The sequence below is a fragment of the Rutidosis leptorrhynchoides genome, chromosome 3 (genome assembly GCF_046630445.1).
Source record: "Rutidosis leptorrhynchoides isolate AG116_Rl617_1_P2 chromosome 3, CSIRO_AGI_Rlap_v1, whole genome shotgun sequence".
NCBI lineage: Eukaryota > Viridiplantae > Streptophyta > Magnoliopsida > Asterales > Asteraceae > Rutidosis > Rutidosis leptorrhynchoides.
The window spans coordinates 120,700,283-120,772,371 of NC_092335.1; the positions used below are offsets into that span (position 1 = coordinate 120,700,283).

The 72,089-nt window shown below is 35.2% G+C and overlaps 3 protein-coding genes across 5 annotated transcripts; 2 read left to right on the forward strand and 1 right to left on the reverse strand.

Moving 5' to 3' along the window:
• Positions 1-21,446: 21,446 nt before the first annotated feature.
• Positions 21,447-28,763, reverse strand: LOC139896739 (phytyl ester synthase 1, chloroplastic-like). 2 transcript variants are annotated; one of them, XM_071879379.1, is made up of 13 exons: positions 27,998-28,763; positions 27,352-27,403; positions 27,195-27,265; positions 26,776-26,934; positions 26,594-26,698; positions 26,255-26,355; positions 25,906-26,027; positions 23,361-23,469; positions 23,041-23,171; positions 22,579-22,948; positions 22,212-22,325; positions 21,986-22,071; positions 21,447-21,890 (listed from the first exon to the last, which is right to left on the reverse strand). In XM_071879379.1, the coding sequence occupies exons 1-13, from the start codon at positions 28,407-28,409 to the stop codon at positions 21,590-21,592; spliced, it is 2,133 nt and encodes a 710-aa protein (XP_071735480.1). In that variant the 5' UTR covers positions 28,410-28,763; the 3' UTR covers positions 21,447-21,589. The 2 variants fall into 2 exon arrangements, with proteins under 2 accessions (XP_071735480.1, XP_071735481.1); XM_071879380.1 differs by having other exon boundaries at positions 27,195-27,250; positions 27,998-28,760.
• A 28,287-nt stretch (positions 28,764-57,050) lies between these two features.
• Positions 57,051-59,306, forward strand: LOC139896740 (guanosine deaminase). Its single transcript, XM_071879381.1, has 5 exons — positions 57,051-57,157; positions 57,761-57,820; positions 58,084-58,274; positions 58,449-58,553; positions 58,995-59,306. Exons 1-5 carry the CDS (start codon positions 57,142-57,144, stop codon positions 59,181-59,183), a joined length of 561 nt encoding a protein of 186 aa, XP_071735482.1. The 5' UTR covers positions 57,051-57,141; the 3' UTR covers positions 59,184-59,306.
• Positions 59,307-61,148: 1,842 nt separating this feature from the next.
• On the forward strand, positions 61,149-71,089 carry LOC139896741 (protein HASTY 1). 2 transcript variants are annotated; one of them, XM_071879382.1, is made up of 22 exons: positions 61,149-61,308; positions 63,240-63,341; positions 63,602-63,745; positions 63,847-63,927; positions 64,022-64,091; positions 64,720-64,790; positions 64,867-65,030; positions 65,191-65,262; positions 65,425-65,659; positions 65,890-65,952; positions 66,042-66,320; positions 66,439-66,552; positions 67,040-67,166; positions 67,256-67,425; positions 67,522-67,623; positions 67,897-68,000; positions 68,081-68,369; positions 68,465-68,700; positions 68,880-69,347; positions 69,857-70,151; positions 70,286-70,469; positions 70,762-71,089. In XM_071879382.1, exons 1-22 carry the CDS (start codon positions 61,195-61,197, stop codon positions 70,839-70,841), a joined length of 3,564 nt encoding a protein of 1,187 aa, XP_071735483.1. In that variant the 5' UTR covers positions 61,149-61,194; the 3' UTR covers positions 70,842-71,089. The 2 variants fall into 2 exon arrangements, with proteins under 2 accessions (XP_071735483.1, XP_071735484.1); XM_071879383.1 differs by lacking the exons at positions 61,149-61,308; positions 63,240-63,341 and having other exon boundaries at positions 63,687-63,745; positions 64,016-64,091; positions 70,762-71,088.
• Positions 71,090-72,089: the final 1,000 nt, after the last annotated feature.

The following is a 72,089-nucleotide window of genomic DNA, read 5'->3' on the forward strand; positions in this document are numbered from 1 at the left end:
ACGCTTGGCCAACGTGATTATATTACAGTAAGTCATGCTGAATTTCTAATGGAACGTGATGATTCACAGACCTTATCCTCGTCATGTGCCATGTTACATAACTCTTTCATTCTATTTAACCTCTAAACATATCAAGAACATATTTTCTTGATATTTCTATCTTTCCGTGAATTCTGATAATTTAACAAATCAAATCATGCTATTATAATCTTTTCTACTTAGAACATTAGATAGGTTCATTCAGAACTTCATATCTATGAATCCGAGATGTCTTGATCGCTTTACTTAAGATAGAGAAGAGAAAACAAAATCCTAGAACTTCGAAATATAAATAGGAGTATAAATCACAGCAAATATGAAAGATCATTAAACGAGGATGTAAATAATTATGGAAAGACAGATGCAAGGTAGGATTATGAAAACCACCAACCCAAGAGCGTTGTAGAAGTAAAAATTTTCTTCTGGTGGAAGATAGAAAAGAAGAATGACGGTAAATATGGATAATATAATAGCAAGGATCAATACAGGATTGAGCAAATTAACGGATCTTTTGGAAATGGATTAAGGAAGAAAGTAGAGAAGTGGTGAAAATAATGGAACGAAATAGGTTAATTTATAGTGGAAATATCAGGCATAGCAATTGAGGCAGATGGCTGCATTTAATTAAAAAGGATCGTAATTTACTTATTCACCGAAGAATCAAATCTTATATAAATTTTGAAGATTTTCTTTAATTCCTTGAAATCCGGATTTCAACCGTGACTACGTCAAAAGTTAAGACGAATCTCTATTTCTTCATTTCACTCTTTTGCGATAACTTCACTCATACTCTTCACATAATTGAATTGTTTTATCTGGATTACTCAATCACGATAAAACTCTATTTATCAACTCATATTCGTCATGAAAACATTCTTATTGTTAGTCATGATGACCTCGATCAAATTTCGAGACGAAATTTCTTTAACGGGTAGGTACTGTGACGACCCGGAAATTTTCGACCAAATTTAAACTTAATCTTTATATGATTTTGACATGATAAGCAAAGTCTGCAAAGTTGAGTCTCAAAAATTTTTGAACTGTTTTCATTACATTCACTTACTCTTCAACCATTCCCGACGATTCACGAACATCTATTTATATATATATATATATATATATATATATATATATATAAAATAAATAGATGATTTATAATAAAACCTATTATTTAAACGTAATTTATATATACAACTCATTTTTAGGAGCGTATCTAGTAATAACCAGAAAAAAATTTAATACTTATAAAATTATTGATATATTCCAACACTATCATTAACTGATAAATTAATATGAGATTATTATTATTTGACTAGTCTTTTCTTAAATTAGATATAACTATTATATAGTTAGTAATTACTATAACTCTTCACTATTAGAAATGTACGTTTATAATAATAACTCTATTTAAGCTAAGAAGAAGTTTAAGTACATAAACTAATACCCCTATGCAATATGATTATGATTATACATGTAACGAACGTGTGAAAATAATGTTATATAACATAAATAATTTAATAGATCTCTTGTGGATTTTTTTTTGAGTTAAATAACTAAAGTTGGTAGTAGTAATCACATGCATAGCAAATGAGAATATATAAGTAGTTTGGAATTTTGTTGAGGTCTATAAAAAGTCATAGATGATGAAAATAGGTTATTTTTGTCTCACATATGTCGACATATAATTGCACTGAAGATAATTGTACTATAATGTGACATAAGGGGTAAACGAATTTACTTGTTTGATTCTGAAATATTTATTTCACATGTGTGGAATCTTTTTATTACTATTATTCAAGTCACTGATTGAAATTGCTTTTATTTATTTACTATAAAGTGTTTTGTCTTCTTAAATTACACTTGCATAAGACTACTGCTTTTACTCGATTACCAAACCCACAATAATAATTCATGAATTAATTGCTTTAGCTTATTTCAAAATGGGACCGATTGAAATTAGTAGATACATTTTCCTGATTTCTTTTCTACTATAGAATGCACCTATGCATTAGAATACATTAACATGCCTCATTACATGTCCCTCATCAAATAAATGGTGCTACTTCCTTTCTTGTTTCTGGATTTAGGCTGAATACAAACCACCGCCTTCAGCTTTCACCTACTACTCGAAACCCACCCAAGACCACTTTGGGTTGTTTAGTGTATATTTCTGTTTTCCTGATCAGACCGAAACCCAAACCACTCCACAGTTTTTCTATTTCTGTCACGAACGACAATAACCCAAAAACCATTGACCACCGTTAACCATTTATCGTTAGTTTATGTTTCTGTTTTTCTAGCCGACAAGAAACTCCACAACCACCGGTGATCATCACCCAACAGCCACCATCCCCCATCTCTACTTCTATCTCTATATTTCTCCCTCTCTTCTTTGATCAACAAACGCCATCGTGAGCCACCACTAATCACGACCATCTTTAATCTTGTTTAACCTCCCATCTTCAAGAACACCATCTTTCACCACCATTGAAGCCAAATACTAGACTACTACATGCTGAGATTTTCTTTTTCTATTTCGGTTTTCGATCAAGCATCCTAAACCAAACCCAATACTAATTGATTTATGTCAAACCAAATTCCAGGAACACCCGTTTCGGTTTCGACTCACAACTGACACTACTACCTTCCACCTACAACCCATGCCACCACCACTTCTTCTTCTAGCCAACCAAACCACCATCGCAATTCACCCCAATTTGTTACCATGTACAACCACCTAGCCGCTATTGTTTCCTGTTCTGCAGCCCAATTGATCCGTTTGTAGTCCAACCACGATCAAGCCAATAACTCCACCATCGCCACCTTTATGCTCGTTTTTGTTTTCTATTTCAAACTCCGAACCGAAACCTATGATGTTGTTGCTGCGTCTGTTACGAAACAATGATGATATAGAGATGATAATGATGTTGATTATGATAGGCGATGATCGAAATGAATGATGATGACAACTGTGATGTACAATGATGATACATTAAGAAAGACAATGAATATTGTCGAGATGATGATGATAATTAATGATGGTGAGTCGTGATGTTTATGTATGATAAATGATGATGAATCATATGATGATGATGGTGTCGTGAGCATGATAATGATGGTGATCATAATTTGTTGATCATAAAATTAAAATAGCGATGATAATAATGATCGATGATGATCATGTAGGATGATTATGATCATGATTATGATTTTGATGATGATGATGATAATAACATCGATGATGATTGATGATGATTCAAAACTGGAAAACCAAGTTAAAAGATATTAAAATCTTAGTAATAATAGAAAAACTGATACGGAGTAATGGTTAAGGATGTTATCGGGTTAGCGGGACGTCGCGGGTTTAAACCCGGACTTGGGCATTTTTTTAAGGACTACTTCATTGAGGTAGTTTACTTATTACTCATTTTTATCATTATCATTATTATTATTATTATTATTATTATTATTATTATTATTATTATTATTATTATTATTATTATTATTATTATTATTATTATTATTATTATTACCATTTCTATTGAAAATTATTATCCTTAGTATTAAAATAATTAATAAAATTATTGTTATTATTATTATTAACATTGATATTAGAATTAACATTATTATTATCATTTAGGTTATTATTATTAGTATCATTATTGAAATTATTATTAATACCATTTATATTAAAAATTATCATTATCAAAAGTATCATTTTTATTATCACTATTATTGTTATTATTACAAATAAATATTATTTTTTTCAAAAAAAAAAATACATTGCAAATATGTTAATAATATATATTACTAAATTTTTTATGACATTAAGTAAGCTATATATAAAATATATGAATTAATATAAATATATATTCTTATCATATATAAACCTTGAAATAAATTTCTATTTGTAATATATTATGATAAATGATAAATATTATATTATTAAACTACTTTAATAAGTATTTACTATATTAATATTAATAAATGTAATATAGAAATAAATATTAACTATCTAAAATACATAAGATAAATATAACTTAATTAGTAATATGATATGTAAATTATTAATATATTAACTTGTTAGTTGTTATTATTTGTTTTAATATATATAACTGATATAGGTTCGTTAATCCGAGGCCAACCTTGCATTATTCAGTTCCGTCGTATACATATTTTTACTACAAAATATCGTATTGTGAGTTTCATTTGCTCCCTTTTTAAATGCTTTTGCAATATATATTTTTGGGGCTGAGAATACATGCGTCGCTTTTATAAATGTTTTACAAAATAGACACAAGTAATCGAAACTACATTCTATGGTTGGATTATCGAATCGAATATCACCCTTTTTAGTCTGGTAATCTAAGAATTAGGGAACAGAAACCCTAATTGACGTGAATCCTAAAGATAGATCTATTGGGCCTAACAAACCCCATCCGGGTTACGGATGCATTAGTACTTCGATTTTATCATGTCCGATGAGAGTCCCGGAATGATGAGGATATTCTAGATGCGTTTTGTTAATGTCGATTACCAGGTGTCCACCATATGAATGATTTTTATCTCTATGCAGTTTGTGCGAAATGCCTGATATGAGATGATGTTTATGAAAAATGAAAATAGAAATCTTGTGGTGTATTAAAATTATGAAAATGATTGATTACGATAAACTAATGAACTCACCAACCTTTTGGTTGACACTTTAAAGCATGTTTATTCTCAGGTATGAAAGAAATTTTCCGCTGTGCATTTGCTCATTTTAGAGATATTACTTGGAGTCATTCATGACATATTTCAAAAGACGTTGCATTCGAGTCGTTGAGTTCATCAAGATTATTATTAAGTCGGTGATAGTTTGATATATTATGAAATGGTATGCATGCCTGTCAACTTTCGATGAAATGAAAGTTTGTCTTTTAAAAACGAATGCAATGTTTGTAAAATGTATCATTTAGAGGTCAAATACCTCGCAATGTAATCATATGCTATTATATTCGTCCTTATGGATTAGGACGGGTCATGACAGGAGTGTCTCATAATCATCCCGACACTACGTTATCTTAAATCATGGTGAACCACGTCTTCTCTATCCTTAGCTGTTGCATTCTAGCTAATTTATTTTAATTATATTGCTTTAATATTTTAATTACAATTATAAATCAAATCAACCCAACTATTGCCTTTACACAATTTGATATTCCGGATAAAAGTGGTGTCTAGAATAAACCGGTTGGACTTGGTTGTTGGATTTTCCGAACAATCGCCAATTTATTGGGACCAAAAGGACCCTGCCTCTCCACACAAGGTGTACCTGTCCACTAATCTTGGATACTAAATTGTGTACAAACCCATCTTAATTACTAAATTATCTATATAAGTTCCGTTTCAAATTCGACCGCTCAAGGAACGACCCTAGGTCATATTTGCCCTTGCTAACCCATAGGAAGGAATAATAGATTTAGGCCCAGCATATATAAATTAAACAATCAACTTCTTCTGTTGATATCCTGAATTGACGTTTTGGGACCTAACGACACCACATAAATAAACCGTCCGATTCGGGCATATCACATGTAGTAACAATTAAGCATGTTGCAAGATTAATCAAGTTTAAACTTATTCATAAACTTAATCTTAGACTTAAGCAAATCTATGTGTGTTAATTTTTCATTGTTCATTAAGTTCAATAGATTATGGCATTTTACAATTTATCCAAGTAACACATGCATATAATGAAGTAGTCCAAATACTAGTTCCATCTAGTAACAAATAGCAAGACAAGTTTGATACATATTAACTTACTACTTATCATTTAGCACTTAGCACTTAGTCAAATAATATACATGTACCAATAACAAGTAGTCAAGTAGTATTCATGTAAGGACTAGCAAGAGATCATTAAAATAATCTTAGAATTAAGCATAACATAGAATTAAACTAAGACAAGTAAGTTTTACTTGCAAAGTGGCATTTGCAAGATTAATGTATAAGCATACATTAATATCCAACACATGTACAAGGAAAGAGCAATTCTTGGTTGGGACTTGGTGACCATCCTAAGAATGTCTAGATACATTTTAGATGTACATGTTTTCTTATAACACGCATGTGTTATCCTTAATCTAGGCTTAATCGTCATTAAGGTGTCATTAGGCGTGATTAACCAAGATTAGTGTTCTAGTGACCAAAACACCTTTGGGAATGAAGAAGGCAACTATCCTAAGCATGTTTAAACAAGTTTCATAAATTATAGATGCCCGGAAGTGGTCAAACATTTTTCGATCAAAAACCGGACATAAGGTTTCTGCAGTCGACCCACGGTCAGCCGTGGAGTCGACCGTGCATCTCCGATTTCACAAATCTGGGTGCAGGTTTTCACGGTCTGACCTGCGGTCGATCGTGGTTCAGCCGTGTTCCATGTTTCTCATTTTAGGCTCTCTTTGGTTTTTGGTCTTTTGCTAGATCAAGTGTGGATTAGTGAATTTGATGATTTATGTCAAGATGTCTACCATCATCTTTAGTTATGTGTGTATGTCATCATCCAAACACTTCTTGTTATGGGTTAAGATTAGTATAGTTATTAAGCATAATCCCATGTTAACCCACATTCTCCCCCAACACTATTGTTTTTTTTTTATCAAAGAAGAACGCGTCGATTAATGCTAATCATTTCGGCGACGTGATGTTTTCTTGGGAAGTGTTCAATATCTGTTGTAAATGCAGGCTCACTATTTGTGTCTATCGAATCCCGATCAGCGAAGTACATATAAGAGCTTTTTGAGGTTGCTTTGGTTGATTCGAACGGCGGCTTTAGATCTAACATTTGGGTTAATGAGTTAAATGGAGTCGTTCTTCCTAACTATTTATCGGATTATGTATCATCCATGAATCGTAATGTTATTTTTGCATAAGGAAGACACTTTGGTTAGGAAACCATATCCCAAATCCGGATTCATACCCGTCGGGTCTCCATTTACTTACTAACAATCGAGATATCGAGTTTCCTTACGGGTAAACGGGGATTCCCATTTACTTACTAACACTCAGGTTACAAGTTTGTTTGCGTGTCTCGAATATCCTCGTTGTTAACCATTATCATTCATCATTCTCCTATTTCAATTTATATTTCAATAATTGTATTAAATTGAGTACTAAATCTAAATAAATATTTATAAATAACGAAAAAAAAAAAAAAAAAAAAAAAAAACTACATTGCAGCTTATATTATTATTATTAGATTTTATTTTTGTTATTAATGAAATTGAAATTACCTTCGGGTTGGGTATACAAGTATATGGGTCGGGTATACGAGTCGGGTATGCGGGTTTGTATTTAAACCCATACCCGAGAAAAAACTTAAAACCAATCTCATACCAGGCATAAGACCAGAATACCTGAACCCGAACCAACACAAAAATGTCGGTTTCAAATTTATCTATCTTGTACGGGCTTTTTGTCATCCCTAACAATGAATTAGAGTCAAAAATGTCCCTCTTGAAGCTCACGTGGTTTACGCATATTCATTAAAAGAACCAAAATTTTAATGACATACCATACAATGTCCCTACGTCTTTTAATTATATATATTTTACTTTAAATATGTTTTGTTACGCAAGTTTGATCGAATCAATTAATTAAAATGTAAATAAGAATGAGTAATAAACAGTGATAAAATGTAAAATTTAAAGATATTAGCAGTTATTTTACGACATAAGCAATGAGTTGGATACTATTAATATTACTTAGAGCACCAGGAGTCGTGCAAGTTTTTCGCCGTCGCCCAAATTTAGCCGGGGACGTCGACGCCGGCCACTCCGTCCCAGCGTTAAACCATTGTCGCGAACAGCCGTCGCCATCCACCGTTACATGGCTAACGTTGTGTTCTTTTTTTTTCTTTTTTTTCTTCTTCTTTTTCTTAAATAATAATATTTAAAGTATTAAAATACAAATAAATAATAAATTGGACACTGAAATTTAACACCGAATGATTTCCATTATTTAACCTCTATGTTATACTGACTCCAGTGTCACTAGCTCCTAGTGCTCTTACTTACTTCCAAAAGAAAAGTTAACATTGTGTTCCTAAAAAGACCAACTCGGTTGAAGTGATAAATGGCCTAGCTATGTATACATTTCTTAAAAGAAAACAATCGTCCTGCAAAAGTGTTAAAACGAGACAAAAAAACAACAATCCCAATGTATTCATTCATGTTAGATTCAGATCAACTACGTCTACATTGAAACGCAGTAGGTTGTTTTATATCCCATTATATTTGCCAAAATTACTTTATGTTTTGCCATTTTGCTTAGTATTTTGATACTACTACACATATACATGGTTTCACAAGTTAATGATATTTTTAAACTTGAAAGACGTCATCCTCATACAGTCATACTACCTTATTTTACAACACTACAAATTAAAATATATTCCGTATTTGATAGTGTGAGGATGAAAATTCGTAATGTATGAAACATCATTTTAATTAAACTAAATGAAACGAAGATTGACATTTATTTATGTTATATTGGGTGAAAGGGAAGAGATCTGAATTTGAATTCAGGTTTTTATTCTAACAAAATGTTGGATTGGATCTTCACCTATTGATTGATCGTACAAATGGTCAAATTTGTAGTCTCTCTTAAAAGAAGAACCCCATCAAGTGAAATTCAGCAATCTCTTTTGTTTGTCCCCTTTTCTTCTAAAAACATCCACTTTTTATGCTACTCCGTATATTATTATACTCCGTACTTCGTATACACTTCGGCCTCAATTCTATTGTTCATGGACAAAATATTATCAAATCTCAAGTCACTTTCTACTTTTTTGTAAATATTACTCCGTAATAGTTTTATTGTATACCTTTTACTTACTTTTTTATCTTACATTTATAAACCATGGGAAAAAGAATTTTACCTAATTATTTTTATATATCTATTAATAAAATTAAACAATTAATTTTAAACATCCAAAAATAGAATATTGTACAATAAAATAGACACAAAACCAATAATGTAAAACTGTTAAAAAGTTAATCAAAGAACTCGCAAAATGAGAAAACTTCCATGTGAAAACTGAAAACCAATGTTATGTACATTTATGTAGCGTGGTTAAACATATTAAATATAAACATACTAGATTTAAGAGCCCGTGCGTTGCACGGGAACTCTTTCGCAAAAGATCGAGAATCTTAAAATGATATAGCAATTAACCATATCATATATTCATTGGCACAGGTACTTTTGTGGGTGAATTCGTTAAGTACGCTTTTTTAAACTAAACGCATAACCAAGAGTTGGATAACATACTGAAAAAAAATTGAAAAGTGCCTAATAACATTTTGAAAAGTGATTAGTAGTTTCATGTTCTAAGTGACAAAATGGACAATTAGTCGTATTGACTGCAACTCCTCGATATGCAAGGTTAATCCCTATAGGGAGCCCATCTTGAGATAGCTGTCATATGAAAAGATTTATCCCCGTTAGCAAGTGGAATTTCTCACCTTTCAGTAGACAATTTATTTGTCAAAAGCAGAATTAAGGTTTGAAAGTTAACGAAAAATCTAAAAAGTTTGACAGCAGCTATTACGAGCAGCCATGTACAGCACGTTCAACAGATCAGTCACGTTTTGAAACCAATCTAAAACCCGTTTAAATTTGACAAACCCAAACATATCATATATAATCTTGAAGCTTGTCGGGTCTACTTTATAACCTACTTATTTGTTATTACCAAAACAGTACCAATTTCAACTTACGAACCCGCAATGTAGGCTTGAGAGTCATTATTGATACTTCTTCTAAAACCTTAAGAATCTTCTGTTAATGACCCAAATATCAATCCAACAGACCTAGGCTAACCAAATTAATTTCACAACCTGTAACAACCCAAACCAACCCGCGATTAAACCATGTAAAATTACAACAATAAAAAAAAAAAATTGCTGAACTGCCACCTGGCGCGGCGCGCCATATAGGCCGCGCGGCGCGCCAAACCTGACTGTCCGGAAAGTCTTTAAATGCGAAAATGTTTGACTAGTTCCCGACGTATTTAGACAAAACGCTTTTAACCGCATGTTCAATATATGAAAACTAGCGCGTTCCATTAATAAAATTTAGTTTACGAAGCGGGGCCCACATCGACCCAAATTACCCTTTAAGTTTCAAAATACAATTTTCGACCATAAGACTTTTAATACAAACAAAGCCGAGCATGGCGATTGGGGATACGCTACCCAATCCTAATAAATCCAAAAGCAAGCCTTCTACGCAAACTATGCAAGTCCTCTAATCCTCGCGCTTACCCGAGCCACCATCCGCATGCAATCTATAAAAAGAGTCAACAACGAGAGGGTAAGCTAACGCTTAGTGAATGATAATATACTACATACATATATATGTATAAAATGGACACGCCACAAAATAACAATTACCGCATACCGAGGCATCCATATATAAAGCACTACACTAAGCATACCGTACGATCTCTAAGCAATGAGCTAAAGATACAACAACAATATAAGTTCACCAACGACGATGTGAACAACGCCAAATAGCTACACCCGGAGGGTTAGCTACAACACAACAATACATTAATATATAACAATATAAATGAACAAGGTTAACACCTTAACCCAATACCGAGAACCAAGTACCACAATGAAGATTGGCCGAACTACACGAGCCTTAGTAATCCGAAACCACACGAGATTACTATCTTCACAACATCGAGGTTGGCCGAACTACACGAGCCTTAGTAATCCGAAACCACACGAGATTACTACCTCAATAAGATGACCGAACTACACGAGTCACCATGAATCCGAACTACACGAGATTCATTTTGATAAGATGACCGAACTACACGAGTCACCATGAATCCGAACTACACGAGATTCATTTGATAAGATGACCGAACTACACGCGTCATCGTGAATCCGAACTACACGCGATTCACTTCTCCAACTCAAAACCCTTCGCCATTGGGGTTATATCATCCACATCACAATCACGTGTGATAGTGTACACACAAAACGTGTACCTCGCCAAATATGGTCAACCAAAACGCACAACCGTGCCAATTGGATCTAAACGCAAGTCTATCAAATCCACCTATATGTGAAGGGGGCTCTATAACCGAGAACCACTTCACCCGACCCGCACTCATCCTACACATACATATGCACATAGGATATTATCACTCACCTTGAAGTCTTGAAGAATGCTTCCAAGTAATCCGCAACTCGCCAATGAAAAGTACCTATTCCATTATCACAATTACAACAATACACTTAGAGTGGATTTACAAATCAACCCAATTCGTCACTTAGTGCAATTTCGACCCAAATGCACTTCCAAGCACAAACCGTGCCCAAAACTAACCAATAATCACTAACACAAGTGAGAATGGTCCTAATACGCCAATTAAACCCGAACTCAAGTGTTAAACACGTGTCATACCCATTTTGACACTTAAACCCTAATTTTGACCCATTAAGTCAAAATCTCACCATTTACAAGTTTTGACACCAAAACACATTTAACTTGGTTTTATACTTCAACTTAATCCATTTCAAGTTTATAAACCTCATTAAATCGCCAAATGGGTCATAATCACCACCAAACCCTAATTTGACCCAAAGTCACAATTAGTCAACCAATTAACCTTAAATGGGTTTCAATACTTCCTTAATCACTAACTTAAGTGATTAAACTCAATTTCAAGTCCTAAACATGGCCAATTAGTTCACCAACCCAAAATCCACCAACAATTAACAATAAACCCAATTACTAGCATCACTAAACCCATTTCATCATCTAAAAGGGTTTTTCATCAAACTAACTCAAAACCCTAACTTGAATAACAAATCCAATAAATGAAATTCGGAGTTTGAGCTTACCAATACTACCACAATGTAGCTAGGAACGAAAAGAACAACTTTAGAACTCGAGCTTTTGATCAATTCGGCCTCCTTCTTCACCAAAACCCTAAATCTCTCTCTAGAATCTCTCTCTCTCTCTCTAGATAGTTGGGAGTGATGAATGGATGTGAAAATGATCCAAAACTGATCCAAACCAGCTAATGTGGCTCACAAATCCGGCCCCAAGTGAAATTACCCAAATACCCTTCATTTAAACCAATTTAAAACAAAGGATTCTGTCAGCGCCAAATGGCGCGGCGCGCCCCAAACCCGCGCGGCGCGCGATCCTACTGAAACAGTTTCTTTTGCATTTTAATTTATATACAATAAAACCCACACCCTTGAACACCATAATACACAAGTAAGTAAGATAATTATTCGGGTCTTACAACTCTCCCCCACTTAAACTCGATCACGTCCTCGTGATCCTTGTCACTTAACCAAACGGACCACACTCCACGGTCCTCAAACATACGTCCCAATCCGACTTTCCTAGGCAACTCTTCCCAATGAATCACCTCTAACAACCAAAATCGTCACACGCGATTTAACAAATCACAATCCGAGCACTAAAACCATGCTCAATCCCTCACATCGGGAAACTCAATCAATCTCGAACCGAGATATCAACCCTCTAGCGTATCATTACCAAGTACAATGCTAAAAGCAACCAAGTTTAAATCCTAAAGTCAACAATCCGAAACGATGAAGACCGAACCAAACGAACCCTTACGGATTACACCAATCACTAAACATCCATTGTAGTGCGCAATACGACCAATACGCAACTACCGTAACATCATAATCCAACGGCTAGAACCGATAGCGCCCAAAACGACTATGAAAACGCAAAACCCAAGGTGTACGAAATCAACCATCGTCACACCCGTAACAAACATGTGAGCGAAACACGGCTATCGCCTCACTAATCCCACAACATGGTCCTCACGACCCCACCATCGACGTATAAAACGACCGATAGTTCCTGCAACATGGTCCTTACGACCCTACCATTGGTGTATCAAACAACCAATAGATCACACGACACGAAGGCTGGCCAAAAACACACGCGCCCTAGTGAATCCGAACTACACGCGACTCACTACCTTCACCACAACAACAATCGGGAATGGCTGAACTACACGCGCCATAGTGAATCCGAACTACACGAGAGTCACTATCCCGGAGGAATAACCGAACTACATGAGTCAATTGTGAATCCGAACTACACGAGACTCACTCCTCAATACAATGACCGAAACCACACGAGTCATTTGTGAATCCGAACTACACGAGATTCACTTCCACAACATCGAGGTTGGCCGAACTACACGAGCCTTAGTAATCCGAAACCACACGAGATTACTACCTCAATAAGATGACCGAACTAAACGAGTCACCATGAATCCGAACTACACGAGATTCATTCCAATAAGATGACCGAACTACACGCGTCATCGTGAATCCGAAACCACACGCGATTCACAATCTCAACATAGGAATGGTACTCGCATTTCCCACTGGTACTCGCATTTCCCACTGGTACTCGCATTTCCCGATAGTGTTACACCATACCGACATAACACTACTCCCTTGATGAAGTCAGCGGACCCCGAAGGTCATGCTCCACCAATCACAACACCGGATGAAGTCAGCGAACCCGAAGATCATGCTTCACCGATCACAACACCGGATGAAGTCAGCGGACCCGAAGATCATGCTTCACCGATATAACACCACGCTCATGATGAAGTCAGCGGACCCCGAAAGTCATGCTCCACCAATCACGTATTCCCATGATGAAGTCAGCGGACCCTAAAGATCATGCTTCATCAAACAACCATACCATAATCGAGCAAGAACCACCTATACCAAACATAGGTACCAAACAATAATTCTCCACAAGAGAACCCGACACACACCTCCCTTAACCGGAGGATTTCACCTTGCTCGCCAAACACGTCCATTATCTCTCTACGAGATTTACCACGTTACCACCTCAGTGATGATTCAAATCCAAACCATAAGTACAATTTATCCGAAATTGTACTCTACCACAAATCGACCCAACCAGGTCTCGACAACATTTTCCGGATCTACCAATAGCATCATCCGAAATCTCACACTAAAACTTCCTCGTGCGGGAGCGTAACTCCCCCACTTAGAACCACGTTCCATATCCACAACTCGTACAACCGCACAATGCTACCACAGGTAGACTTTACCAACAATTGGGCTCACACGACCCATTACCACATCTTGCTCTAACCTTGAGCACACGAAGGATTTTAAGCAACCCTTAAACACTTTGTACGAAAAGTGTACCGCAACACAATCGGAGTCGAACACCACGCTAGTAGGTATAAAAGAGGCACCTAATGTCGCGTCATAAAGACTCCATTACCAACACACATCGAGATTTAAAACACTCGATCTCAAGGGTTCCAACCAACCGACGAACCTCATGATTCGTCACTTCAACATAAAAGCGAATACGCGCTTAACAACCAAACACCAAAACCATTTCCGTGGCTTGGTAGAAACGTTTCCCAAATACTAAGGAATGCTTGGTTGCACCAAGTCTTACGCCCTTCGCCCGTCAATCAAACATCAACATAGGGTACTTCCATTAGGAACGTCACCCATAGCATAACATGCACAACAAAGGCATGCAACTCAAACTCAAACGGCATTTAATAAATAATCAAAAGACATATTTATCAAAATTAAACGTACCTTAACGTCTCCTAGCCGCACCCGTCCCCGCTAACTTGGGACATTCCGACTTACGATGTCCTTCCTTTTGGCAATTGAAGTACACCATACCATCACCCTTTGGTACCGAACATTCCCAAGACTTGTGACCCCTCACGCCACAATTATAACATCTAACCGCACTAGAATCCGACATACCCGTTCGCGTACCACCCGTGCTCACACTCGGACCCTTAGCCCTCTTACTCGGAGCACCATAAGAAACGACCCTTCGCTCACTTGAAGGTTTACCCTTTTTCGATCGTGAATACGACTCGAAACCTCTAGCCAAGTCGAATAATTCCGAAAACGATTTCGCTTGACCCCGGCTAATTTTACTTTTCAAGTCATCATTCAAGGTCCGATAGAAATCCCCCATTAACAAACGATCATTCCCCAAATACTCCGGACAAAAACGAGCCTTCGCCATAAAGGTCGTCTTGAGAGTACTCAAATCCATAGATCCTTGTCGCACATTTTGCAACTCATTACGCAATTCCCACAAATCGGCCGAAGTCCGGAACTCCTCGAAGAATTCCTCCTTAAAGTCGTCCCACGATAAAGCCATAAACGTCTCGCCACCAACAAGATCAATCTTACCATCCAACCAATCCCTTGCCCTACCCCGCAACAAACTCGTAGCGAGTCTCGTCTTTCTCTCAGGAGGGCAATCAATAGTACGGAAACACCCTTCGACGTCTGAAATCCAAGTTGTGCTTATCAAAGGATCCGGCTTTCCGTCATACATCGGGGGTTTAGTCCTCATGAAGCTCTTAAGATAACGCTCCATTTCACCACTACCCCGAAATTCGGAATACTTCCTATCCATTCTTTCTTCCAACGCACCCATTTGCTCCGCAATGGCGGCCGCAACTCTAGTATTAAACTCCTCGTCATTCGTCTCGATCTAGTTTCGAGTCGCCATTCTAAAGAATGCAAAACGATTAGTCCATGAACGTATAAAACCATACGCACCACACCGCCCCATCTTGCTAAACACTCGTTGTACATCACTTGTTAGACACGATTTGCACCCGTAATAAGGTTTGCAAGTTCTTATTACGCACACATGCCGCATCGACTCGTTAGTACAACGACCGTCTCGCTCGATGATATACACAAACACAACCAAAATTCTACGCAGTACAAACACACGCGAGAATTATTATCACAACACAACAACATATTAATAATATCCGCATTACTAATATAAACGTTAGTCAACCTATAGCCAAGGCACTAACCAAACCCATTCCGACCCGTAATCCTACAAGTCCCGCAACAATTAAGCACACACACAAGTCTAAGTCTAGGCACCTATCTCAAGTCACCTAAATCCCTTAGACCATGCTCTGATACCACTTGTAACAACCCAAACCAACCCGCGATTAAACCATGTAAAATTACAACAATAAAAAAAAAAAATTGCTGAACTGCCACCTGGCGCGGCGCGCCATATAGGCCGCGCGGCGCGCCAAACCTGACTGTCCGGAAAGTCTTTAAATGCGAAAATGTTTGACTAGTTCCCGACGTATTTAGACAAAACGCTTTTAACCGCATGTTCAATATATGAAAACTAGCGCGTTCCATTAATAAAATTTAGTTTACGAAGCGGGGCCCACATCGACCCAAATTACCCTTTAAGTATCAAAATACAATTTTCGACCATAAGACTTTTAATACAAACAAAGCCGAGCATGGCGATTGGGGATACGCTACCCAATCCTAATAAATCCAAAAGCAAGCCTTCTACGCAAACTATGCAAGTCCTCTAATCCTCGCGCTTACCCGAGCCACCATCCGCATGCAATCTATAAAAAGAGTCAACAACGAGAGGGTAAGCTAACGCTTAGTGAATGATAATATACTACATACATATATATGTATAAAATGGACACGCCACAAAATAACAATTACCGCATACCGAGGCATCCATATATAAAGCACTACACTAAGTATACCGTACGATATCTAAGCAATGAGCTAAAGATACAACAACAATATAAGTTCACCAACGACGATGTGAACAACGCCAAATAGCTACACCCGGAGGGTTAGCTACAACACAACAATACATTAATATATAACAATATAAACGAACAAGGTTAACACCTTAACCCAATACCGAGAACCAAGTACCACAATGAAGATTGGCCGAACTACACGAGCCTTAGTAATCCAAAACCACACGAGATTACTATCTTCACAACATCGAGGTTGGCCGAACTACACGAGCCTTAGTAATCCGAAACCACACGAGATTACTACCTCAATAAGATGACCGAACTACACGAGTCACCATGAATCCGAACTACACGAGATTCATTTTGATAAGATGACCGAACTACACGAGTCACCATGAATCCGAACTACACGAGATTCATTTGATAAGATGACCGAACTACACGCGTCATCGTGAATCCGAACTACACGCGATTCACTTCTCCAACTCAAAACCCTTCGCCATTGGGGTTATATCATCCACATCACAATCACGTGTGATAGTGTACACACAAAACGTGTACCTCGCCAAATATGGTCAACCAAAACGCACAACCGTGCCAATTGGATCTAAACGCAAGTCTATCAAATCCACCTATATGTGAAGGGGGCTCTATAACCGAGAACCACTTCACCCGACCCGCACCCATCCTACACATACATATGCACATAGGATATTATCACTCACCTTGAAGTCTTGAAGAATGCTTCCAAGTAATCCGCAACTCGCCAATGGAAAGTACCTATTCCATTATCACAATTACAACAATACACTTAGAGTGGATTTACAAATCAACCCAATTCGTCACTTAGTGCAATTTCGACCCAAATGCACTTCCAAGCACAAACCGTGCCCAAAACTAACCAATAATCACTAACACAAGTGAGAATGGTCCTAATACGCCAATTAAACCCGAACTCAAGTGTTAAACACGTGTCATACCCATTTTGACACTTAAACCCTAATTTTGACCCATTAAGTCAAAATCTCACCATTTACAAGTTTTGGCACCAAAACACATTTAACTTGGTTTTATACTTCAACTTAATCCATTTCAAGTTTATAAGCCTCATTAAATCGCCAAATGGGTCATAATCACCACTAAACCCTAATTTGACCCAAAGTCACAATTAGTCAACCAATTAACCTTAAATGGGTTTCAATACTTCCTTAATCACTAACTTAAGTGATTAAACTCAATTTCAAGTCCTAAACATGGCCAATTAGTTCACCAACCCAAAATCCACCAACAATTAACAATAAACCCAATTACTAGCATCACTAAACCCATTTCATCATCTAAAAGGGTTTTTCATCAAACTAACTCAAAACCCTAACTTGAATAACAAATCCAATAAATGAAATTCGGAGTTTGAGCTTACCAATACTACCACAACGTAGCTAGGAACGAAAGGAACAACTTTAGAACTCGAGCTTTTGATCAATTCGGCCTCCTTCTTCACCAAAACCCTAAATCTCTCTCTAGAATCTCTCTCTCTCTCTCTCTAGATAGTTGGGAGTGATGAATGGATGTGAAAATGATCCAAAACTGATCCAAACCAGCTAATGTGGCTCACAAATCCGGCCCCAAGTGAAATTACCCAAATACCCTTCATTTAAACCAATTTAAAACAAAGGATTCTGTCAGCGCCAAATGGCGCGGCGCGCCCCAAACCCGCGCGGCGCGCGATCCTACTGAAACAGTTTCTTTTGCATTTTAATTTATATACAATAAAACTCACACCCTTAAACACCATAATACACAAGTAAGTAAGATAATTATTCGGGTCTTACACAACCCAAAAATGACATTTTGAATGTGTTGACAACTTCTGTTTCTCAAAATTTCCACATACTGGTCAAAATATATCCTTATGACCTATATGTGTCATAATTTCCCACTACGACCATTATACCCAAAACTCATTCTCAAGGGACAAAAACTTCTAAACTCGCTTAACTCGACATATGGGGCGTCTCCACATTGACCGTTACCCATTTTGACACTTTTTGATCATATAGGTCAAGTATTCAAATAGTTGAAACCAACCCTTTTCTTCCTTTTGGTTGTAATTTTATTATCAATTCACCTCCATAAGTCTACCAAATCAACAAAACACTAACATAAGTAAATACAGAAATTCAAACATAAACTAAATTTAAATTACAGCTAAATAACAAAAAAGTAAAACAATCAGAAAAGAAAGAAAACAGATAGTAACAAATGCACTAACCATGAAGAGTAGATTCGCCACTCCACTCAACTGACATATTAGAACCAGCTACATTAGACACAACCTGATAAATCAAACCCGTAGACAAAACATCTTCATACACACCTACATCTACATCCAAATTAAAAAAAAAAAAAAAAAAAACCATAAATTCAGTATAACATTAATGCATAATGTAAGTACATAAAATTTTTATATTCCATACATAAGCTAATTTTTGTGGCTTTACCCGAATGATATCGTAGAAATAATGCGTAATCCGAAACACACACTCATGAGAAAATGTGTCAAAATTGCTACATCTACTAACTTGAATCACTTCTCTTTATATGTCTCAATTATAAGCAATTACTATTGTATGCTACGCAAAATAATCATTTGATCAAAGTACATAATTTAAAAGGTGTTTCGTGATCTTGCTTGTTAGCTTGCTTTCATCCCTCAAAGCAATACAAATTACAGAATGTAACGTTGAAGAATTATTAACGCACCTGCATCAGCAGGACACCACCAAAGAGGTCCAGCTGGATCCTCCCAGTAAGTAGTGGCAAGATCTGCAATCATAAAGTCATCAATCAATATCAATATTATTCTTGAAATTAAACTGTTGTTAGGTTCAGTCAACATTGATACACACTGTTGAATAAATTCATGTATTTCTATACCAATCAATTGGAACCGAATAACTCATATACAATGGAGGATTTTTGTGTGTCATTATTATAAGCAACAAATAAAGGAAAATCGGTCTGGTTCGATCACATTTATTAAATCCTCTCCAAATCAGACATGGCTAAGTCCGGTGTACCCTCAAATACGAATATGTATATTTACACTTTCGGGCATTTATCTCTATATGACTAACGTGTTACAAATGCAATATAATTACAAATGAACGTAAATCTTTGAACAAAGAAACGTAACATAATTCAAATGAATGGTTGTAGATTATCCAAGAACGAATTTCTAATCAAAATACGCACTTTAAAAATAATACTCGAACGAAATAATATTCAAAATTACTAATAGTTCAGTAAATCACTTGCCATGATCGACGTTTAGGAATCTTCGATGCTTAAACATGCAAAAATCAAAAGAATTAACATGCAAAAATCAAAAGAATTAGGGTATCTCCATTTGTAGATATGATGAAAACAGGGTTAATCTATAACGTAGATATCAAAATTATTAGGTTATCTTCAATTGATGCTTAAAGCTGCAGAAATCAAAGAATTAGGTTATCTTCAGTTGATCTGCAAAAATCAAAAGAATTAGGTTATCTACATCATCATCCGATATAGACGTTGGATGTAACGCTGATGATTTAAACATCCGTAGTTGGGCTTGGTTTAGGCTTTAGAAATTGGATAGAGAGAATGTAATTGAGTATTGTAGCAGATGAATTAGGGTTGAAAGACGTCGAAAATTGTTCTGCGTGAATTTCCCTTTAGCATGTCCACGTATTTTGGTTTGATTAATTAGTGTTAATTGTAATTAATCAAGGATATTACACCTCGGCATTTTAGATTAAGGAGTGTCACATAAGATTTATGTTCACGATTTATAATATGTAGTCCACGTATTTTAGTTTGATTAATTAGTGTTAATTGTAATTAATCAAGGATATTACACCTCAGCATTTTAGATTAAGGAGTAATTAAGGAGTGCCACATAGGATTTATGTTCACGACTTATAATATGTAACAGTTGATATGCAAAAATCAAAAGAATTAGGTTATCTACATCATCATCTGATATAGACGATGGATGTAACGCCGATGATTTAAACATCTGTAGTTGGGCTTGGTTTAGGCTTTAGAAATTGGATAGAGAGAATGTAATTGAGTATTGTAGCAGATGAATTAGGGTTGAAAGACGTCGAAAATTGTTCTGCGTGAATTTCCCTTTAGCATGTCCACGTATTTTGGTTTGATTAATTAGTGTTGATTGTTATTAATCAAGGATATTACACCTCAGCATTTTAGATTAAAGAGTGATTAAGGAGTACCACATAGGATTTATGTTCACGATTTATAATATGTAGTCCACGTATTTTGGTTTGATTAATTAGTGTTAATTGTAATTAATCAAGGATATTACACCTCAGCATTTTAGATTAAGGAGTAATTAAGGAGTGCCACATAGAATTTATGTTCACGATTTATAATATGTAATAGATAGATTTTTGGAGTAGGCAAGGGTTTAAAAACTGAAACGCAAAGATACAAAAAGCCCATTACAACCCAACCTTGAAGCTCAATGCAACTTTTGTACCCTGAGTAAATAAATGAGATTATTACTATTCCATTTATCTGAAATGTGCAAGTAATTTAATTTTACTCATAAATATGTAACATAACCAGTTTATCACGTGTCGTTTCCAACTCCTTCGCTCGCCCCTCAAGATGCCCGGCTGATGAAATTTGAACCTTTGACCTCTTGTAAAGATATAAGGACGCAAACCAATTAACCAATTAGTCTAACATATGTATATACTTTCAAGAAAAATGTTGAGGCATAGCTTACATATCAACTTGTGTATTTTCCAGTTTTGGAGATTTACATCAATTTCATCATTATTTATCTGTTATCATGATCATGAATTCATGATGCCTATTTAATTGAAATGTACAGTCCTAAGGTTCAAAAGTTGGAACTTGGTGCAATGGGGTCGAAACCGGTTGGTTAATAACCCTATCAACAATTCGACGATAAGGATCCTCCTCTCGTTTCTTAATCAAATACGCCATACTCTGTTCTACTTCGGTTTTGATTTCCATGTACAACTCTTTAGCGTTTTCTCTATCTTTCAACATCTTTTCGCGTCCCTTAGTTCTTATGGGCTTCCCAAATAAATAATAGAATCGGCCCGGTAGCTTTGGCAGAAGCCCAGGAGGGTAAAAATCCTGGTTAGCAACTTCACCCTCCATATCAGTCCTGTAAGCAATATAAGTAACAGAATCAGATTGAATTAAAATTTGCAATAAGTCCAATTGATTAAAGATGATGAATGCAGTTTGTAAACAATTTACCTTAATCTAATGCCCTCTTCATTCTGTTTCTTTACATAATCGTTTAGCACGGGAATTTTCATTATGTCGTCATAGTCAAGAACCAACTGCAAGAACCAATAACCATCAAGAACACAATGCTTAACACATGGGTCTCAAAAAAAAAAAAGGTTTGTAACAGATTATATGTTACCGTCTCTATATGGATTGTATTTTTAGCTATATACACTTATATCTTACTGCTTACCTCAGCGACATCATCTTCTCCAACGGCTCCAAATGGTACGATAGTAGCACCAAACTTTGCCGCCATTCTTACAAATTCTGGTTGATCAGGCCAAAACAACTTGTACTCTTCACCCTGGTAAATGCAAAAAAAAAAAAAAAAATATTAAAATAAAATAAAATAGAAGTCGTAAATAATCACATGAGAAAATGATCACAATAAAAAAGTCTTGAATTTTCATTTTATTATGTGCACAGTATTATACTCCCTTCAATCCAAACCAAGGGGTACATTAGTAATTTTGGGCTAAACTTTGAAACCCAAAATAGATGATATTGTAACAGAAAAAAAAAATTAACTCCAAAAATTGAAAATTTTTAATACAAACCTTACGATGAAGAGCCTCGCGTGCACCGCCAGGATAAAGTAGCGCAAAAGATTTTGATGAGAACAGCTTGAAAAGGTTACTCGGGGTAACAGGAAGGGCGCCAAAAACTTTCATCAAATCAAAATATGAAAATTCTTGAAGCCCGTTTGCAGAATTCATAGTAAATAGTTCCGGGTGCGCTATGCCTCGAACTATGACATTTTTCTCTCTTAAAAATTCCAAAACGAGTGGCACAAGTTCAAGTCCCAGTAACATGTGATAACCAACTAATAACACTGGACCATCATCTGGAACGCCAGATAGGCCTCTTACTATTTTCCCATCTTCTAAAGTTGAAAACATTACTGGACTGGTAGCAAACTGGAGCCACCTGAATGCCATTATTAATAGTCGGTAAATTCATCATATATAGAAAAAAATTGCATAAAGCTATAAATTTTAATCACATGCATGTAGCATTACCCATGGCTGTCAACGGCACTTTTATACTCTGACATGCTAGGAGGCACGTAGTCCTTTACAAAATCATGTTTCCATGATCGTCTATACTTAAGCTTGCCTTTGATTATCGTTAACAAGTTAACACCATCTTCCTGAAAGAGCATAACACATTTTATATTAAGTAAAATGGAGGGACCAACGGCACAATTATTTCTTAAGTAAAATTTGTGCCCCGAAACATAAAAAAGGCACTTTCAAGAATAAGCTTTGAAGAATAATGGCAGCAATATATGCCGAAACCTAGGGGGGAAAACTGATACAGGAAAAAGTGTTAAAATTACCAGTAATAGAGTGTGGCCGTTATCTTTAAAGTAACAGACTTTGCAGTTTTGCAATGATCTTGAGAGCCTTTGAGCTTCATCACTACTTGGAAGCATGTTATCCTTACCACTAAAATAACAAAAAAAAAAAAAATGTAAACATTTAAACATAGACACGGGACACATGTTTTCTTCTTTACGGCAACAGACATGTGCATCCTTAAATTTCACACGAATTCATTAGAAACTAACTCAAGAGATCCAAAAACTATGGAGCATTACACAGAGAAGATAGAGATATTGTTCGAGGCATAGCGCACCCGAAACTATTTACTACGAATAGGAAAAGTACTTCAAAATTTGGATGATGTAAAAGTACTTCAAGATTGGATGATGTAAATACCTCTCATCCCACAAGAAACAAACATCAAAATAGTTCTATAATTCCCAACTTCACTATTTATACAAATATAGAACGTATGCCATTTTTATAAATATAGAACGTATGCCATTTCTATAATTAGATGATGTAAATACCTCTCATCCCACAAGAAACAAATATCAAAATAGTTCTATAATTCCTAACTTCACTATTTATACAAATATAGAACGTATGCCATTTTTAGTTAATGGTAGTCCTACGAAAGAATTTGCTATTCGGAGAGGTTTACGACAAGGGGACCCGATTAGTCCCTTTTTTGTTTTTGATTGTCATGGAAGGTATTCATCTCTGCATTAAAGAGAAGATTAGAGCGGGCGCTTTGAGTGGTGCTTCGGTTGGTAATCCCTCTATTACTTTATCTCATTTATTTTACGCAGATGACGCGATATTCGTTTCAAGTTGGAGAAGAAATAACCTGGAGGCAATGTTACAAATTTTGGATGTTTTTCACTTGCATTCGGGCCTAGCCATTAATATCGCCAAATCGGCTATATATGGCATAGGTGTCGGGGAGATTGAACACAACGATATGGTTTCGGTGGCTAATTGTTCCAAAGGTACGGTTCCGTTTATTTATTTAAGGCTATCTATGGGTGTCTCGATGGGCCGTCTTGCGCATTGGAAGGATTTCACGGGTCGTTTGCATAAAAAATTATCGGGTTGACAAGCTAAATTAATTTCCATTGGCGGTCGTGCTACATTGGTCAAGTCCGTCTTGGGCTCGATGGGGATTTATTATTTATCACTTTTTAAGTGTCCGGAATCCATTATTAATGAGATTGAGAATATTCAAGCCTCTTTTTTCTGGGGAAGCTCGGGTGATAGTCGTAAAATGCATTGGATTCGTTGGGACCAAGTTTTGGCATCTAAGGAATCGGGTGGCCTTGATATCGGTAGTATTCGGGCGTTTAACTATTCGTTACTTATTAGATGGATATGGCGTTTTGTTGATTATCCTGAATCAAAATGGGCCTCGGTTATTCGCATGATTTATGGAGTGGATGGTAGTATAGACTATAGATGGCGTCGTTCATGATTCAAGTGTCTGGCCGACTATTGTCAAGCTTTTTGGCAAACTAAAGAGGGATGGGTTATTTACCATCTAATGTTCTCCAGTCAAAGTTGGCAATGGTCATTCTATCCGATTTTGAAAAGACAATTGGAGAGGAAATGGAAATCTTGGTAATCAGTTCAATCTGTTAATGCATCTTGACGTGAATCCTAACTGTTTGTTATCGGATCGGCTTGTGAACAATACGTGGAGGTGGAATTGGTCGAGGGCCAACATTGGGCCGAGGAATGTGTCTATGGTCCAACAATTAAATGATGCTGTTTGTGATATTGTTTTACAAGACGAACAAGATAGATGGGAGTGGACTATTGCTACTGATAGGGGTTATCATGTTAGTGATACTCGAAGATTTTTGGACGAAGGTACTCTTCCTTCTTCGGATTTCTCAACGAAATGGTGGAAGTTTATTCCTAGAAAAGTTAATATTCTATTGTGGCGTTTGGCGTGGGATAGGCTTCCGACTAGACTTAATTTCTCGAAACGTGGTATGGAGATCGAAGATATTAGGTGTCCTTGTTGTAATGGGCGAATTGGATCTTGTGATCACGTCTTCTTTGAATGTAATATCGCAAGTGATTTATGGCGGAAAGTTAGGATTTGGGTGGCCTTAGACATTCCCGTCTTTGACTCTTGGTTTTCTTGCTTTTCATGGATTGAGGGCTACCACCTTTCGGTTATTTCAAGGGCCTCTTTATGTGTTATCGTTGCCTCGCTTATTTGGCACATTTGGAGATACAGGAATAATGTGCTTTTCGGTCCTCCCGGAATAAAAAAAAGAAATCTTGTTCGATTCTATTAGATTTTTTTTCTTTTAAATGGTTGTGTAGTAGAATCAAAAATAGTCTAAATTGGAATACTTGGCTTGTTAAGCCTTTGTAATCGTTGAGCCTCCTCCCCTAGTGCCTTACTAGGGGGAGTGAGTTATCAATAAAATTCTCCAGCTGTTCAAAGAAAAAATATAGAACGTATGCCAGGGTCAAGATTAATGTTAGCATTAACAGCATACAATACTTGCATTTCATAAGTTAATAATCGCCCTTAATGAAACTAACCTTACAAGGAGTAGCACTTCAGCTTTAACAGCATGTAGACGAGAATTAGTATATGCAGCAGCAGACTTAAGCAACTTCAATTTCCAGCTAAGTGTGGCTTTTGGAATAATATCAGACAGTCCCTGGCATTAACAGACCATTAAAAGACCATTAACAAGTTGTGGGTTCAAGTCTCAGTTGATGCGGTATATGTATAATATGTGTAGATGTACATGATATGTGGGATATGTTGTAGGTTTAGCATTCGAAATTAGAAATAAAATCCGAAAGTGGTTCAAGTTGAACAAATATATTATTTTGCGTAAGGTTTTGTGAGACGACAAAGAGATAGCTATCAGAAAGTTCATACCGAAAGACGGGGAAGCAAAGAAGTAAGATTTTCAGCTAATTTCTCAAGATTTGGAACACGTGAGCTTTCAGTATCAACCATCGCCATCTTTATAGGATCACCTGATAAGAGAACAAGAAATGATAATGATGACGATGACACTAGTGGTGATGCATATGGTAATTAACAACATTGAACAAGACGAGGACATAGATCATAAAAATAACAAGATGTCATCTTTTCTGACAACGTTTCTAGTTACAAGTACATTCACGATTCGGGAGTTAAAAGTCTACAGAATTTATAATAGACGGAGTATTAAGGATTAACTGAAGCATCTAACAGAAACAGATTATATACCCATTACAGTGCTAAGAAGATAAGGGATAGCCACAGTAAGTGAATCAGGCATCAATTCTAAGACAGGAAGTATAGGCTGCAGCTGTGTCTTGTCAAATGATGTAGCTGAAACAGATGATTATAATAGGTTGTTACTTGAAACATTTATGGATAGCTAAAAATAGGATGTGTTTGAAACTAACCTGGATTTGACAGTATAACTACTAAATCAATAGTCGGATTACGTGCGGCAACAGCCAGAGCTAAACATCCTCCAAAAGAATCTCCAACCAGATATATTGGCCTACTTGGACATAAAGCATGCTCAAACCTCAAAGTTTCCTCCACAAATGTCACCAAATCTTCATATACAAAGTAATGATATAATTAAACTATTGTCTCAAAACATTTGTTAGATTTATTTTCGAGTTAAGGGTGTGTTTTTTTTTTTCCCCTTTTTGATGCATATACGCTGATATAATGATAGTAAGGATGACATTTGAAAACTTTATTCACAACAAGTACCATAACCAAAAAACTAAAGAAATCAATTATATTGTCTTGCTAAAATGGGAAGACTGACAATATATATTCATATACACAAGAAAGGTAAGAGCTTCACCTTCAAATGGCGTTCGGTCATAAACAGGGATATGCATGCATCGAACTTCAAAAACCCTTCCATCAGAATATCTCATTATTAAACATAAGAGATGAGTAAATAAAAATGTCTTAAATGATAATTAGTACCATATAACAATAAGAAAGATTCCACTCACTTTCTAAGAGACTTTTGGTGCAAAATGAGGCCCAAGCCAAGACCATCCATCCCTACATGAAATCACCAATTCTAAATAAATCAGAAGTGCGATTACGAGCACACAAATATTTGAATGTTTGTCTTCAACATATATGTAAGTTCAAGTATGTACGGTCATACATTACATTCCAGAAAGAAAGAAAGCAAGGACATAAATACATAATTGAATTGAAAAATTTTAATAAGATAATTAAGAACAATCCATCACCCTACAAACCCACCTTAAGAACAAACAACATATACCTAAAAGATATTACTCAATTGTGTTTTAATGTGTCCCAAACAGATGTTACATTTCTGCACTCCTTTTTCATATAAGTAATGTTGTGTTTTTCTGTGCATTGATTAGTTTCCAATTAATTACCAACTGCTGATGCCCATAAGTAATATTCTTGAACCTAGGAAGCACATAGATAAATGAATGTTCAGACACGGGTATGGATATTCAACTAATAAAAGTTGGATAGCGCACACATGTAGAGCATCAAAGTGTTTACATTTTTACAAAAGCAATACATCAAACTATCAAACTACTTGTTAAGCGAACTCTGTTTAAATAGCATGCTTTAAAAACAAACCTAAACATATCAAGAAAATGAAAGTACCAGGCAAAAAAAGAAGAACCGGTGAATCGGGTAAAGGACTATCATTCCCATCCGCAACCACGGGGCAAAACCACCTTGGGGGTCCATCGTCACGTTTAATTATATCCTTCGCTAAATCAAGATAATCTTTCACACTCTGAGTCCCATACCCATCATCCCATAAAGGCTCCAATTTCTCCTCTTTCACTCTACTCTTATAAGAACCAATCCTTTCAACATCTTTCAAAGACTCAACTCTATCATTCAAAGACACTCCATTAACTTTAACCGGATACTCAGACTCGAGAACAGATGAATCTGGTGCTGTTCCAATACACTTAACCGAAACTCGAGAAAACTTATGCTTATAACCTGATTTCAAACCAAAACATGGTGATAAATTCACAAACGAAGCTGTAGCTTCTACAAACATGACTTAATATCCTTATATCTTGTATCACAACTGGATACAACTTTATAATAACTTATAAACAGTTGTAACTTGCATTGAAGTTTAGGTAGTAAGTTCAACTCACAGAAACTTCAAAAGTTGTTTTGAAATTTGGAAGTATTAACCATAAAATGTCATATAGTACAACAACCACTAAACAGTTGGTAGCATGTGAATCATAGAAACCCTAGGTTTGTAAGCAACCAAATCAGGACCAAAATTAAACCTCACAAACATGATATTATTGAAGTGAAATGGAAAATTAAAATGTGTGTGGGACCTATGAATAAAACGTAAAACGAATAAATGCTAACAATTGTTAATATTACAGAAAGCGATATAAATATATAATCGTATAGACATAAAATTAACGGAATGTATTGAAGAGTGCTGATCAATTGCAACTGAAATTGAGTTAAACCTAATAGGACGATCGATTGATATTGATAGATATATGAGTTGGAATCATGTGGCTGATTTCTGACCATTACTTCTGATTTTTGGATCTTATGAATAATAATTAGCGGTTAATAATATTTTAAAATAAAATTGTTGTTTGTACTAGGGCTACGAAACGTAAAGCTAGCCGAAGGAAAATTAGTGGAGGAGAAATATTTACCTTTTGTAAACGTACGGATTCAGTATAAACATGGTGGAAACAACCGTAATCCGCCGTGAACATGGTGGTTCCCACCATTTTAATCGGTAAATGACGTAATGACTGTTAATTTCATAAATTAACCGGTAACAATCGTTGGTGAATAGATTTTACGACAACAGTCCCTAAACTTTTAAGTGTTGCAAAATTTACATAAAAGTTAACCAGCTTTGAACAAAGCTCACGAAGAAAGGAAACCAAAATTGAGCTCATTTTCCTCCGTCTCTTCGTCTTTCTGTGGATTCGTCCTAAAAAAACAGGAGTAAATTCGCTACCATCGGTAAATTTATAAAGACAACTTGTAAGACAAATATGACATTGGTTAGGATATTCTAAAGATAGTAACTTGAATTCAGTTTTAAGTAAATGTTCCGGAGATCATTTGAGAAAGAAAAGAAATAAAATAAATGGGAACGAAGACGATCCTTTCAATTTGAAAGGAAGAGTTGGAAGAAAATTATTGACTAAATAATGCATTCACTTCCTTTCTTTTCTCTCTAACATTAAACTCGAGAACAAACCAATTCACTTTATTTTTATTTTACTTCATTTCCTTTTTCTTTAAATAAAACTAGAGAACAAATTCTTAAGTTAGAGACGAGCTGGAAGACGATTTAACATAGTCCTATAAATTAGTCAATTATCCACACGACTTGTGAGGTAGCATCATAACCAATGATATTTGAAAATTTTTAAGTAGATAAACCTCTAACATCTTTTTCACCAAAATTTAGCACATAAATTAAATCACCCAGAAATCTGTCAAGCTATAGATTAGCGTTTAATTTAGGGTTTGTATAAAGTCCAACCCACTTGTAAATTTAAGGTTCATTTGTAGTTTCTATTTGGTCTATAATTACCGTGTCAATAACATATAATAAATTATGGGATTTTATTGTTCAACGTGGTAACAAATCGAGTATAATCTTGATGCCTAGTTGACCGCCATGAAGCGTTGTATTCTAAACTCGTCAATTCTTCTATCTACAATTTTTTCGCAATGATTATTTCTATTTCTACACAAGGTGATAATGAACGAAATATTGAAATATTAAATGAAGAATAAGGAAGAAGTAACTTCACTCGGAACGTAAACCCTCAAACTCCAACTCCATTCTTCGTTCTTACGTTCTTTCTAATTATAAGTGTTTTATTATTCAATAATAATGTTATTTTTAAATATATATTACAAAGTATATTTTATTACACTTCTTCGTATCTATGTTTAAAGATTTAATCGCAACGTTCTTGTGGAAACTGATCGATCACAAATATCACTACTCCGTTTTCCCTGTTTCTTTCTTTTATCGTTGATTACAGCCAACCTCTCATAACTATGATTGTCGATGGGATGAGCCACCTAGTTTGACTATATTGACAAATATCAGTCTACTTCGCGCAATAAATACGAGGGTAAAAGTTACACTATTTATTTATTCTTTAGTATTTATCATTCTCTATCATCTCGAATTATTAAAATTTCGCAGTTAAAAATGCCGGGAAGTATTAGAATATACATATTAGAGAAATTTACCAACATAGACCATGTCAGGATACCTTTTCAATTCTTAACACTGAATTCGTCGGAATAGAATTAATATCCGGCGGTCCCGACGGTAAACTCAAATTCTCAATTTCCTTGCACTTCATCTTTAACAATGGCAATAGGTGGAAACATAGTTGTGTACAAAAGGAAATGAAGGTTCCAATAATGATCATGATGGTGGTGATGAATGGCAAGTTATGCTGGTGATGATGCCATGAAGGTTCCGTCGGCGAGACCACTTGGTATTCCCCTTTTCATTTTTAAACATACATAGATGCAGTTGGTTGTTTGCTTTTTCTAACCACTAGTAGTCTATCATTCATTGTTGTAGTTGGTTTTCTATGGATTATACTTCACGTGCTACCATTGTTGTTGAAGAAGTGCACAAAACCCAAGAATTTGAATTGACTGCCGGGAGCGCCGGTTCTTTTTTGCATTCCGGCGAGATCAACGCGTCTATATTTAAAAAAAAGAAAACCTAACTTGTTTATGTGAGTAAATATCTCTATATATTATGTTGGCATAAGTTCGATTGTGATCTTGAGTTCGTTGAGTTTAATTAAGTGTCTACGATTTCCATGTAATCGTTATAAATAGAAGATAAATGTGTTGTTTGTTTTTTAAGATGTTTTTGTCCGAAGATCTGCGGACTGGGTTTGTAGAGAATATGTGGTCTAAAGGTCTATACGTTAAATAATGAAGACTGTTTGTTTTTATGTCTGCATAATAACTTAATACTGTCTGCCACACTTAAAAACATATTTCTAAGTCTGCGAGTTTACAGACAGAATAAAACATTATTTTATCTTATGTGTGCAGTAAAAACGTCTACATCGGCCACACGGTCATAAGACACAGTAAGATATCCACACTGAATAACAAAAAACACCTAATACTCCATAACCTATTGTTCACACTATTCAACGATCTCCTCTTATGGATTCGTCTCAAATAAAACACTTCGTAGTTACAAATCGTTGAGTACGATAGTTAAAAATGATTCTTATGATTTATGATGAAATGAAGGAGATGCGGGTACGCTATTAAAGTCTACTAATGTTGAAGTTCAACTCAAAAAAAGACTACTTGTTATAATATATAAATATATATATAAATGGATAGTCAATTATTGATACACAAAAGTAATATTATTGTATTACCTAAACTTGTGATATTTTTGCTATAAATAGCCATGAATGCAAGCATTAAACTTGCACCATTTTCTCACACTTACAAAGTGTTTCTTTCTTTCTCTCCATTATCATCTTTGCTCTTACACTTCATTATTAGCATTCTTAATCAAGAATCAAACCACTAAAGGTAGTTATAAGCCTACTTAATTATAACATCAAGAATCAAACCACTAAAGATAGTTATAAGCCTACTGAATTATAACACGTTATCAGCACAATAATCTTAATACTAATTATGGTTGGCTCTGCCATCTAAATGATATATGGTCGGTTATACCACCTGAATAATATATGGTCGACACTGTCGCCTGTCGCCTAATTATCATTTATGTTACTAACATTTATATTTCTATTATCTAACATTTATATGGTCGACACTGTCACCTAATTATCATTTATGTTATATAACATTTATTTATGATTGCTTACATATGGTCGACACTGTCGCCTACTTATCAATTATGTTATATTAAATTTATGTTTAATGTTTATATACTTATGAATATAAATTGACTCTAATTTATCATGTTGTTTGTTTTAATTTTTGATAATAGAAAATGTCGAATCTGGAAAAGCTTAAATTTACTCCTTTAGAATCAACGGGAAACAACTACATGCCATGGGTTATAAAAGTAAAAATGCATCTTAAATCAATGGGCATTCTTGAAACCATAAATGAAAACAACACTTGTTCTGAAAAAGAACAAGCAACGGCATGTTGCTTTATTCATCAACATATTGATGAATGCTTACAAAATAATTGTGTGACTGTAGAAGATCCCCATGTTTTATGGGAAGGTCTCAAAAGCAGATTCAATAATCAAAGAGAAATTTTACTTCCAGCTGCTATGGATCAATGGAGAACATTAAGGTTCCAAGACTTTAAGAAAGTAAATGAATATAGCTCAGCTCTGTATAATACAGTCTCACAACTTAAATTCTGTGGACATGAAATAAGTGATGCAGACATGTTGGAGAAAACTTTCTCCACAATGAATGCTGCCAACATCACAGTGCAAAGAAATTTGAGAATGCTAAAGTTCAACACATATCCTGAACTTAATTCATATCTCTTGGTTGCAGAGCAAAATGATGAGCTATTAATGAAAAATCAGCAATCCCGTCCTACTGGTACACTTGCAATCCCTGAAGCAAATACTGCAAATAATTATAAACAGGGACAAGGACGCGGTCAAGGTCGTGGTTATAATAACCATCGCCATCATCATGCCAAAAGCCATAACTATGGTAGAAACCATTCTTATGGTAATGGGAATGGGCGTGGACGTGGCCGTGGTCGTGGCCGTGGTGGTCAAAGAAATAATAATCCACGAAAATATAAATATCAACCACAAAACAAGCCCACTAAACAAGATGTTGAAGAAAATTCTTCTAAAAATTCTGAAGAATCTTGTTACAGATGTGGTAGAATGGCCCACTGGGCTAATACTTGTCGAACATCTAAACATCTTGTTAAGATGTATCAGGATTCGCTGAAAGGTAAAGAAAAGGAAGTAAATTTTGTGGATAATATTGATCCAACAGTCACTGAGCAACCATCTGATTTATATGAAGATTTCTTGAATTAAATTAATATGTTTCTTTTATAAATAAAATGATTTAACCTTTGTCATCATGTTTTCTCAAATGTTTCAGTTCTATATGTTTTATCAAATGTTCCAGTTCTATGTTTGATGTTTCAATTCTATATATGTCAAATGTTTCAGTTTTATCTATTTGTGTGTAATAAACATTTTGTGTAATATTTATATACTTACTGTTTGTTTCTTATATATGAAGTTTAATATGAATTCTGCTGGAACACAACATCATTCAAGTAGTGGAGATCTCTGTATAGCAGATAGTGGTACTACACACACTATACTTAAATCTGAAAAATATTTCATTGATTTGAAACCAACGGAAGGAACTATACATACAATATCAGGTGCTGCTAACTTGATAGAAGGGATAGGAAAGGAAAAATTCATATTACCAAACGGTACAATATTTTTAATTAATAATACCTTATTCTCTCCTAAGTCAAGCAGAAATTTATTGAGTTTTTCTGACATATACCTTAATGGATATGATTATCAGTCAGTAACGGCAGGAAATGAGAAATATTTAAGTATCACTAACAAGAATCACGTGATTGAAAAACTGCCAAGACTTAATTCTGGATTACATTATACACATATAAATATACCAGAAGCACATATGGTGATTAAAGAAAAGTATATTGATCCTGGTGTATTTAATTTATGGCATAACAGATTGGGCCATCCAGGATCAACAATGATGAAAAAAATTATTGAATGTACACATGGACATCCACTGAAGGATAGAAAAATCCTTCATGATACAATGGTTCCATGTATATCTTGCTCTCTTGAAAAATTGATAACTAGACCCTCACCACTCAAGGTTGAGAAAGAATCACCAATGTTTCTTGAAAGAATTCAAGGTGATATTTGTGGATCAATTCATCCACCAGGTGGACCATTTAGATATTTCATGGTCCTAATAGACGCATCTAGTAGATGGTCTCATGTTTGTCTGTTATCAAGCCGTAATGTGGCATTTGCAAAATTTCTTGCCGAAATTATTAAATTGAGAGCACATTTTCCTGATTACATTATTAAAAAGGTGAGACCTGATAATGCTGGTGAGTTTACATCTCAAGCATTTAATGACTATTGCATGTCTATAGGAATTGTTGTTGAACATTATGTTGCTCATGTGCATACACAAAATGGTTTAGCCGAGTCACTGATTAAACGTTTACAGTTAATCACTAGACCATTGATAATGAGAACAAAACTCCCTGTATCTATATGGGGTCATTCAATTTTACATGCTGCTGCATTGATTCGCATCAGACCAAGTGCAAGTCATAAATATTCCCCCCTACAACTTGCTTTTGGTCAAGAGCCAAATATTTCCCACCTTAGAACATTTGGTTGTGCAGTATATGTTCCAATTGCGCCACCACAACGTACAAAAATGGGTCCTCAAAGGAGGTTGGGAATATATGTTGGATATGAAACATCTTCAATCATAAGGTATATTGAACCTATGACAGGTGATGTTTTTACAGCACGTTTTGCTGATTGTCATTTTAATGAAACATTGTTTCCTAGATTAGGGAGAAAAATAAAAAATAAAGAAAATGATGTTTCATGGTGTGAACCTCAATTAAATTATCTTGATCCTCGCACAAAAGAATGCGAGATAGAAGTTCAAAAGATAATGCATATACAAGAACTTGCAAATCAATTGCCTGATGCATTCACAGATACAAAAAGGGTGACTAAATCATATATACCAGCAGTTAATACTCCAGCTCGAGTTGAGATTCCAAATCGGAAAACTGATAATGTAGTCACTCAAGAATCTATGCCACGTCTGAAATGTGGGAGACCAGTTGGTTCCAAAGATAAAAATCCTCGAAAAAGAAAATCAGCTGATAATAAGGTAAAAGAAAGTGTTCAAGAAGAACCACAAATCAGTACTCCTACTGCAGAGGAGATTGGTGATGTCAATACAGAAATTGCAATCAATTATGCACATTCAAAAATATTATGGAACCGAAATGAAATGAAAAATCTTGATGAGAAATTTTCATTTAATGTTGCATATGACATCATGAATAATGATGATGATCCAGAACCAACATCTATGGTTGAATGTCAAAATAGACATGATTGGGCTCAATGGAAAGAAGCAATACGAGCTGAATTAGAATCACTCAATAAAAGAAAAGTTTTCGGATCCATCATTCTCACTCCTAAAGATGTGAAACCTGTAGGATACAGATGGATTTTTGTCCGAAAAAGAAATGAGAAAAATGAAGTTACAAGGTATAAAGCTAGACTTGTAGCTCAAGGTTTTTCTCAAAGACCGGGAATTGATTATGAAGAAACTTATTCCCCTGTTATGGATGCAATTACTTTTAGATACTTAATCAGCCTGGCAGTTTCTAAAAATTTAGAAATGCATCTCATGGATGTTGTGACTGCTTATCTATATGGATCACTTGATAGTGATATATATATGAAGATACCTGAAGGATTTAAGGTACCAGAAGAATCAAATGCAAAACCCAAAGAAATGTATTCAATTAAATTACAAAGATCTTTATATGGGTTAAAACAATCGGGACGTATGTGGTATAACCGATTAAGTGATTACTTGATAAGCAAAGGGTATACAAATAACCTTACTTGTCCTTGTGTTTTCATTAAGAAAACAACATCCGGATATGTGATCATAGCTGTTTATGTTGATGATCTTAACATCATAGGTATAAATAAAGAGATCCATGAAGCCATTCAACTTCTAAAGAAAGAATTTGAAATGAAAGATCTCAGAAAAACCAAGTATTGCCTTGGTTTACAAATTGAGCATATGCCTAATGGTTTACTTGTACATCAAACAACATATACTGAAAAGATTCTGAAACATTTCAATATGGACAAGGCAAAACCATTAAGTACTCCTATGGTTGCTAGATCACTCAATGTTGAAACTGATCCATTTCGTCCATGTGAAGATCATGAAGATATTCTTGGACCAGAAGTACCATATCTTAGTGCAATTGGAGCTCTTATGTATCTTACAAATTGTACAAGACCTGACATTTCTTTTGCAGTTAATTTGTTGGCAAGGTTCAGCTCTGCTCCTACCAAAAGACACTGGAATGGGATCAAACACATATTTCGATACCTTCGAGGAACTACTGATTTAGGATTATTTTATTCTAACGAATCAAAACAAGATTTGGTTGGTTATGCTGATGCAGGTTATTTATCTGATCCACATAAAGCTAAATCTCAAACTGGATATGTATTCCTAAATGGAGGTACTGCAATATCATGGCGTTCTCAAAAACAAACACTTGTTGCTACATCATCAAATCATGCCGAAGTGATTGCATTACATGAAGCTACTCGGGAATGTTTTTGGTTGAGATCAATTACACAAATCATTACTGATTCTTGTGGACTAGAACACGATAAAAGTCCAATAATTATCTATGAAGATAATGCAGCTTGCATAGCACAGATGAAAGAAGGGTATATCAAAAGTGACCGAACCAAACACATACCTCCTAGATTCTTCTCATACACTCAAAATCTCATTAAGGACAACGAGATTGAAATGAGATATGTTCAATCCAGCAAAAACTCTGCTGATCTTTTCACGAAAGCACTTCCAACTGCTATTTTCAGAACACACGTTCATAACATTGATATGAGACATGTTCAAAAGATGTAACAACTGAAGCGATGTCTACTTGAGGGGGAGTCAACTCCATGCTGCACTCTTTTTCCCTTAGCTAAAGTTTTTTTTCCCACTGGGTTTTCTTTAGCAAGGTTTTTAACGAGGCAGTAACTTACAGTTGATCTTCAACAAACAAAATTGCTATCCAAGGGGGAGTGTTATAATATATAAATATATATATAAATGGATAGTCAATTATTGATACACAAAAGTAATATTATTGTATTACCTAAACTTGTGATATTTTTGCTATAAATAGCCATGAATGCAAGCATTAAACTTGCACCATTTTCTCACACTTACAAAGTGTTTCTTTCTTTCTCTCCATTATCATCTTTGCTCTTACACTTCATTATTAGCATTCTTAATCAAGAATCAAACCACTAAAGGTAGTTATAAGCCTACTGAATTATAACATCAAGAATCAAACCACTAAAGGTAGTTATAAGCCTACTGAATTATAACACTACTAAAATTGGAAAACGTTTGTAAAGTTAGACTTTTTTTCTTATCAATATTATTTTAATTAATCTATCTTGTCCATATCTAAATGGTTCAGAATGTTGTGGAATATTAAATTTTCTAAAGATAAAAAAATGTATTTAAAGTTTTTTATAAAACAAAATTACTTGCCTTTCAAGAAGAAAAATAAAATAAAATAAAATAAAAAAAATAAAATAAAATTACTTAATCTTGTCGAAGAAAATATTTAAGGGTAAGATTTAATATGTAGATAGTGAGAGAAGAGAAGATAAAAACTATCTCATTCACAAAGAAGATTATATTGACATCCAGTGAAGTTACAAACAAGAGTAGGTAAACGACTCAAGACGGAGGTAGCGGGGGGGCCATGCCTTTTCAATCAATCTTCGATTGCTCCGCTATTGATGTCAGTTGGACTGTGAATACGGTGGGGACGTGCTTTCAAAAAGCCTGCCCGATTTGGAGTCAATATAAAATTAAGGGACGGCTCTAATGTCGAAATCATTATATACAGCTCTAATGTTATGCTAGCTAAGACAACTTTCTACATTGCTACCTAAAAGTAGAGAGACTTCTTCAAAGTTTTGTAGAATAGCGAAAATTGTATCAAAGTTTTGTTATTGATGTTATAATTCAGTAGGCTTATAACTACCTTTAGTGGTTTGATTCTTGATGTTATAATTCAGTAGGCTTATAACTACCTTTAGTGGTTTGATTCTTGATTAAGAATGCTAATAATGAAGTGTAAGAACAAAGATGATAATGGAGAGAAAGAAAGAAACACTTTGTAAGTGTGAGAAAATGGTGCAAGTTTAATGCTTGCATTCATGGCTATTTATAGCAAAAATATCACAAGTTTAGGTAATACAATAATATTACTTTTGTGTATCAATAATTGACTATCCATTATATATATATATATATATATATATATATATATATATATATATATATATATATATATATATATATATATATATATATATATATATATATTATAACACTCCCCCTTGGATAGCAATTTTGTTTGTTGAAGATCAACTGTAAGTTACTGCCTCGTTAAAAACCTTGTTAAAGAAAACCCAGTGGGAAAAACTTTAGCTAAGGGAAAAAGAGTGCAGCATGGAGTTGACTCCCCCTCAAGTAGACATCGCTTCGGTTGTTACATATTTTGAACATGTCTCATGCCAATGTTATGAACGTGTGTTCTGAAAATAGCAGTCGGAAGTGCTTTCGTGAAAAGATCAGCAGAGTTTTTGCTGGATTGAACATATCTCATTTCAATCTTGTTGTCCTTAATGAGATTTTGAGTGTATGAGAAGAATCTAGGAGGTATGTGTTTGGTTCGGTCACTTTTGATATATCCTTCTTTCATCTGTGCTATGCAAGCTGCATTATCTTCATAGATAATTGTTGGACTTTTATCGCGTTCTAGTCCACAAGAATCAGTAATGATTTGTGTCATTGATCTCAACCAAAAACATTCCCGAGTAGCTTCATGTAATGCAATCACTTCGGCATGATTTGATGATGTAGTAACAAGTGTTTGTTTTTGAGAACGCCATGATATTGCAGTACCTCCATTTAGGAATACATATCCAGTTTGAGATTTAGCTTTATGTGGATCAGATAAATTACCTGCATCAGCATAACCAACCAAATCTTGTTTTGATTCGTTAGAATAAAATAATTCTAAATCTGTAGTTCCTCGAAGGTATCGAAATATGTGTTTGATCCCATTCCAGTGTCTTTTGGTAGGAGCAGAGCTGAACCTTGCCAACAAATTAACTGCAAAAGAAATGTCAGGTCTTGTACAATTTGTAAGATACATAAGAGCTCCAATTGCACTAAGATATGGTACTTCTGGTCCAAGAATATCTTCATGATCTTCACATAGACGAAATGGATCAGTTTCAACATTGAGTGATCTAACAACCATATGAGTACTTAATGATTTTGCCTTGTCCATATTGAAACGTTTCAAAATCTTTTCAGTATATGTTGTTTGATGTACAAGTAAACCATTAGGCATATGCTCAATTTGTAAACCAAGGCAATACTTGGTTTTTCTGAGATCTTTCATTTCAAATTCTTTCTTTAGAAGTTGAATGGCTTCGTAGATCTCTTTATTTGTACCTATGATGTTAAGATCATCAACATAAACAGCTATGATCACATATCCGGATGTTGTTTTCTTAATGAAAACACAAGGGCAAGTAAGGTTATTTGTATACCCTTTGCTTATCAAGTAATCACTTAATCGGTTATACCACATACGTCCCGATTGTTTTGACCCATATAAAGATCTTTGTAATTTAATCGAATACATTTCTTTGGGTTTTGCATTTGATGCTTCTGGTACCTTAAATCCTTCAGGTATCTTCATATATATATATCACTATCAAGTGATCCATATAGGTAAGCAGTCACAACATCCATGAGATGCATTTCTAAATTTTTAGAAACTGCCAGGCTGATTAAGTACCTAAAAGTAATTGCATCCATAACAGGGGAATAAGTTTCTTCATAATCAATTCCCGGTCTTTGAGAAAAACCTTGAGCTACAAGTCTAGCTTTATACCTTGTAACTTCATTTTTCTCATTTCTTTTTCGGACAAAAAATCCATCTGTATCCTACAGGTTTCACATCTTTAGGAGTGAGAATGATGGATCCGAAAACTTTTCTTTTATTGAGTGATTCTAATTCAGCTCGTATTGCTTCTTTCCATTGAGCCCAATCATGTCTAATTTGACATTCAACCATAGATGTTGGTTCTGGATCATCATCATTATTTATGATGTCATATGCAACATTAAATGAAAATTTCTCATCAAGATTTTTCATTTCATTTCGGTTCTATAATATTTTTGAATATGCATAATTGATTGCAATTTCTGTATTGACATCATCAATCTCCTCTGCAGTAGGAGTACTAATTTGTGGTTCTTCTTGAACACTTTCTTTTACTTCATTATCAGCTGATTTTCTTTTTCAAGGATTTTTATCCTTTGAACCAATTGGTCTTCCACGTTTCTGACGTGGCAAAGATTCACGAGTGACGTTATTGCCAGCTTTTGGAATTTCAATTCGAGCTGGAGTATTTACTGCTGGTATATATGATTTTGTCACCGTTTTTGTATCTGTAAATGCATCAGGCAATTGATTTGCAAGTTCTTGTATATGCATTATCTTTTGAACTTCTGTCTCGCATTCTTTTGTGCGAGGATCAAGATACTTTAATTGAGGTTCACACCATGAAACATCATTTTCTTTATTTTTCATTTCTCCCCCTAATCTAGGGAACAATGTTTCATTAAAATGACAATCAGCAAAACGTGCTGTAAAAACGTCACCTGTCATAGGTTCAATATACCTTAATATTGAAGATGTTTCATATCCAACATATATTCCCAACCTCCTTTGAGGACCCATTTTTGTACGTTGTGGTGGCGCAATTGGAACATATACTGCACAACCAAATGTTCTAAGGTGGGAAATATTTGGCTCTTGACCAAAAGCAAGTTGTAGGGGGGAATATTTATGACTTGCACTTGGTCTGATGCGAATCAATGCAGCAGCATGTAAAATTGCATGACCCCATATAGATACAGGGAGTTTTGTTCTCATTATCAATGGTCTAGCGATTAACTGTAAACGTTTAATCAATGACTCGGCTAAACCATTTTGTGTATGCACATGAGCAACAGAATGTTCAACAACAATTCCTATAGACATGCAATAGTCATTAAATGCTTGAGATGTAAATTCACCAGCATTATCAAGTCTCACCCTTTTAATGGTGTAATCAGGAAAATGAGCTCTCAATTTAATAATTTGGGCAAGAAATTTTGCAAATGCCACATTACGGCTTGATAACAGACAAACATGAGACCATCTGCTAGATGCGTCTATTAGAACCATGAAATATCTAAATGGTCCACATGGTGGATGAATTGGTCCACATATATCACCTTGAATTCTTTCAAGAAACATTGGTGATTCTTTCTCAACCTTAAGTGGTGAGGGTCTAGTTATCAATTTTCCAAGAGAGCAAGATGTACATGGAACCATTGTATCATGATGGATTTTTCTATCCTTTAGTGGATGTCCATGAGTACATTCAATAATCTTTTTCATCATTGTTGATCCTGGATGGCCTAATCTGTTATGCCATAAATTGAATACACCAGGATCAATATATTTTTCGTTAACTACCATATGTATTTCTGGTACATTTATATGCGTATAATGTAATCCAGAACTAAGTCTTGGTAGTTTTTCAATCACATGACTCTTGTCAGTGATACTTAAATATTTCTCATTTTCTGTTGTCACTTACTGATAATCATACCCGTTAAGGTATATGTCGGAGAAACTCAATAAATTTCTGCTTGACTTGGGAGAAAATAAGGCATCATTTATTAAAAATTTTGTACCATTTGGTAGTATGAAATTTGCCTTTCCTATCCCTTTTATCAAGTTAGCAGGTCCTGATATTGTATGTATAGTTCCTTCCGTTGGTTTTAGATCAATAAAATATTTTTCAGATTTAAGTATAGTGTGTGTAGTTCCACTGTCTGCTATACAGAGATCTCCACCACTTGATTGATGTTGTATTCCAGCAAAATTCATATTGAACTTCATATATAAGAAATAAATAGTGAGTACATTAATATTACACAATATTTTACACGCAAATAGATAGTACTGAAACATTTAGCAAACATAATGACAAAGACAGACGATATTAAATCATTTATTTTTCGAAAGACACACAACTTAAACATTCAAGAAATCTTCATATAAATCAGATGGTTTCTCAGTGACTATTGGATCGACATTATCCACAAAGTTTACTTCCCTTTCTTTATCTTTCAGCGAATCCTGATACATCTTAACAAGATGTTTAGATGTTCGGCAAGTATTAGCCCAGTGGCCCATTCTACCACATCTGTAGCAAGATTCTTCAGAATTTTTAGAAGAATTTTCTTCAACATCTTGTTTAGTGGGCTTGTTTTGTGGTTGATATTTATATTTTCGTGGATTATTATTTCTTTGACCACCACAGCCACGACCACGACCACGTCCTCGCCCATGACCATTACCATAAGGATGGTTTCTACCATAGTTATGGCTTTTGGCATGATGATGGTGATGGTTATTATAACCACGACCTTGCCCGCGTCCTTGTCCCTGTTTATAATTATTTGCAGTATTTGCTTCAGGGATTGCAAGTGTACCAGTAGGACGGGATTGCTGATTTTTCATTAATAGCTCATCATTTTGCTCTGCAACTAAGAGATATGAATTAAGTTCAGGATATGTTTTGAACTTTAGCATTCTCAAATTTCGTTGCACTGTGATGTTTGCAGCATTCATTGTGGAGAAAGTTTTCTCCATCATGTCTGCATCACTTATTTCATGTCCACAGAATTTAAGTTGTGAACATGTATTATACAGAGCTGAGCTATATTCATTTACTTTCTTAAAGTCTTGGAACCTTAATGTTCTCCATTGTTCCATAGCAGCTGGAAGTAAAATTTCTCTTTGATTATTGAATCTGCTTTTGAGACCTTCCCATAAAACATGGGGATCTTCTACAGTCACATAATTATTTTGTAAGCATTCATCAATATGTTGATGAATAAAGCAACATGCCGTTGCTTGTTCTTTTTCAGAACAAGTGTTGTTTTCATTTATGGCTTCAAGAATGGCCATTGATTTAAGATGCATTTTTACTTTTATAACTCATGGCATGTAGTTGTTTCCAGTTGATTCTAAAGGAGTAAATTTAAGCTTTTCCAGATTCGACATTTTCTATTAAAACAAACAACATGATAAATTATAGTCACTTTATATTCATAAGTATATAAACATTAAACATAAATTTAATATAACATAAATGATAAGTAGGTGACAGTGTCGACCATATGTAAGCAATCATTAATAAATGTTATATAACATAAATATAAATATTAGTAAACATAAATGATAATTAGGCGACAGTGTCGGCCATATAAATGTTAGATAATAGAAATATAAATGTTAGTAACATAAATGATAATTAGGCGACAGTGTCGGCCATATAAATGTTAGATAATTGAAATATAAATGTTAGTAACATAAATGATAATTAGACGACAGTGTCGACCATATATTATTCAGATGGTATAACCGACCATATATCATTTAGGTGGCAGAGCCAACCATAATTAGTATTAAGATTATCGTGCTGATAACGTGTTATAATTCAGTAGGCTTATAACTACCTTTAGTGGTTTGATTCTTGATGTTATAATTCAGTAGGCTTATAACTACCTTTAGTGGTTTGATTCTTGATTAAGAATGCTAATAATGAAGTGTAAGAACAAAGATGATAATGGAGAGAAAAAAGAAACACTTTGTAAGTGTGAGAAAATGGTGCAAGTTTAATGCTTGCATTCATGGCTATTTATAGCAAAAATATCACAAGTTTAGGTAATACAATAATATTACTTTTGTGTATCAATAATTGACTATCCATTTATATATATATATTTATATATTATAACAATTGATACATTATTAAGTGGATTGTGTAGTTTTGTATCACAGTAACAGTCCTCTTATATCTATCTTTTTTTGCCTTTTTGTTAGCAACACTTTTGTTTAGTTAGAATTAAACAATTTGTACAAGTGTGATTTTTTTTTTTTTTTTATAAAAGGCTCAATAACAACTATTCCAACTTGGAAGGCCCAACGTTACCAAGAGTCCAATAGCAGCAACATGTCTGTTTAATTCATTTAAGAGAAATTGGTCAATATGCCCTCATTTTCGAAGGTCTTTAACAATATGCCCTTAAAAATCAAAATTGCAAGATATGCTCCCTGTTCACGCATCAGCACCACGCATGATGCGTGCAAACCCGTGCGTGATGCGTGTTTCTGAGATATTTAGCTTGACATCCCTTTTTGCTCGTAAACACGCACCAAAAAACACGCAACACGCATCGTGCGTGGTGCTTGCTGTTTGGTTCATGGTGCTTGGTGCATGGAGCTTGGTGCACGGTGCTTGGTGCACGGTGCTTGTTGGGCAAGAACTTTGATTGGAAGTATTTTTTGATGCGTGGCTCCGATTTAGTCACCATTTTTTTTGAAGTCGCGTATTTTTTTTTTAGATCTATCATTTGACAAACAATCGTAGGCGGTTTCACCTAAAATTTTTCCAAAAGGAGGCCTCGAAGACCTTCAATTTTGTTTTTTTTGTTTGTTTTTTTTTCACTTTAACGCACTTTTGATTATTGATAAGTTGCTATAACACATTATAATATGTGATTCTTCAGATTTATCACTAATGTACACTAAAAGTACACAAAATTGGCTTGTTATCAATGGTCAAAAATGCGTCTAAAAGTAAAAAATAGAAAAATGGAAAAACTGAAGGTTTTCGAGATCTCGAAAATATACACGATTTAAAAAAAATGTTGACTAAATCGGAGCTACGAGTCAACAAATATGTCCATTCAAAGTTCTAAGATTTTGACACCAAATACCAAGCACCACGCACCGTCGGTGGTGCTTAGTGTGTGGTGCGAGTTTGCGAGGAAAAATGATTGTCTCGTTGAATATCTCGTACATATACATCACGCACGGACTTGCACACATCATGTGTTGTGCGTGGGTAGAGGACATTTCTTGCAATTTCAAATTTTAAAGGAAATATTGTTAATATTTCAAAAAAATAAGGGCATATTGATCAATTTCCCTCCCTTTAATTCCAATAACAAAATATTTCGTAACAATAAAGAATAATCGTAATAAACTACGTACACGATGTTTATTTACTATGAAAAAAAAGTTTCGTAAATACCTACTATGCTTAACGATTTAATACGTATATTATATATATTATAAATGTTGGAGTGAAATTGTTAAAACGTATATTTGTATAACTTTTATTTTAACAGCAATTTAGGATTATCCAAGGGCAACAAACAATCTACGCGATCATCTTTCTGCATGACCAGTAAATGTAGCGACCCGACAAAATTGTCATTGACGGCGCCGTCTACTTAGGTCCCGTTACGTGGTCATAAGTCATTAAAACAACGTTTGACCAAAAGATATGTCGCATTCATTTCAAATGTAAATATTGTTCAAAGTTTACAAGAATAGTTCCACCACAAGTTACGTTACAAAGTTATAAGTACAAATGAAACTTATGCGACACAATTTAAAAGTAGTCAAAAGACGCTCCATTTATGCATATATACTCGACATCCAATGCAAGTATTAAAATAATGAGCGGAAGCATGTATCATGTATCGTTCAAGGACCTGAGAAAAACATAGAAATCTGTCAACGAAAACGTTGGTGAAATCATAGGTTTAAGTAAGTAAGTACAAATGAACCACAAGATTTATAACATTTCAATAATAGTTAACCATTATAAAAATTTGTATCACGAGCACCCAATTATCAATGCTTAACATTCCTTCCATAGAACCCCATCACCTTAGTGCTAGAACATACACTGTTTCTCGAAAATATATTTCATTCGTAAACGGTAGCAAACCGTTTGAATGAGGGTTTGTCAAACCCATATGGCCATATAACATAAGTTCTCGCTTACACCCGGCAAGTGTAACTAATGATAATCGAATTGAGGATTTTTGTTCTAAACTCGTATGTAGAATGTTTGTTTTCCTGTACTTGTGTTCACTTAGTTAAAAAGGAACGTTTATGTTTTCTCATCCCAAATGTAAGTTTCAAAGGAGTAAAAGTGGGACTATGATCTCACCTTGAGTGCACGAGTAGTAAAGTACTTCAACAAGTAAACGTGTGCAAAGAACAATGCTAGTCTTGACCTAAACAATAGGTTGTATCAATAACGGTAAACACGATAGGTCAAAGATGTTCAATTAGTCCTATGGCTCGTTACGACTCGAATACTACAACATGTGAGTCAAATTGTCATGTTTCATGCAAGATACGAGTATAAAAGCATGTTAGAACGATTTGCACAAACATTTGGTTAAGTTTGATTAAAAGTCAACTTGGTCGGGTCAAAGTCAATGAAAAAGTCAACACGTTCGGGTCGGGTCCTGAACTATTTCTCTGAGGTTTTTAATCATATATGAGCACGTTAGAACAAGTTACATGTGAATCGGAGGTGCGTAGCATAGTAAACATTTTTTGAAAAATGACCAACGAAGACAGAAGCCTGTCAGTGTATCTGGACGGCGTCCAGATTATTTGGACGGCGTCCAGCTTTGAAGGCTGGGACGGCGTCCAGCTTTGAAATCTGGGACGGCGACCAAGGATCTGGACGGCGTCCAGATTGGTATTCAAGTCTGATGCAGAAACTCCTAAGTGCACGAACCAAAAACCAAGCTAACACATTTTATGATCCGCAAACAACCAAGACATGTATCTTATATCATCGACAAGCTCTTTTGACAAGGAACACAACTAGGTACATTTCCTAAATCAAGTTCATCATTTAAGACAACAAAAACCTCGTCGAATGATCGTTAAACGTTCAAAATCAATGTTTCAAGTTCATCAAATGCATTTTAAGTTTCGGGAAACCAATTCACACATATGATATGCCGTTTTAAAGGTAATCAAACACACATTGCAACCAAACACTTATCAACAACATTTCATAGCATTTGATGCATCAAAAGTTCATATTAAGCCTATCAAACCCTAACCAAAATCTCAAAACCAATAATCATGTTAATGTAAGGTTTTCATGTCAATCAACACACCAAAATGAAGCTAATGAAGTAACTAACACTTTGAACATACAAACATTAACATCTAAACACATTTCATCATCCAAAATCAAAGATTTAACAAACACTTTTTCAAGTTCATGCTAGTTATGTCAAATCACAAGATCGAGCATACAATTTACATATACGACATCACAATGAGCCATAGACACTGATTAACACACTTTTAAGTCAAGAACACTAAGATTATGAAATTTAGAGTTTTTAGAAAGTTACCCAATCGAGATGAAATTAGTATCAAAACGTAGAGAATGAAGAGAGGATTCCAAATATGTAATTTGTTTTGATGTTAGCCTCCAAAATCGGATTTAGATGATGAATTAAGGATTGAATGTTGAGAGGAATTGGAAGTAGTAAAAGATGAGGATGAGAATGAATGGGTGAAAGGGGTTTGACCCTTTGACCTAGTCAAGGGTTTGATCCCTTTTCAAGTTTAGTCCCTCAACTTTCGTTCGGGTGCGTGAATTACCTAAACGAGATAATTTAAAATGCGTATTAACGGGAGATGTTATAAATATATAACGGACTTTAAAATAGTTAAATGGAAACTAACCGGAAAAGGGCGGGAAGTTACATTACCTACTCCTTAAAAGAAATTTCGTCCCGAAATTTAAGTAGGCGTAGTAGTCGTTGTTTCTTCCTCGAGATCTTGCGTTTCCGAATTCACGAATAGATGAGGATACTTCCTTTGCATTTGATCTTGTCTTTCCCAAGTAAACTCGGGTCCCCTTTTGGCATTCCAACGGACCTTGACAATTGGAATTCGGCTTTGTTTTAACGTTTTGACGGAGGTGTCCACAATTTCAACCGGTTCCTCCACAAAGTGAAGTTTGTCATCGATAGTAAGCTCCTCGAGAGGGATGACGAGTTCGGGTTCGGCTAAACACTTTTTCAAGTTAGATACATGGAAAGTAGGATGAACGGAACTCAGTTGAGGCGGAAGATCTAAACGATAAGCAACGATTCCAACACGCTCCAAGATTTCAAAAGGACCAATATACCGCGGATTTAGCTTCCCGCGTTTCCCGAAACGAATTACACCTCTCCAAGGTGCGACTTTTAACATTACGCGATCACCGACTTGAAATTCGAGGTCGTTGCGTCTAGTGTCGGTATAGCTCTTTTGACGACTACGGGCCGTCCTAAGCCTATCTCGGATTTGAACGATCTTCTCGGTTGTTTCATGAATAAGTTCGGGACCGGTGATTTGTTTGTCGCCTACTTCGGCCCAACAAAGAGGAGAACGACATTTTCGGCCATATAATGCTTCGAATGGTGCGGCGTTAATACTCGCGTGATAACTATTGTTGTAGGAGAATTCGGCGAGAGGCAAGTGCTTATCCCAAGCTTTTCCAAAGTCGACAACGCAAGCTCGTAGCATGTCTTCCAAGGTTTGAATTGTGCGTTCGCTTTGTCCGTCGGTTTGTGGATGATATGCGGTGCTCATGTCTAAACGCGTTCCCAATGCTTCTTGCAAAGTACGCCAAAATCTAGAAACAAAACGGCCATTTCGGTCGGAGATAATCGATAAGGGTATACCGTGTCGGGCTACAATTTCTTTGATGTAGAGTTGTGCCAGTTTCTCCATGTTGTCAGTTTTCTTCATGGCTAGGAAGTGCGCGGATTTAGTGAGTCGGTCAACAATGACCCAAATAGTATCATAACCGCCAACCGTCTTTGGTAGTTTGGTGATAAAATCCATCGTTATCCTTTCCCATTTCCATTGCGGGATTTAAGGTTGTTGAAGTAGTCCGGACGGTCTTTGATGTTCGGCTTTGACTTTGGAGCAAGTTAGGCACTTTCCAATATAAGTAGCGACGTCCCTTTTAATGTTCGGCCACCAATATTGTTCTTTGAGGTCGTGGTACATCTTATTGGCACCGGGGTGAATCGAATATCTTGACTTATGGGCTTCGTCTAAAATAAGGCTTCGCAAGTCCCCATAACTAGGTACCCAAATTCTTCCGGCGAAATATCGGAGTCCGGTTTCTTTAACTTCGAATCGAGAGGTGAGGACGTTCAAGTGTTCGAGAGAGATGTTTTCATCCTTGAGAGCTTCGTCTTGGGCTACACGAATTTGACTATTGAGGTTGGTGTGAATGGTGATGTTTAAAGCTCGGACACGAAGAGGCACCGCTCTTTCTTTTCGACTTAAGGCATCGGCTACTACGTTTGCCTTCCCGGGATGGTAACGAAGCTCGCAATCGTAATCGTTCAAAGTTTCAATCCACCGTCGTTGTCTCATGTTTAGTTGTTTTTAATCGAAGATGTGTTGAAGGCTTTTGTGATCGGTGAAGATAGTACTCTTGGTTCCATAAAGATAGTGTCTCCACATTTTAAGTGCAAAGACAACGGCTCCGAGTTCGAGATCATGAGTCGTGTAATTCCGTTCATGAACTTTTAGTTGTCGAGAGGCATAAGCAATGACTTTATTCCGTTGCATCAATACACACCCAAAACCATGTTTCGAGGCATCGCAATATACAACAAAATCATCATTGCCTTCGGGAAGTGACAAGATAGGAGTGGTGGTTAGCTTTGTCTTCAAGATTTGAAACGCGGATTCTTGCTCGGTCGCCCAAATGAATTTCTTTCCCTTGTGAGTTAATGCGATTAGAGGACGTGCAACCAAAGAGAAGTTTTCGATGAATCTACGATAGTACCCGGCGAGACCCAAGAATTGACGAATGTGAGTAGGAGTAGTAGGAGTCTCCCATTTACTAATGGCTTCGATTTTCGTGGGATCGACTTTAATACCTTGATCACTTACAACATGACCAAGAAATTGAACTTCCTTCAACCAAAATTCACACTTGGAGAATTTGGCATAAAGTCGTTCTTGTCTCAAGAGTTCAAGCACAAGTCGGAGATGTTGTTCGTGCTCTTCTTCATTTTTAGAATAGATCAATATGTCATCGATGAACACAATAACGAATTTATCGAGATACGATTTGCACATGCGGTTCATAAGATCCATGAACACCGCCAGTGTGTTAGTGAGACCAAATGGCACGACAAGGAATTCATAACTACCATAACGAGTCCGGAAAGCGGTTTTGGAGACATCTTCCCCCTTAACCCTTAATTGATGATAACCCGAGCGGAGATCGATTTTCGAATATACACAAGACCCTTGTAGTTGATCAAAGAGGTCATCGATGCGAGGAAGAGGATATCAGTTCTTAACCGTCAATTTGTTTAGTTTACGATAATCAATGCACATTCGTAGAGATCCGTCTTTCTTTTTAACAAACAAAATCGGAGCGCCCCATGGTGAATGGCTAGGTTGGATAAAACCACAGTCAAGTAGTTCTTGGATTTGACTTTGCAATTCTTGCATTTCGGATGGAGCAAGTCTATACGGTGCACGTGCTACGGGTGCGGCTCCCGGAATAAGATCGATTTGGAATTCTACCGGTCGATGAGGTGGAAGACCCGGCAATTCGTCGGGAAATACATCGGAAAAGTCACTAACAATTGGCACATCATCGATATGCTTCTCATCGGACTCGACTTTCTTAACGTGGGCAAGGATCGCAAAACAACCCTTACGGAGTAGTTTTCTAACTTTAAGGCACGAAACGAGGTTGAGTCTGGTGCAACTCTTATCGCCATAAACAATCAAAGGTTCACCATTCTCGATAGGAATTCGGATTGCGTTAAGATCACAAAGGATGTGAGATTTCATTTTGACTAACCAATTCATACCGATTATTACATCAAAGCTTCCTAGTTCCATGGGTATCAAGTCAATTTCAAATTCCTTACCCAAAATGTTTAACGTACACCCCCGGTAATATGTGTCGGCACTTAATAGTTTCCCGTTAGCCACTTCAATGGTATAAGTGGTATCTAATGGAAGAGGTGGAGTGCTAAAAGAATGAGTCAAAGTCTTGGATACAAAGCATTTATAGGCACCCGAATCGAATAAGCAAGAGACATAAGAATTGTTGAGAAGAAACGTACCCGTGACTAGTTCAGTGTCATCCCGGTCTTCCTCGGTGTTGATGTTGAAAGCTCGGCCGCGCGTGTTGGGGTTATCTTTCTTCTTTGGGCATGCATTTCTATAATGACCCGTTTGGCTACATTCGTAACAAGTGCCCGTCTTTGGTGCATTGGGCCACTTTCGAGCGACGGGAGTGGCACTTTTACAATCGTTGGCCTTATGACCAATTCCTTGGCACCGATGGCAAATTAGCTTACTACATTCGCCAAAGTGATGTTTGTTGCATTTGTTGCAAAGAGGTAGATTTCTGGCATAACCCTTCTTGCCGTCGGAGGTGAAATATTTCTTGGCAAAGTTGTTGTTGCTTGATTAGGGAGCTTCCCATTTTCTTTTGTTGTTACCCGACTTGTCCTCGGCTTTAGGTGCCGGTACTACGATTTCGTCCACCGTCTTTATCAATTTGCGGGCCATGTTCAAAGCTTCTTGATGATTAGGGGGTTTGGATGACATTACTCCGTGTTTGATGCTCTTTGGAAGACCATCCATGTAAAGTTCAACCCTTAAAGACTCGGGGTTCACAAGGTTTGGGCACATCAAGGCTAGTTCAGAAAATCGTTGATTATAGGCCTTGAGATCGTTTCCGATCGCTTTTAGAGTCCTTAGCTCTTGTTCGAGCTTTCGGGTTTTATCGCGCGGAAAGTATTCGGTGATCATCTTTCCTTTCAAATCGGACCAAGAGAGAGCGTGGGCTTCATCGGTACCCACCGATTGTACATAGGTGTTCCACCAAGTGAGAGTGACGCCGGAGAAAGTGTGAGTGGAGTACTTGACCTTGTCTTGGTCCCGACAACCGCTTATGCTAAAAACGGCTTCCGTTTACTCAAACCATCGAGTGAGAGCAACTGGTCCTCCGGTTCCATCGAAAGTGTGAGGTTTGCACCCCATGAAAGCTTTATAGGAGCATCCCTCGTTTGAGTTACCGGCTCCATTGTTGTTGTTGTTGTTGTTGTTGTGGTTGTTATTATTATTGTTGTTGGATGAGTGACCGGCCATGGCCGCATCTACGGCGGTGGCTATCATGCGTTGTAGAGCTTGTTCGGGAGTTTCACGGCATGGCGCACGGCGAGGAGCCATTGTTCCTTCAAAACAAAAGAATACCGTTGGTTAGTATTCTAAATAATACTAACCGTGATATGGAAAAAAAAAAGATAGAGAGAAAATTTTCCTTGACTCGCCTTAAATTCTTTATGCCACAATGTCGGAACGTTCATATGAGTCACCGTAATATAATCCCGGAAATTATATTACCCTGATTCATATGTGCATTCGACATCATTTCATATAGTCAAGGTGGCGTGTCAATCAAATTAAACAACGTGAGATTAAGATGAACTAAGAGTAGATATGAGTAGAAGAGTTCGAGTATAAATGCACAAGTAGTCAAGTAATTCCTACTTCAATTCTATATGCCGGTTGTAGTCTAGACTCACCAATGTACCCTATGACTCGAGGTTGACACCAATGAACTCTAAATAACTACAACCAACGCTCTGATACCACCTGTAGCGACCCGACAAAATCGTCATTGACGGCGCCGTCTACTTAGGTCCCGTTACGTGGTCATAAGTCATTAAAACAACGTTTGACCAAAAGATATGTCGCATTCATTTCAAATGTAAAGATTGTTCAAAGTTTACAAGAATAGTTCCACCACAAGTTACGCTACAAAGTTATAAGTACAAATGAAACTTATGCGACACAATTTAAAAGTAGCCAAAAGACGCTCCATGTATGCATATATACTCGACATCCAATGCAAGTATTAAAATAATGAGCGGAAGCATGTATCATGTATCGTTCAAGGACCTGAGAAAAACATAGAAATCTGTCAACGAAAACGTTGGTGAAATCATAGGTTTAAGTAAGTAAGTACAAATGAACCACAAGATTTATAACATTTCAATAATAGTTAACCATTCCAAAAATTTGTATCACGAGCACCCAATTATCAATGCTTAACATTCCTTCCATAGAACCCCATCACCTTAGTGCTAGAACATACACTGTTTCTCGAAAATATATTTCATTCGTAAACGGTAGCGAACCGTTTGAATGAGGGTTTGTCAAACCCATATGGCCATATAACATAAGTTCTCGCTTACACCCGGCAAGTGTAACTAATGATAATCGAATTGAGGATTTTTGTTCTAAACTCGTATGTAGAATGTTTGTTTTCCTGTACTTGTGTTCACTTAGTTAAAAAGGAACGTTTATGTTTTCTCATCCCAAATGTAAGTTTCAAAGGAGTAAAAGTGGGACTATGATCTCACCTTGAGTGCACGAGTAGTAAAGTACTTCAACAAGTAAACGTGTGCAAAGAACAATGCTAGTCTTGACCTAAACAATAGGTTGTATCAATAACGGTAAACACGATAGGTCAAAGATGTTCAATTAGTCCTATGGCTCGTTACGACTCGAATACTACAACATGTGAGTCAAATTGTCATGTTTCATGCAAGATACGAGTATAAAAGCATGTTAGAACGATTTGCACAAACATTTGGTTAAGTTTGATTAAAAGTCAACTTGGTCGGGTCAAAGTCAACGAAAAAGTCAACACGTTCGGGTCGGGTCCTGAACTATTTCTCTGAGGTTTTTAATCATATATGAGCACGTTAGAACAAGTTACATGTGAATCGGAGGTGCGTAGCATAGTAAACATTTTTTGAAAAATGACCAACGAAGACAGAAGCCTGTCAGTGTATCTGGACGGCGTCCAGATTGTTTGGACGGCGTCCAGCTTTGAAGGCTGGGACGGCGTCCAAAGATCTGGACGGCGTCCAGCTTTGAAATCTGGGACGGCGACCAAGGATCTGGACGGCGTCCAGATTGGTATTCAAGTCTGATGCAGAAACTCCTAAGTGCACGAACCAAAAACCAAGCTAACACATTTTATGATCCGCAAACAACCAAGACATGTATCTTATATCATCGACAAGCTCTTTTGACAAGGAACACAACTAGGTACATTTCCTAAATCAAGTTCATCATTTAAGACAACAAAAACCTCGTCGAATGATCGTTAAACGTTCAAAATCAATGTTTCAAGTTCATCAAATGCATTTTAAGTTTCGGGAAACCAATTCACACATATGATATGCCGTTTTAAAGGTAATCAAACACACATTGCAACCAAACACTTATCAACAACATTTCATAGCATTTGATGCATCAAAAGTTCATATTAAGCCTATCAAACCCTAACCAAAATCTCAAAACCAATAATCATGTTAATGTAAGGTTTTCATGTCAATCAACACACCAAAACGAAGCTAATGAAGTAACTAACACTTTGAACATACAAACATTAACATCTAAACACATTTCATCATCCAAAATCAAAGATTTAACAAACATTTTTTCAAGTTCATGCTAGTTATGTCAAATCACAAGATCGAGCATACAATTTACATATACGACATCACAATGAGCCATAGACACTGATTAACACACTTTTAAGTCAAGAACACTAAGATTATGAAATTTAGAGTTTTTAGAAAGTTACCCAATCGAGATGAAATTAGTATCAAAACGTAGAGAATGAAGAGAGGATTCCAAATATGTAATTTGTTTTGATGTTAGCCTCCAAAATCGGATTTAGATGATGAATTAAGTATTGAATGTTGAGAGGAATTGGAAGTAGTAAAAGATGAGGATGAGAATGAATGGGTGAAAGGGGTTTGACCCTTTGACCTAGTCAAGGGTTTGATCCCTTTTCAAGTTTAGTCCCTCAACTTTCGTTCGGGTGCGTGAATTACCTAAACGAGATAATTTAAAACGCGTATTAACGGGAGATGTTATAAATATATAACGGACTTTAAAATAGTTAAACGGAAAGTAACCGGAAAAAGGCGGGATGTTACAGTAAAACCCCCTCTTCTCCGCAACGCAATGCGTGATAAGTAAATTTGGGTAGATTTTAATATGAGAGAATAACTTTGTATGCAATATTATAGTCTCTGAAAATCCAACTCTTTGACTTTTATGAAAGTACCACTTACCTACAACACTACAAGTCAACGCTAAATTTGTATAGCTTTTACTTCTATGCATCTATTTGAAAATTAGAGTTTACCATTTTTAATATTTATTTCGGATTTATATAATTCAGAAAGTACAACCATATCAGTACGATCAATGCCGTGTCAATGGGATAGACACTAAATACTTTTTCTATATATTTTTTTTAACTTATTCCTATATTTTGTATTCTTATTTTATTTTATTTTTTTCCTCCATTTGGATAGAACCAACATTTCCACATGCCATATATATATTCATAAAATAAATGAAATTTAAATTCATAAAAAGATAAGTATTGCGTTATTATATTTAACGAACAAAACCTCGGTTAACAATGACCATATTGTATTATTTCTTTTTATATTTATAAATTGGATTCGTTTAATTTAGTATATTAGGTCGTGGTTTTCGGTAAACCATCACTCAAATGTCCGATTCATTTACGGATACATCAATCATAATTGATACTCCGTAATAAACACTTCAACAAATAATAAATAATCAAACAAAAAATATAATATATATATTGATTATTTTTTTCGAAAAACTTGAAACTTATATAATCAATAAATTTCATCAAAAATAAAACCCCTAGAAGCATACAAATCTAGTGCAACAAACGAGCTCGACAAAACAACAAACCAACCAAGAGCTCAAGCCAATGAACAAAGCAACGACCAACAAAACACTATACAAGACGACAAACCCACAACGCCCAAAACAACCAAACACAACCAAAAGATGGTGGCTAATCTAACCTACGTGTAAAAGATCCGAAACCATCTAAACATAACAAGACACTGACACACAACCAACTAATAACTATACTTCTTTAGTAAAAATGGGGAAGATCTTTATTTCTTCATCATGAGTCCGCATCTTTTCTTTTTATTTGTTGCCTTTAAATGGAGCTTTAGGAGGGGAGATCAAATGAACACGGGTACCTTCAACCATCTTGACCCCCATTTGCTCCAGCATCTCAACACAAATTGCAAAATGACTCTCTTTTAGTATGTCTTCAACGCCGCCGACATCTAAGGAGGAACTAATATGGCCAGTGGACTCCGAAATATCAAGGGCCACTTAAACGTCAACCAAAATCGAATCAACATTCTCCGACATATAAGTAGTAATGTTTTCAAGCAACATATCATTGTAAAGAGGTCTTGATTCCGAAAGACATGGTACACGAAAATTAGAATCCACAATACCACCTTTGGGCAACTCGATAACACCACCAATAGCAGTACCACATTCAGTGGGGGGATTCACAACAAAATCGCAATCACCAGGGCAATTCGAAGCACACAACGGGTCATGATTGATGCACGAATCCGAACCCAAACCAGTATGAACATCCATGGGAATAGGATATTTAATAGTAATATTACTATAATGATTTTAATATTAATATATTAATATTTATATAATAATAATAAATAATACAAATAATTAATAATAATAATAATAATAATAATTAATAATTAATATTATATTACTCGTAAGTCGTAATAATTAATTAATAACTAATAATAATAATAATAATGATAATAATAACATAAACGTGATAAAAAAATAAAAATAAAATAAATGTGGTTTGTAGTTGTTGCATATATATAACCGGACCTACGTTGCTCTTGACACCACGTATCTCTTTCACTCTCATCATCTTTTTTATTGTTTTACAATCAAATCACAACCGATTCACGCCAAGTCATCATCTTTTTATCAATTCCATCATGGAAGATGTTAATGGTTAGTCTTAATTATAATTCCATCCCTTTTATTTACTTTCAATGTAGTTGTTGATCACGCTATCTCTGTTTCGATCTCGTTCAAAACCTGTTCATCTTATATGAATTTCGTTTTTATGATCTTTAATTTATACTGTTATGTATTAACCTAATGGATCTTAATTGACATATATTGGGACTTATAATCTAACTGCTTTCAATCATTTATGTTTGATTTTAGTTTTGTATTTGGGTAATTGATCGGTGAAAAAGTCAAAGGTGGAACTAAAGTCAATGATGTGTTTTAGGGCCAAAATAAATTTGGTATTTCTAAGTGCGTGTTCCCAATATTGATATAGATCAAAGCTTTATGCTTTACCTTCATAGCAGGTACATGACGTCATGATTCTGGTGCTGACATGTATCCGATTCTTCTCTTTTAACACTTTGATGCATCGGAAAATATGTGCATTAGGCCACGTGTCATCATTAGAATGTTTTGACATCGGAAAATTAGTTACAATAATTGATAGTTTCAATCTGATCTCACAATATTGAATATTGTTTATTCTTAGTATTAATTAAACATCAAGCTCACTGATTTTTTTATTTCTTTGATAATTAGTTGTTGAAGCTTTAGACGGAAAGATCGCCGTTGCTTCTGCATTTGCTGGTCACCAAGATGGTAAGATAAGATACAATTCGATAATAATCTTTATTTTGGAGAACTTATTTATGTAAATTTACTTGGATACAAACCAGAATATTGTGCTTGTTTTGAGTTTTCAAATACAAGTGATTATGATACTGATTCTGATAGTCAGGTAATTAGTTAGATTCAGGTTTAAGATGCTGTAAAAAATTGATTATTGAAACATTATAATCTTGACTTGTTAATTATCTACCTAATCCTTAATCCTTAACTATGATTTGATTCGGATTATGCAGTTGTCCAAGATCGAGACCACAAGTTTTTGACAAAAGCAGTTGAAGAAGCATACAAAGGAGTTGACTGTGGAGATGGGGGCCCATTTGGCGCTGTTGTTGTTCGCAATGATGAAGTAGTTGTTAGTTGCCATAACATGGTTCTGAAACACACGGATCCAACTGCACATGCCGAAGTTACAGCCATAAGAGAGGTTAAACTCTTGTTTTTACCCAAATTTACCTACTTTTATCTACTTTTTGGTAGTAGTCTAAATCTAACACTCGTGTGAATCGATTAACTTAATCATGCGTAAGTTGGTAAAAAAGTTATTATCTCATGTTTCGGATTTTCTCTCTTATCTTATTTTTTTTGTACTTAATATTAGGCGTGCAAGAAGCTGAACCAAATTGAGCTTTCTGAATGCGAGATTTACGCCTCTTGCGAGCCCTGCCCTATGTGCTTTGGGGCCATTCATCTTTCCAGAATTAAGGTAACGTTTTCACTAGGGTCGTCTCAGTATTTTTGAAATCCCTATTTGATACATAAAAACATAAAAATGGTCCCTTATTATTTGGACTGAAAATTAAACTTGCTAATGTAGGCTTAAGTTATCTAGTAGTTGGGTGCCAGATAATACAGTAATAAAGTAATCTTTTTTAAGCTCATAATCTGTAATCTAGCTAATTACAAATTAATATATTTGTCTGAATAATGTTCCAACTGTATATAAATAAATCCATTATTATTTTTTCACTATTTTGGGCGCCTCCAAAATTTTGGGTCCTGCTCGGTTGCACACTTTGCACATGTGTTGAATACGCCTCTGGTTATCACTTTGTATCCATGTCATGCCATATCAATCGTCTTTCTGGAAAATGCTATTCGGGTTTTTTCTAATAATAATCTATCGTACTCTTTCTTTTGTATGCAGAGGTTGGTTTACGGTGCTAAAGCAGAAGCAGCGATTGCGATTGGATTTGACGATTTTATTGCGGACGCACTTAGGGGTACCGGTTTCTATCAGAAGGCTAGCTTGGAGATCAAGAAAGCAGATGGTAATGGAGCCATAATTGCTGAACAAGTATTTGAGAATACTAAGGCCAAGTTCTCAATGTATTGAACTAAAATTGGCAAGAAGTTGCCAAAATGAATTTGATTTCTAACTTTGTAATTGCTGAACAATTTCTTCTACTGGTTCATATTTATTTACTCATGAAATTTAAATGGTATAAAATTTGATGTTTCTGGATTAAATTGGTACGTCTTTATGACTTTTCTATGTGTTTTATTATATTATTCTTTCATGCTAGTTGGATGTCCAATCGAAATCGAAAGTTGTCTCTTTACCTTGAGAAAAGACTTTCTACTTATGCGATTGTCTACCATTTTACCTTACGGTGCATCATATATGCGAGATATTGAATATTGTTGTTGTCGTCGTCAGTATGACTTGTTTTCTCTTTATATTCTAAATGAACTTTTTCTATAGTTGGTAATATATGATATGATAATATTATTTATTTATGGTAAATTTGTAATATGACAATGTCACGAATTTCATGTGGTTTTAATATTCTGAAGCTGAACTAATCAAACTAATATAGCAAAAAATATTAGTGTGTTTTAAAAGAGGAGTGTACTATAGAAATTTTTTTTTTCTTAAACATGTTATAAAAGTATATTTTCCATTTAAGCTTTAATTTCTTAAAACTATTGGGATTTTGTACAGGTGTTTGGTATATGTAGAATTATTAATTATTAATTTAAATATTATGCGTTTAGGATGATTAAAATTAGTAGTGTAAAAGTACTTTAGTAGTTTAGTTACCTTTCTACAAAATATATGCACTCATTGTAAATGAGTTGGCTAATGAATAAACATAGATATAAGTTTAAACCTCTAAGTTTTAGCTTAGTGTCCCTAGCCACTTGTTCTTACGAGTTTTTTTTTCTTCTTGAGAATGAGGTTTTTGTTTTGTTAAAAGAAACACGATAGAAAATTATTTCCTACTCGAAACTAATGATTGTTAGGCAACCGGACCTTCAATTCCAACATCGAGTGGTGTTTTTGTTGTTACAAAACTTTCGTCGACATTTAAGCTATTCATTCTATAATCTTACGTAGGAGTGTTACATTATGATAACCCGCAAATTACTAACTAAAGAATAAAATCAATTACATTAGATTATGAGTTCATCATATATCATCGGAAACCATTTTCTATTCATTGAATGATATGTTGAAATTCAAGAGGAGATGATATAAGTTGAAGTTAAGGTGGAGAATAGGCAATACATATTTTTTTTTTGAAAAGCAAGAATTGTATTAAGCTTTGGAAATGTTACAGCGTTATGTGAGAATATCTCACTTACAAAATATGTTTGCAAAGGGAGCAAACCGTTAGAATCACGATGGAAACTAGCTACACTATTCTAAGAATAGGCAATACATATACATATACACACTGTTCTAAAAACCGACTACTCATCGATTAATGTCAGATTAATCATTTTATAAGAGTAGTCGGTTCCGATTTTCTAAAATTCGTATAATTAATCGATCAACGTATATTGATGAGTCAATTAAATTTGGTAATCAGAGTCGGTTAAAGTCAAATTGATCAACATTTTTAACATGAATTTAAATAGAACTTTATAATTTTTGAACAAAATGAACAATTTTAAACAATTATGTTAAAGTTCATTTTTATATTTATGATTTCTTTTATATTTAGACATATAATAATTTTAAAAAATATAATATTTAAATATATAAAATACAATTCGATTAATTATTAATTAATCACATTACTCTTTCCAAAGTCGCGATCGATTAATCACCGAATAGCGAATTTTGGTTGCATATACATATACATATTACATATTTGTATTTGGGAAAAAAATACTCGTAATAATGATAAAAAGTACTGTGCAAGACTTTAAAAAATAAAAAAGTAATGAAACATAAATAAATAAAGTATTAAAAAAATAATAATATAATAAAAAGAATCACATTCCACGAAAATATACGAAGTATAAGGCTTTACAAAGTAGTTTCGAATTTAGAATAAAACCATTTCCTTTATTTCGTTGCTTGCTTTCTTCTTACTAAAACCCTCGCTCACACCACCATGACTATGGACAGCAGTGGTACGGCCACCGATGTTGCTCGAGCTATTACCGCCGCCCTTGGCTGGCAATCTTCACCCGACGATCGAAAATCGGCGCTCTCTTACCTAGAATCTGTATGTATTTTACTTCACGTTAATTTAATCAAATCACCACTCATAATGTGTTCGATTTCATTTGCGCTATATGTCTTTCATCTGCAAAACATGTTTATCCACAAGTATATAGCAAATTAATTGTTTTTTAGAAACAATTTGTTTGAGTTTGCTATGTTATGTACGGAAAGGGGTTGATCAGGTTATGTTACAGTAGTGCAATTAGATACTGTATTAAGTAAGATTATGGGCTAAGGTTTATTTGAACTTTTTGATCGTTACTATTTAAATATGTTTTCTTATTTACACTGTCCGAGGTTTGAAATATTTACGCATTTTTTAGGTTTTTGTTGAGGTTTTGTCCTGGGAAACCCTTATGCTTTATAAGATGACTGAGTTTTAAAGTAATTAGAAACCAGAAAAATACTGACTAAGTTTTGAAGAGGAATATATAGATGAATAAGAGAAGAGTGGAGAATTTCACTTAGGAATGTAACCATATCGTGATACAGGTGCGTGTTAACAGAGAGGAGGATGTACTCTTAAGATTACTGGGACTAGATACAAAGTAACTACGTTTGAATCACATTTTCTAGAGAAAGTGTTTACAACCATTGAATCAGAGGGCGTTCGATGTTTTAGGTTAATTTCTATTATTTGGCTGCTTATTTTGTATATGTAATGCATCACAATCATAAAACCTCGCTATTTTATACAAGGTTTAATCTGTTTAGGCTAACCAGGTTAGCCCGTGTCTGGTTACCCATGATATGTTGATAGTGAGGGGCGAACTTGACCGCATGTGAGGAAATCAGCGCCCCAACCACTAGGCTATTTTGGGATGCCTTATAAAGTCTTGCTATATGAAAATGATATACTGTGTTGCTAGGAGCATAGGCCACGATGATGTTTTAATATAAGCTGTACAACTATAGCTTGAAATTGTGATTGTGAAATAGTTCACCTCTATCGTTCTCTATAAGGACAAGTAGGGTACTCAAGTAATACAACTGTATATAAGTTGGAGCTTATCTAGTATAATGAGATGCAATGTTAACTATAGACTATCCCTCAATTGGAAGAATCTATATCCACCATCGTACGTAGGAGGCGATTTTAATTTGCGGTTATGGATAATAATAGTAAGCAACAATGAAAGACCGAAAAGGGATGGTGTTTGGGGTATAACCCTTAAGGCACATATGTTAAGTTTTTTTCAATTCACTTGAAATTTCTATAACTATATAAAAATGTAACCTACTTATTACAAATCATGAAATCAATGTCTAACAATATTGAATTTCAAACTTAATGAAATTCAACAAAATTTTCATTTTCTTTAAGTAACATAGTCCAATGATCCAGGTATTAGTTGTAATAATTAAATAAATTTCAGTTGTGGTAAACATAAATTTTTCGTACTCATAGCAATACTTAATGTAATTTATCTTGTCATGTCTAGTTACCGTATAAACGTGTCTAAGAAAAATAAGGGTAATACGTTAAAATCGCATCTTCGTCTATTAAGGTTGGAATGCAAATGCATTATACAGGTTATAGATTAGGACATAATATCTATAACTATGCTAGCTGATGTTATGTCATGTTTACAAACAAATAAAAAATTCCATATTTCTCCAACTATTATTGGGCCACACTTCGGGTTCTGTTTGTGGCTTTCTTTTCAAATACAGCAGATTTACTTTTAGAAGCTGAAACTTATATAATAAAGGCAAAACAAGAAAAAATGAGTGTAATTATAGAGAACACTTTAGCGAGAAAAAAGGTAACTGAAATTACCCTTTTTCAGTTGTGCCGTTGCAATTCTTTCATATTGTTATTCAATGTGGATATCTTCAAAATATACTTGATGTTCTGCTGTTGGTGTTATGTATTTATGAATTTATGTATATTTCTCAATACATTTAACCTGTATTTAATTTAAATTGTAGATAAAAGCTGGGGATGTACGTGTTTTGGCAAGCACATCATTTATTTTAGTCAAGAAAGATTGGTCCTCTGAAGTTCGCTTGCATGCATTTAAATTGTTGCAGGTCTTTTTCTTTCTTTGCTTATTTTTTATCGTTGTTAAGTGATTTAAGGTTCCAAAGCATAAGCCATATCATTTGTCATAGAGATTGTTTTGCATTGACTGGTCTGTTAATTCATCTGTAATTTAAACATGTATGTTGAGAGTGACTTGAATTCAATGCTGCAAACTGTCAATCCCTGATCCATAGATTTTTTTCTGGTTATGTTTACACTGATTTTTAGTAATATGTAAGTTAATATCTGGATCTTTTATACGTTGCAGCATCTAGTGAGGCTACGATGGGATGAACTGAGCCCTGAAGAAAGAAGAGAGTTTGCAAAGGTGTCAATCGATTTAATGAATGAAATTGCAAACAATTTTGAAGAGTGGGCTTTAAAAAGTCAAACAGCTGCTCTAATTGCTGAGGTGTACACCTGCTTTCATGTTGGCTCTTCATGAATCCTCATGATCAAGTCTATGTACTTAGTTTATTCATTTTTTTGTCATCATGTTTTGTCTTGGTACAGATTGTGAGAAGAGAAGGCGTAAGTTTATGGCAAGAACTTCTACCATCTCTAATATCTATCTCCAACTCTGGTCCTACACATGTAACGAAAATTCATCTCCTTTTTGTTCTTTGCACTTTTAAATTCATTAAATACTTATCAAGGCAAAATAAGCTGATTCATGTTCTAGTTTTAGGCTGAGATGGTGTGTATGATGCTGAGGTGGCTTCCCGAAGATATCACTGTTCATAATGAAGACTTGGAAGGTGTGCTTTATTTGTTTTATTGCCCGTCTAATTACCATCAACTAAAATGATTTTACAGCCTCATAAAAATCCTTTTCATTGCTTCTAAATGTTTATCGTTACACACATATTTTTGTCTAGTTCATTAGTTTATATATAACTACATATGAACTAATGTCGTGCTAGTCTTCAAAATATAGCATTTTAAGTTTTTATCATACAGGATTTTTTACAACATAACATGAAAATCAGTTAACTTTTTTTTTAAAGTTCAAGTTCCTAAAGCATAAAGATTTTATTTCTATGTAGATGTTTATTACACAAATCATAGCATCTCAGCCACAACTGCACTTTTGTTGCACCAATCATGCAAGTAAACCACATGCATGTATAAATAGTAGACATTGTTACAATTGGGTTGAGGTTCTACTTTTTAGTGACTGCATAGAAAATGGCCCTTTTGTCTCTTTCTTTTGCCAGTTTTTACTTTTGAAATTCTTTGGATCTAATTAAAACTATTTCGATTAATCCAAGTATATGATCTAACTAACTTGACTGGTTCATTAATTTTGTTATTGGTTGTATTATTTTTATGTCTAATTAGTGGATCATTTCTTGTGCTTAGTTTGTTAAAATTAAATTTATGCAGGTGAACGTCGTAGACTGTTGTTACGTGGGCTAACTGAATCTTTACCTGAAGTTTTACCATTGCTATATACTGTAAGTATCATTTTATGCTTATCTATATCTTTATAAATTGCATACTTGTACTCATTTTGCTACCCTCATTAAACAGCTATTAGAGAAGCACTTTGGAGCTGCCATGACTGAAGCAGGTAGGCAACAACGTGATATCGCCAAGCAACATGCCGCTACGGTGACAGCTACTCTTAATGCTATTAATGCATATGCTGAGTGGACCCCTTTGCCATATCTCTCAAAATATGGCACAATTCATGGGTATGGTCTTTTTAATCCTTCCGATGCAGTTGAACATTAATTTTATTTTTTCTTTTTGTTTTTGAAGATTATTCATTTGAATCAGTCTATGCTTATATATAAAAAGAAAATATTTTGTTAGATTCTAACAAGAGTCTTTGCTATTATTTATATTAATTAGTTGTGGCTTCCTGCTCTCTTCTCCCGATTTCCGGATTCATGCAAGTGAATTTTTTAAGCTCGTGTCTTCAAGGTAAGCATTCTAATGGATTTTTTCCATTATTAATAGAATTTGAGAATGATTTTTTACACTGTTTACTATGTTGCTCGTAGTTTAAATGTTATTTTTAATTATAATATATTGTAGTTAAAATTTCACTTTAAAATCGTTTTTAATTTGAGTTGTGGTGTGCAGGAAGAGGCCCGCTGATGCAGATTCTGAATTTGATTCTGCAATGAGCAGCATTCTTATGATATTGATGAATGTTTCTACAGACTTTCTTAACATTTCAGAGTCAGGTTCTCACGTTATGAATGATAGTGACTTTGAGTTTGCAGAAACGATATGTGAAAGCTTGGTGTTTTTGGGTTCAACAAACTTTCAGTGCATCACTGTTGATGATGAAATATTATCTCGCTATTTACAGAAGGTAACGAATTCAACTGATGAACTTGGAGCTGCATTTTGGTCCAAAAGTAGCATTTACATGACATAAATTTGATACCTTGATTTCTTCAAGTCAAGAAACATTCTATTTTTTCTTACATTTTATTTTATTTTTCTTTTATTTATGTTCACTTCTATGGACTATTTCTCTAACAGTTTCTATTCTATATTAAGTGATTAATGTGTATAATCCTAACTTGAATGTCTGTGCAGATGATGCAGTATTTCAGACATTATAAGCTTGCGCTTCACTACCAGTCTCTTATGTTTTGGCTGGTAAGTATAAAGTTTGTGCAAATAAGTAAATTAAAAGTTTCTATATCAGTACGTACTCAACAGATCATCATGTTTGTTTACAATGTCAGGCATTATTAAGAGACTCACTCTCAAAGCCAAAGACTTTAGTCGGGGATGGCTCAGTTGACAATATGGCCTCTGGTTCAGGACAAGCTGATAATCAAAAGAGAAAGATCTTACCTTTAATGAACGATGAGATCTGTAGTGTCATGTTGGATACGTCTTTTCAAAGAATGATTAAGAAAGAAAAAGTCAATCCTGGATATGAACTTTCTGCTGGCACAGTTGAATTATGGAGTGATGATTTTGAGGGCAAGGGAGATTTCGGTCAATATCGTTCAAAACTGGTATGTATTCATGTAAATACTCCAGTTTATTCTGTAAATTTTAGCAGCAATTGGTGAGTCAGCACAAATGCACAATTATCTTATTTATGTCATGCTGATGTTTAACTACTATATGCAGTTGGAGCTGATTCGACTTATGGCTTCTTTTAAACCTGTTATAGCAATTACCAAAGTTTCTGACCGAATTATTATGATTATCAAGAGCCTTTTGCTTGCTCCAATGCCTTCTCAGGTATGAATGACAATTTATCTTAAGCATAAGCTAAGTAGAGGTTGCAAAACGCACGGGTTTGGCAAAGGGTTTAAACCCGTAATCTATATATTTACGAGTCTACACGGTTTAGATTGGATTGCATTGACCCGAATACTTCCTGACCAATTTAAAAAAGAGTACTATATTAGTAATAATTAGTGTGTCAAATTCAAATACAAGATTAGCATTTTTCTGACAAAAAACGTACTTCCTAACTTAGATGAGTTAAGAAGATTGTTTGCATTAAAATGTATGTTGGATGATTTGACACTCTGGGACCATTTTATTATTGTCTTTGGAAACATTTCTTATTCTTCATTGTAAGTATCTAACCCGAGTGGCTGAGTTGACACATACATAAGCTAATGGGTCGAAATATGCAACCTTCAATTTTGGATATGTCTGTGTTTCTTTAAGAGCTTATCATCTTTTACGCCATGTTTACCTTTAGCGATTGATATTTCAGAATATGGGATTACTTGAAAGCATGCAACTTGCTGTGGAGAATGTTTTGGCAGCTGTTTTTGATAGTTCAAATGATGATATTGGGAGTGTCTCTGATGTTCAACTCGCTTCTTGCAGAATACTAGAAGGTTTCCTTACCTTTTGACTATATTACATTTTCAGTACTTTTAACATTTCTGTTCAATTTTTGAAAACTTTCTTTATTGTGTCCTGAAAGGTTTGCTTCAACAACTTCTTTCTTTAAAATGGACGGAACCTGAATTAGTTGAAGTACTTGGGCATTATTTAGAGGCTATGGGTCCCTTCTTGAAGTATTATCCCGATGCTGTCGGAAGCGTCATTAATAAACTGTTTGAGCTCCTAACATCATTGCCTATCCTTACGAAGGTTTGACTTTCAGTTATAATTTATACGATATCTGGTTCAATTTTGAAAACCTACCTTGTTTTTGAATTAATATTTAGCTTACCATCTGCTTGGCAGGATCCATCAACGAGTGGAGCTAGATATGCAAGATTACATATTTGCACATCCTTTGTACGATTAGCCAAAACTGCCAACACCTCTCTTTTACCTCACATGAAAGTAAGTAAACTTGTATGTGTTAAGTAGTATCTAATATTGATGAAGGTTGTTAATTAATGGTATACAAATCAAATAATATTTTGTTTAACTGAACACAAGTACTTGTGTAAATGATGTTCATGTCCTTCTTCCATGTTATGTATTACAAAAATTGTCAGAGAAAGTATGTACCCATCTCGCAAGTTACAATGCAGTCTTATACTTTTTGCAAGCCCTCTAATAAAATGTATAATATTTTATGCTTGTTTCTCACTGAACCTTTTGCTATAATAGGGCATAGCCGACACCGTGTCTTATCTGCAAAAGGAAGGTCAATTGCTTCGTGGCGAGCATAATCTTTTCGGTGAAGCCTTTCTAATTATCGCGTCTGCAGCCGGGTAATTATCTTGTTTGAGTGGTCATTTAGTTGTGGTGTTTGACATCTTCTTTCTTGACTATGGTTTGCATATTGCTCCAGGCCTCAGCAACAGCAAGAAGTTATGACCTGGTTGCTCGAACCTTTGAGCCATCAATGGACACAACCTGAGTGGCAAAACACATACCTATCTGACCCATCAGGCGTGATTAAACTGTGTGGTGAGACACAGTTTATGTGGTCATTATTTCACACAGTTACATTCTTTGAGAAAGCACTTAAAAGGAGTGGCATTAGAAAAAGCAACACGACAATTACTAATTCTATTGAATCATCTATTTCACATCCATTGGCTTCTCATATGTCCTGGATGCTACCACCTCTGCTCAAAGTAAGTTTCTTTAAACACATTAATGTCTAAGATGTTTTAGTTTTTATTGTATCATTGATAAATTGTATTTGTTGGTTGGTTATATATATATATAGCTTCTTCGTGCTATACATTCTCTATGGTCTCCACCTGTCTCTCAGTTGTTACCTGGAGAAATAAAGGCTGCTTTGGTTATAAGTGATGTTGAACGAACCAGTCTTCTAGGGGAAAGTATTCCTAAATTGCCTAAAGGTACAGTAACTTATGCCGACAACTTAACTATGAAGGATGGGAATGCAGAATCAAATGAAGCTGATATCAGAAACTGGCTAAAGGGTATTAGAGAGAGTGGGTAAGTAACTAAGTTTTTAATCTTAATAGAATTTGGAATTACTCAGCTAGTAATCGGTCAAACTTTGCCAACACTCGGGATTACTGGTCAAAATAGGTCAAAATCAAACTTGGTCAACATCCGAGTACTCTCCTAGCCCTCCCTAAAAAGTAACTGACACTTTTTTATATTGTCACCAGGTATAATGTATTAGGGCTATCAGCAACAGTTGGAGAATCATTTTTCAGAAGCATAGATATTGAGGCCATTGACTTGGCACTGATGGAGAATATTAATGCAATGGAGTTCAGACATATAAGACTGCTTATTCATTCAGTCCTAACACCGTTAGTAAAAAATTGCCCATCAAGTTTGTGGGATGTATGGTTAAATAGGCTTCTATACCCACTGCTTGTTTATTCTCATCAAGCTCTTAGATGCTCATGGTCTGGTCTTCTAGAAGAAGGGAGAGCCAAAGTTCCAGATCTTCTTGGAATTTTAAGTGGGCCCGATTTAAAAGTGGAAGTCATAGAGGAAAAGCTACTTCGAATATTGACCCGTGAGATTTGCTCACTTCTTTCGGTTTTAGGTTCACCGGCACTGAATCCCGGGCTCTACCCCGAACAGTCACCTAAAGATTCTGATTTCTTGTCCAGCTCTGTAGTTGGGTACGTAATTTTAAGACTTTTTTGCTTCTTTGGTCCCTTGGTTATAACCCATTTTGCTGACTGCATCCCTGTTGTTTTTTAGCTAACTTGATCCCTTCATTTTACAAATGTTGCGTGGGTGGTCCCTTCGTTAAAAAATCCGTTAACCCTTATGAATTTGTGCCGGTGGTCCCTCGTTTTTAGTGAAGAAGTTGAAGAAGAGTAAAAAGTCAAATTTACCCTCACATGTCAAGGGTTAATGGATTCTTTAAAGGAATTTAGACGGACGGACCACCCACGCAACATTTGTAAAATGAAGGGATCAAGTTAGCTAAAAAAGCGACAGGGACACGGTCAGCAAAATGGGTATAACCAAGGGACTAAGACCAAAAAAGTCTAATATGAAATTATAAATATTTTATTTTTTTAATTAGTTTTTTCCAAATTTGATTAGAACAACATAGGAGGTAGTATGTATTAAAGTATGTTTTATATATGTTGTTGGATGAAATAGTTGTGGTTCCGTGCAGGTTTCTATTAAAGAACGAGGAAATAGCGGTTCCCGTGTTGCATTTGTGTTTAGATGCTTTTAGATGGACGGATGGTGAATCTGCAATCAAAGTCTGCTCTTTCTGTGGGACTGTTGTTCTGTTGGCTATCTCAACTAATAATATTGAACTCCGGCAATTTGTTTGTAAAGATTTGTTCTCTGCGATAATCCAAGGGTTAGCACTCGAGTCGAATACTTTTGCCAGTGGTGAACTAATTAGTCTCTGTCGTGAAATATTTGTCAATTTTTGCAAAGATGATCCAGCACCCAGACAAGTTAGTAAACATTATAATCAATTACTTCTCATTATAGAACTTATATGTTATATATTATGTACATGTTAAACTTGTTACCGTCTTTAATCGATTTATATTATTTAAGTGCTTGACTTATGAATTTCCATATATAGATTCTGCTATCTCTTCCTTGCATTGCACCTCAAGATCTGGTTGCGTTTGAAGAAGCATTGGGGAAGACCAGCAGCCCAAAGGAACAAAAACAGCTTATGAAAAGCTTCTTGTTGCTAGGTACCAGTAACCAGTTGAAAGCCATTGCTATTCAGAAAAGTTTGAATGTCATCACAAATGTTGTTGGTAAGAACCACCTGTTGCAACCTACACCGTTTTCTGTTTTCAAGTTTGATTTTGATATTACTTTGTCTCGCCTTAATAAGATGTAGAATTATTTCATACCTAGTAGAGTTTGTTTTATCTGAATGTAAGCTGTCTAGTTTGACAGTTGACACTCAAAAGTCAAAATGCAGTTCTAAGCTTACTCAGTAGTCGTCCTTAACTGCATTATTAACATCTTTAAGCTTACTCATAAATGAACTCTAATCGAAAATGACTCTCTCTTATACTCGAAACTGTGTTTTTGTATTCTCAGCAAGGCCACGAAGCTCACTACCTGCTACAGATTCCAGAACCGATGATGGAGGTGCAATTGGCTTGGCTGCCATTATGTAAAGCAGCTTCATTTGTTATCTCTGTTGTTTGATGTACAAAACAAGATTTGTTAAGGTTCTAATATAAACACAAAAACACTTCTTAAGAAGATACTTGCCAGGTTTGTTGGGCAAGGTATATTCCTGGTATATGTAACATCATTACATTATTAACACTAACCTTCCTAAAAGTTGCATCTGCCGGCTTTTGGTTTATGCTTTTAATTGAAAGGTACAACTCGTGTGTCTAACTTGGACATAGCTTTTGTGGTTCATGTATTTATTATGTTATTATACAATATCTTGTTTACCGGTAACAATCTTATACAATGGGTAGTGGTGGTTAAAAAAAAAAAAAAAAAACTGTAGTTCTTTGCTCTTGTTTTTAACCCCATACTTTGACCTTTTTACCATCCCAAGTTGGCCTAATTTTTTACCGTTTTGGTGAAAGACTCACCAATCACTATATATGATTGATAAACATTGGTAAACGTACAAGTTGCACGTGGATAATGGCAGTAGCGGATGGCGGTGATGTCACTAGCTTGAACCCATCTACGATGAACCACCGCGTTAATTAATGCATGATGAAGTTATTCTGAGGGAGCTGATACGTACACCAGTTACTTTTTGCCATACACCACCAAAATTTAATTTTGAACCATTTTACCCTTTATCATAATTAATTTAGGGAAAAGGGCCTTGAGTTAGATAGGGTAAAATAGTCAAAGATTGTTGTTTGGTGGTGTATGGCAAAAATGTACAGATCAACTCCCTTCTTCTAACAATGCAACTTAACTTTTTGAGTAAATTATACTGATGGTCCATGTACTTAATTTGGAATTATACTGACAGTCCTTATCTCTTAAAAATTAGTATTATATTTTCAAATGTCGAAAGTACACGTCCATGGCCCATACCTTTAACCTTTAACTCTTAAAATTCCGTTTAAGTGGAGTGAAATAAGAAAAGTCGTTTGTAAATTGTAATGTAGCTTAAAACTTGAATTTTCAGTGTGAAAAATGTTGATGATTCCGTCGGTTACAAGTGCACCACAATAGAAGCCCAGTCACTTTCAGTCATACGAATTACAATGAACCTCCAAAGAACTATTCATATTGATTTAATTTTTTAACTAAATGAAAATATAAAACATATAGTGGCAATCAATCAAAGATATATAATGTCTTATATGTGGACCGTTTGATTTTAACATTTTCGAACAGCGGTTAGAGTCACTGATGGGGTTCGAACACGATGTCGGAACCCA

Coding starts and splice junctions, on each gene's coding strand:
- LOC139896741 (XM_071879382.1), top strand. CDS start 61,195: ATGACTATGGACAGCAGTGGTACGGCCACCGATGTTGCTCGAGCTATT. Junction 63,342..63,601: donor ATGCATTTAAATTGTTGCAG/GTCTTTTTCTTT, acceptor TATACGTTGCAG/CATCTAGTGAGGCTACGATG. Junction 65,660..65,889: donor TATCTCGCTATTTACAGAAG/GTAACGAATTCA, acceptor ATGTCTGTGCAG/ATGATGCAGTATTTCAGACA.
- LOC139896740 (XM_071879381.1), top strand. Junction 57,821..58,083: donor ATTTGCTGGTCACCAAGATG/GTAAGATAAGAT, acceptor CGGATTATGCAG/TTGTCCAAGATCGAGACCAC. Junction 58,554..58,994: donor TTCATCTTTCCAGAATTAAG/GTAACGTTTTCA, acceptor TTTTGTATGCAG/AGGTTGGTTTACGGTGCTAA.
- LOC139896739 (XM_071879379.1), bottom strand. CDS start 28,409: ATGTTTGTAGAAGCTACAGCTTCGTTTGTGAATTTATCACCATGTTTT. Junction 26,028..26,254: donor CTTTGCTTCCCCGTCTTTCG/GTATGAACTTTC, acceptor TGTTAATGCCAG/GGACTGTCTGATATTATTCC. Junction 21,891..21,985: donor GAAGAGGGCATTAGATTAAG/GTAAATTGTTTA, acceptor TATTGCTTACAG/GACTGATATGGAGGGTGAAG.